The 72,089-nt window shown below is 40.3% G+C and overlaps 1 protein-coding gene across 1 annotated transcript; it reads left to right on the top strand.

Moving 5' to 3' along the window:
- Positions 1–10,368: 10,368 nt before the first annotated feature.
- On the top strand, positions 10,369–52,975 carry E2F7 (E2F transcription factor 7). The gene is made up of 13 exons (XM_003259578.4): positions 10,369–10,591; positions 11,298–11,390; positions 20,342–20,617; positions 25,723–25,891; positions 30,143–30,433; positions 31,677–31,835; positions 33,267–33,401; positions 42,695–42,880; positions 43,621–43,693; positions 46,412–46,913; positions 48,644–48,899; positions 50,792–51,213; positions 52,589–52,975. The coding sequence occupies exons 2-13, from the start codon at positions 11,298–11,300 to the stop codon at positions 52,757–52,759; spliced, it is 2,733 nt and encodes a 910-aa protein (XP_003259626.2). The 5' UTR covers positions 10,369–10,591; the 3' UTR covers positions 52,760–52,975.
- The last annotated feature ends 19,114 nt before the right edge of the window (positions 52,976–72,089 follow it).

The raw sequence follows: 72,089 nt of genomic DNA on the forward strand, positions 1-72,089 counted from the left end.
TTCAAACAGCCAACTGTGATTGTTTCAAAACAAACAAACAAACAAAAATATTAGGCTACCTGTATTAGCCAGGGTTTTCCAGAGAAACAGACCCAATAGGGTGTATATATGGAAAGACATTTATTCTGAGGAATTGGCTCATGTGATCTATGGCACTCTGGCAAGTCCAAAATCTGGTGAAGGAGGCTGGCAGACTGAAAATTTAGGGAAGAGTTACACTTTGAGTCCAAAGGCAGTCTATTGTATGAACCAAGAAGAGCAGAGGTTGCAGATGATGTCAGAAGGTAGAATTGACTCTTGCTCCAGGAAGGTCATCATTTTGTTCTTGTTCGGCCTTCAGTGATGGGATGAGGTCCACTCAGATTATGAAGGGCAATCAGCTTTACTCAAAGTCCACCAATTTAAATGTAAATCTCAACCAAAGCTCCCATCTTTGTCCATTTTCTGCTGCTATAACAGAATACCTAAGAGGGAATAACTTATAAAGACAATTTTTTTCTCTTTTTTTGGCTCCGTTTTAGAGGATGGGAAGTAGAGGATCAAGGGACTACATCTGGTGAGGGCCTTATTGCTGCATCATAATGGGCAGAAGTCATCACACAGAGAGGGAGTAAGGGAGAGAGAGAAAATTGAGCTGAACCTTTCTATCAGGAACACACTCCAGAGATAACTGACCCACTCCCAAGATAATGGCATTAATCCAGTCCTCATGGCCATTAATCTTCGTGGCCTAATCGCTTCATCTTAAAGCCCCATCTTTTAGCACTCTTAAAATGGTGATTAAATTTTTTTGAAAAATTTTTGTATGAACACTCCTATTGTTCTAAGGCAATTAAATTTCAATGTGAGTTTGGGAGGAGACATCCAAACCATAGCAGTATCTTTATAGAAACTTCTAGAACCATGTTTGGCCAAATATCTGGACACCATGGCCCAGACAAGTTGACATATAAAATTAACTATCAGACTACCACTTTAATTAGAAAACTTCAAGATGTCCTTTTAACAGCCCTTAAATTCAGTGAATCTTGCCTCTTATCAGCCTCACAGACTCTATGGTGGTTTCCTTTCTTCACTGTGTAATTGCATATTTAATGAAAAAATCATTAGATAACGGTGAAAGCCCAATTATTTTCTTACTATTGTAAAAACGTTAATTCATCTCTTGCTTTTTAAAAAAATTTAGCCATATAGTTATAATATGTGGTATCTCATATTGGCAAAATTGTCTGCTTTCCTCTCGTTAAAATATGTTGTCAAATGCTTCATATGAGCTTACAATTTTTTACTGCTTTAAAAGAGTCAATGGAGAAGAAAAGAAAATTGTCTACATAACTGTATTATTTTTCAACTAACTATTTTGCTTGGTTTATGTTGACACAGACTAAGGTAGAATCTTCTTGAGATTTTTAAATATTAAAAAAAAAAATAGGCCAGGCAATGTACCTCATGCCTATAATCCCAGCACTTTGGGAGGTAGGATGATTGCTTGACACCAGAAGTTTAAGACCAGTCTGGGCAACATAGTGAGACTTCATCTCTACAAAAAATTAAAAAATTAGCTGGGCATAGTGGCATGTACCTGTAGTCTCAGCTACATGGGACACTAAGGTGGTAGGATTGCTTGAGCACAGGAGTTAAAGATTATAGTGAGCTATGATATGGCCACTGCCACCATCATATAGGGTGGGCAACAGAGTGAGAACTTGTATTAATCTGTTTTCATGCTGCTGATAAAGACGTACCCGAGACTATGCAATTTACAAAAGAAGGAGGTTTAATGGACTTACAATTCCATGTGTCTGGGGAGGCATCACAATCATGGTGGAAGGCAAAGGGAGCAAGTCACGTCTTACATGGATGGCAGCAGGCTAAAAGAGAGCGTGTGCAGGGAAACTCCCATTTTTAAAACCATCAGATCTCTTGAGACTCATTCACTATCACGAGAACAATGCAGGAAAGACCCGCTCCCATAATTCAATCACTTCCCAACAGGTTCCTCCCATGACACATGGGAATTGTGAGAGTTACAATTCAAACTAAGATTTGGGTGGGGACACAGCCAAACCACATCAGACTCTATCTCTAAAAAAAATAATAATAATATGGCCAGGTGCGGTGGTTCATGCCTATAATCCCAGCACTTTGGGAGGTGGAGGTGGGTGGATCACGAGGTCAAGAGATGGAGACCATCCTGGCCAACATGGTGAAACCCTCTCTCTACTAAAAACACAAAAATTAGTTGGGCATGGTGGCACGCACCTGTATTCCCAACTACTCAGGAGGCTGAGGCAGGAGAATCGCTTGAACCCAGGAGGCAGAGGTTGCAGTAAGCCGAGATCATGCCACTGCATTCCAGCCTGGTGACAGAGTGAGACTCTGTCTCAAATAATAATAATAATAATAAAATAAAAAATTAAAAATTAAAATAAAAAATAAATAAATAAAACCACAAGATTACAAAAAAAATTAGAGAAAAGAACAAAAACAAACTACCCTAAAAGGATACTCTAGCATTATGTCATTATAATTGCAAACATCAATAAAATATTTAATAATCATCAGAAAAGTAAAGAAATCAGTAAAATGGAAAAAGAAATTCCTAGTGCAAATTTCAGCAAGCTTAAGAAAATAGCAGAAGTGGCCACATGGGAACATTATTAAACAATAAGATATCCAGTAAAACTGAATGTGATAACAGGAAGAGAGATCCTCCTTGAGTCAAAACAATAGGAAGAATTTAACTTCATCAGCTAAATAAATAGAAATTAGACATACAGAAAAAAAGAATATTAGACCAGCTTAATAAACAGATGTAGGCCTAAAAGGGAAGAAATAAATACAACAAAATATTAGATATTAGAGATGTGCTGGCCTGATATGACTTTGCAGAGAGTGTGAGGGTTTGAGAGGGCGGTCAGTGCCATCTTCCACACTCTGCAGAACCAGTGGCAGCAGGAGCCCCAGTCTTAGACACAGCAAAGAACCAGACTGATGGGAGTAGCAGCAACTGGCTCCCTTAATGGAGGATACAGAGCTTCCCACCCTTCTGAGTGATGACAGCTTAGTTAGCAGGAAGGAGTTGTGCTACCTGGAGATGCCTGATGTCATGCATCAGCAGTGGGGCAGAAAGAAGCCAACACATGCCAGTGGAGTCCTGGGATGTCACAGAGGCTGAAAGAACTTCTATAAGAGTATGGATGATTGAGGACTCCCAAAATTTACTGGGAAGGCAGGGTGAGTCTTTGAACAAGATTAGAGATTCCAGTATTATATATAAGATGTTACAGAGAAAACATTGTTTCCTACTTTAAGGTTAACCCCCAGGTATGGTTTGAGTAAAGATGTCTTATGTGCTACATAGATGATGTTGGTTAAATGGTTACTCTTTCCAGGAAGTTTGCATTTCAACATTGATTTTGTGTAGACAATACTTTAACATTTGTCCATTAATATTTCCCTCTGATTGTTTAGTGAAGAGATGGTGGGTTCAATATCCCACATCTCTAGTTTTTTCAAGGTAGAAAGCTCTACATCTGATGATGTGGCTCTAGGTTAGAAAAATGCATTCATTGTATTTGAACTTAAGTTTTCAGTCCCTGAACTGCTAACCCCAAACTCCTGTCTCCATTACCCCTTACTCCAAACTCCTCTTTCCACTACAAACTGAAAAAATTCTCATTAACTACAATGTATTATAATAAACAAATGCTAGCGGTGGCTCACGCCTGTAATACCAGCACTTTGGGAGGCCAAGGTGGGCGGATCACAAGGTCAGGAGTTCAAGGCCAGCCTGGCCAAGATGGTGAAACCCCGTCTCTACTAAAAATACAAAAAAAAAAAAAAAAAAGAGTAGCCAAGTGTGGTGGTGGGCACCTGTAATACCAGCTACTCAGGAGGCTGAGGCAGAGAATTGCTTGAACCCGGCAGGCAGAGGTCGCAGCGAGCCGAGATCGCACCACTGCACTCCAACCTGGGCGACAGAGCAAGACTCCATCTCAAAAAAAAAAAAAAAAATGCTATTAAAATAATGCTATTTGGTAGGTATTAAAAGTTACATTCAGCCATTTAATTCTAAGCTTTAAAAAATGAAGGCCACAAAGGTCACTTTGGCCCAATATTTAACATTCTCATTATTAATGTATAAAGGTACACAATGTAATTTAGTGAGAATGTGTTCAGTTTCACCAAACATGAAAATAAGAAAGTGGTTTTAGCAATATTCTTACATTTCCACACTGAATGATTAGGAGTCAATAGCAAATCATTTTAAGGGATATACTAAGTATCCAATTAAGTATTATAATAAATCTTAATATTTAAATATTAAGAATAAGTATTAAGCATTAAATATTAAGAATTCACAAGTTCTACAGAGGTCTTCCAAGTCAGCCCATCACTTCACAGAGAAAACTAAGGCCTATGTAGGGAACACATTTTGTTCTAGGTACCCAGGAAGTTCATTCCAAAGGTTGACCTGGAATCTATGTCTCTCTACTCCTCAAAGTGAATTTCTTCCCTTCTGGATAAGACTTTGGTGATTAGAGGGAAGCTTTTGTCCCCATTTTCTCCAGAATCTCATGTCCAGGGCAGCAGTCCATCCCATTTTTATTGCACCAATGGGTGCACTGTGTTGCCTCCAAATAACCTTGCCCAAACCTGCAGCATAAATGCAGCATTATGTAAAGGAGTGGTCCATTATACACTCACCATTCTCATACTTTTCCCAGAAACGCCCAACTTAAAATTCACCCAGTCCTCTGTGATCTGGAATGTTTGCTTTAACACAACTTCCTCCCCGGCCCCTGCCTTCAGCGTGGACACACAAATACACACATACGCACATATGCATACCAAATACACTATATTCATTCAGCGAGGATGCAAATCACGTGACTATTTTAAGAACACCGACCTTGCTCCATAGTGCTAACAATTACAAGGAGTCTAAAACTTAAAGAATGAATTCCCTCCATTCCCTATGGGACATTTGATCACAACTGAGGCACCTCCCTTTAAACAGCTGGACATTTGCATGTCATTTGAGATGGGAGCCATAAATGCCCTTTGGCCTTATTTTCTTTTATTGTGGCTAGGGTCATGAGCAGGAACCAATCACTTTGGTTTCTCATATTCTCCTCACATTGCTGATAGTTGCTCCAAGAATAGATTTTTTGCCTTCTCTGAAGTTGTTATCAAACATAGAAGCAAATGCATCACATTCTCAGACCCACAAATGGCTGAAGACTAAAGTGCATTTTAAATGGCAAGACTCAGTTTAAGAACTGTTGAACAGGTTCATGCAAAGAAACTTGAGAACTGCCAGGATGTGAAGCCAAGATCCCTGTTACCTTTGTGGTGAAAAATCAGTTACCAATTCCTTTCTGTGGCTGCACTTTTGAGAACAGATGTCACACCTAGATGACTGCGCTTGCAGTAGTGGGAGAACAGGAAAGTATGTGAGGAGGCTGATACTTCAACCAAACAACTCACACTATCTTGCCCTAGAGCTGACTGACATGAATTGTACTTTACTACAGTATATTCTTTCTGTAAAATGTGATAAATCTCTTTTTTTCTGTAAAGTGTGATTAATCTTGGGATTTGAAACCCCAAAAGGGTAAAAGACTATTCACAGGTTTGAGAAGTAGTGGAGATTTTTGCAGAGAGGAATGTCAGACAATCTGTGTACATCCTTCTGAGCACAGCCTTTGTTACTCACTCTTCCGTTACAGCTCCACCCTGCTCATCAGATTTCTCATTTACAGCCTTGACTCCTTCCAAAAACCAGTGACACCAGCAGCACACCTGTCCAGCTCTTCCTGTCCTCACTGATGGGACGTGAGGATCCATTTCTGAAATCACTGCGTCAGAAGCATCCCAAAGAATCAATGAAAGAAGGGTACAACTAGTAAGATGCTAAGGAACAACACACTAAGCACTTAAAAAATACTTGATACCCAAGGCCGATTCCAGATCAAGTAAATTAGAAATCTCTAGGTGTGGGGTTCAGCTGCTGGTATTTTTTTAAATCTCTCCCAGGTGACTATAAAGAATAGACAAGGTCGAGAACCACAAGATTAGCACAATACAGAAATGTAGGGAGAGCTGCCATGTAGGTAACACTATACTGTTTCAAAGTCAATGATGTCTCAGGCAGAAATTATTGAGGTAGAGTCATAAGATACTCCAATTGGCACAAAACCTGGTGCAGTAGTTGTAAAATATGTTGAAGAAAAAAACAAACAACCCCATCAAAAAGTGGGCAAAGGATATGAACAGACACTTCTCAAAAGAAGACATTTATGCAGCCAACAGACATATGAAAAAATGCTCCTTATCACTGGTCATTAGATAAATGCAAATAAAAACCATAATGAGATACCATCTCATGCCAGTTAGAATGGTGATCATTAAAAAGTCAGGAAACAACAGATGCTGGTGAGGATATGGAGAAATAGGAATGCTTTTACACTGTTAGTGGGAGTGTAAATTAGTTCAACCATTGTAGAAGACAGTGTGGCAATTCCTCAAGGATCTAGAACCAGAAATACCATTTGACCCAGCAATCCCATTACTGGGGTATATACCCAAAGGATTATAAATCATTCTACTATAAAGACACATGAACAGGTTTATTGCAGCACTGTTCACAATAGCAGAGACTTGGAACCAACCCATATGCCCATCAATGATAGACTGGATAAAGAAAATGTGGCACTCATACACTTTGGAATACTATGGAGCCATAAAAAAGGATGAGTTCATGTCCTTTGCTGGGACATAGATGAGGCTGGAAATCATCATTCTCAGCAAACTAATACAAGAACAGAAAACCAAACACCACATGTTCTCACTCATGAGTGGGAGTTGAACAATGAAAACACATGGACATAGGCAGGGGGACATCACATGCTGGGGCCTGTCATGGGGTAGGTGGCAAGGGAAGGCGTAGGGGTAGCAAGGGGAGGGGCAGCATTAGCAGAAATAGCTAATGTAGATGACCAGTTGATGGGTGCAGCAAACCACCATGGCACATGTATACCTATGTAACAAACACGCACATTCTGCACATGTATCCCAGAACTTATTATATATATACACATATATATACATATATACATATATATACGTATATACACATATATATACATATATACATATATATACGTATATACACGTATATATACATATATACATATATATACGTATATATATATGGAGAGAGAGAGAGACAGGGAGAAATATGGCCCCATTGAGAGTGAGGTATATGTCTTCTCCCCTTGAATATGGGTGGATTTTTTACTGCTTCCTCCCAAAAACTGTAGTGGAATTCATGCTATCAGATCTTAGGCTACATCACAAAAGGTGATACTATTTCCACTTTGCTACACGACACATTCATTTTGGATCCCAGGAGCCACCCTGGAAGAAGTCCAACTACCTTGAGCTACCAGGATATCTAGACCAGGCCATATGGAGAGGTCACATGTCAAGACTCTTCTTGATACTCCAGCCTAGTTCCCAGCCAACATCAGTGTCAACTGAATTACTGAGAGATGAACAGGTTATGTATGCATTCTGGGACTTAAAAACATCAATATAAATAAATGTGTTGGAATAAAGTCTCTGAATTTGTCCATCAAACATTTATTTTTCAGTTTTCCTCCAAATCTAAGATAACTCTTATAATCAATGAAATTATAAGTGCCTGAAGTGATGTATTCAACTGAGATTTTTTTGTAACTTGAATAGAAATTACATTTGTATCAAAATAGAAAAAGTAATTTTACTCTAAAAATGCTAGGAAAAGTTCTGTACCATGAAACTGTCTAACCTCAAAGAAACCATCATTAGTATTTTGAAATATCAGAGAAATGAATGGACTTTAATAATTCGAATGTTGGTCTAGAAGGCTGAATGGTGGGCCCCAAAAAGGTGTATCCATGTCCTAATCCCCAGAACCCATGAAGGAACGTTACTCTGGAAAGAGGATCTTCCCAGATGCAACTAAATTGAAGATCTCAAGATGAGATCATCCTGGACTATCCAGGTGAGACCTAAATTCATTGACAGGTGTCCTCATAGTAGACACACAGGAGAGACTTAACAGACAAAAGAGAAAGCAACGTAACCATGGAGGTAGAAATTGGAGTGAGGCTGCCACATGTCAAGGATTGTTAACAGCCACCAGAAACTGGAAGAGGAAAAGGACAAGAGCCCCAGAGGGAGTGTGGCGCTGGGAACACCTTAACTTTCCAGAACTGTGAGAGACTAAATCTCTGTCCTTATAAGCCAGTTGTGGTAATTTGTTACAACAGCCATAGAAAATGAATACCACTGGGAAAAGTATTTCCTTATCTAAACTTCTGCTTCCACCTATGTGCAAAATTTAATAAGTTGCAATTTTTTATTGTTTAAACTTCTCATTAGGTTTCTACCTACAAAAGAGATTTCAGTTCAAAATGTTATTCCTATACAAAATGTCAGATTTTTATTAATATTGTTTCCTTTGTTTAATGTTTTGCACAATTTTCTCTTTTCAATGTATGACCTAGAAGTGATTTTTTTTTTTAGGCTGTCTTTACCAGCAATCTAGAGTACAAAGTGAAGGACTTGATTGAGCATTCTGAATTCTGCTGAGAATTCATTTGAAATATATGTATTTGAGGCCGGGCACGGTGTCTCACACCTGTAATCCCAGCACTTTGGGAGGCCAAGGCAGGCAGGCAGATCACCTGAGGTCAGGAGTTCGAGACCAGCCTGGCCAACACAACGAAACCCCATCTCTACTAAAAATACAAAAATTAGCTGGGCGTGGTGGCGCACCGCTGTAGTCCCAGCTACTCAGGAGGCTGGGGCAGAGAATCGCCTGAACCCAGGAGGTGGAGGTTTCAGTGAGCCGAGATTGTGCCACTACACTCCAGCCTGGGTGACAGTGCAAGACTTGTCTCCAAAAATAAAATAAAATAAAATAAATAAAAATATTTGGAGGGTAAGTGGTGAAGAATGGAGCCTTGGTATAGAAAGGAAAATGATACCTTTGCTATAAAGTATATGGGGGGTAGGGAAATGTCTGTACATTTAAGAATGTCTGATGCTTTAAGAAGGCTGTCTCACATTTCAGTTGAGGGATATCCTACAAAATACTTGACTAATACTATTCAAAAATGTCCAGGTATCAAAAATGAGGAAAGTATGAGAAACTGTCATAGCCAAGAGGAGCCTACAGAGACATGGGAACTAAAGGTAATGTGGTATCCTGAACAGAAAGAAGGGACATTAGGAAAAAATTAAGTAAATCTGAATAAAGTAATGACTTGAGCTCAGAAGAATGTACCAATATTTGTTCATTAATTTCAAAAAATATTCTATACTAACACAAAATGTTAATAGTGAATGAAATTGGGTGCTGAATATATGGGAATTCTTGGTACTATCTCAATTTTTCTGTAAATTGAAAACTTCTAAACAATAAAGTCTATTTTGTAAAAAGTCTATCTCTACCAACATTCATATTTTAAACGAGAAACTGTAGGATGAAAGAAGTGAAACATTTAATACAGATCAGTGGTGTTGACGAAATTTTCTAGACTGTCTCCCAGAATGCTAGTCCCTATTGCAAAGAACTACGTTTTTATATAAAGCTTTTTCCCTCCTAATTATTTGCAATGTGCCGAAAAGCAAACACCAAAAAATATTTCCGGATTTGCCATACATACACACACACAAACACAAAGTTAGCAAAACTTCTGGTTTGGCTTCCAGTCTCGTCTCCAGGGCTAACTGGCGTGCCATCTGCTCGCGGCAGAGCGGTAACCATGGTTCATGTGTCACACCAGCGTGCGGTGTTAAGAAGTTTGCCCCGGCAAGTCTGGACAACTCCGCTTCCGCACAGGTTGCTGAGGGCGGGCGGGGATGGCGGCAGCAGCATCCAGAGGGTGTAGATCGTTCTTCCAAACCCCATCTGCTTTCCTCTCCTCTGGCTGTGCCCGGGGTCCCCGGGCGCGGCAAGGACGTGCGCGGGTCTTCTATGCATAACAAAAGAGCCCTCCTCCTCCTCCTCCTTCTCCCGCCGCCCCGCGCCGCCCCCACCTTGGCTTCCCGCGGCCGCCCGGGCCCGCGTCCCCAGCAGGAATTGGCTCCCGGGCCCGAGGTTTCCAGGTACCCGGAAGGGGGAGGGGGCCGAGGCGGCAACAATTGGGCGGGTGAGGGCAAAACGCGCGGCTCGGAGCGCCAAGACTCCGAGGGGCGGTGAGCCCGGGCCGTGCCGCCGCACGATTGGCCGGGGCCGCCCCGCCGGCCGCCGCTGATTGGTGGATTCTCAAATTCGGTCTCAAGGCGCCAGAGGAGGTGTTTTAGCGGGGACTACGATCCAGGCTGGAGTCGCGCTCGGCCGGTCTGAGCGCTGGCGCTACACGGACGCCACGGGGTCCCCGCCAGCCCAGGGCACTCGGCGCGGGGATCTGCGCGCCTCGCTCTCCCTTCCCGATGCCGCCGACCGGCTGCTGATCGCCGCACCACCTTCCCTCATCCGCTTGGGTCCGTGGAGGTCCCTGCAGAGGCAGGAAGCCTCCTTCGGAAAGCAGGGGTAAGCGTGCGGCCCCAGCGCCGGTGGGGAGGCGGGAATTGGGATACGGGCACCCTCCCGCCCCGGCTGCCAGCCTGCCACTCCTCACGTCCCCCGGCTGGCGAGGGCTCGAGGTGTTTCTGCCGGGAAACCCGCTGCGCAGAGGGTGTGCCGGGTGCAGCTCTCCCTCCGGCCCGGCAGTAGAGGGAATTTGCCCTTCCCCACAACTTGGGGCTTTCATTGGAGGAGTTTATTTGGGGGATCTGCTTGGAGGCCTGGGAAGGGGCTGCTCAGCGCTGAGTGGGTTTGGTCTAGCGATCGGGTTTCCTTCCCCCGATTCAAAACCCCTCAAAGCCGAATTCCTCTCAGTTCTTTGCGCCAAAATTAACTGACCTGGAAGACCCTGTACTTTCTGACAGATTTGCCCAACACCCTTCCGACTTGGTAACTTTATTTTGCCATCTAGCTTTTCATAAGGAGTTACTATTTTTGTAGATTTTTTTTCTTCCCAGATTTTCAGTATTACTAAGCACACTTTAGGTGTTTGAGTTTGTTCGTGTGAGTTTTAGAAAGCTGAGGGTGGCTACAACTCCTGGAAATGCCCAGGGTGTGCTTAGGGAAGGGGGAATTTCGTATTGACAAACAAGTAACACATATGTAGATATTTTTGTTTGAGGAAAAAATACCTAATTGCAAAATCATTTTCTAGTGTAATTGTGCATTACAGATGGAGGTAAATTGTTTAACACTAAAAGACCTGATCAGCCCCAGGCAGCCCAGACTAGATTTTGCAGTTGAAGATGGGGAAAATGCACAAAAGGTAAGCAAACATAAACACCTTAGTTTCTAACATATTAAGGATGGTGATGATGAATTCAATTAAGTGTTCCAACATGCCATTTGTATTTGTATTTAAGCGTAGTAATTAATATTGATAACCATTATAGAAACATTCTTTTTTAAAAATAGAGCCATCCAAACCATTATTGTTGCAATTCTACTCCCAGATATAGTGGGAAAAATAGGCAAGGTTACATGTAATGTTGTAACCAATTTATATAAGTCAAAAATATGCTGGCTACAGCAATCAAAGTTTATAATACAGTTGTCAAGGGTGGTGTAGCTAATGCTCTGTAGGAATGCTAAGCCTCAGTTCCCAGGAAAAGACCTTTGCAGGCATAAATGCTGGATTATTAAAGTGCTGTGAAATGTCTTCATACCAATGAACTAGCTCCCAGAGACTGTTCCATTCACCCAAGAGTAGACCTGTGCCTACTATATAGGGAGATAAAGTGGCTGAACTCATCAGTATATTCTGAATATTTTACCGTACTGTTGCTAGTTTTGCACTGAGCCATTACCTTATATTTTGCACCCCTGGTGATTTGTAAGACCAAGGTGTTGTTTTCAAGAAACATTACAAAGTAAACTGGCCATAACAATGTCTAAACTATCTGAGCATTTTTAGGCAGAGGCAAATAGAAATAACAAACCAAGTTTTAGAAACTTTGAATATAAATCTGTGAGTAGCAACTTGGGCATTGAACTTCTCTGAGCTCCTGGTCTTATTTTTAGGCTTAGCATCAACAGTGAAAATCCTAGGTTGCAAAGCAACCCAGGCTCGTATGAGCCTTTGAAGAATACTTGAAAATTGCTAATTTAGGATAGATGCGAAATTGTATGCTCCCCCATCTAGGGATTTTTTTTTTTTTGTCCAGCATTTTTATTTATTTTTATTAGGTAAAGAAATACTGTAGTCCCCTTTATCCACAGGGAATGTGTTCCAAGACCTGCAGTGAGTACCTGAAACTGTGGATAATAGTGAACCGGATTGCCATTAGTTGGAACACATTTCTGTTTATTCTGTTTATGTTTTCCACCCCCAAATTTAGTGCCTTTTCCATCTTAGCTAAGCACTTATGTACCATGGCTATAACTTTTGCAGTTCGGGGTATGACAGCAAAACTAGCATAAATTTCTCATTCATTCTTTATAATTTCACAAATAGGAGACTAATTCTTACAGTAGATCTTAGCAACCTCAACGTACGATTTTTTTCTTTCCTTAAGTCAAGAACGTTCACCTTTTCACTTAAAAGAAGCACTTTATGGCTTCCCTTTGGCATATCCAAATTGCCAGCATCACTACTGTTGTGCTTTGGAGCCATTATAAAGTCAAATAAGAGTTACTCAAACATGAGCACTGCAATACCGTGACAGCCAGCCTGATAACACAGTGGCTGCTCGAGCAGGTAGTATCTACAGTGCAAATACGCTGGACAAAGGGGTGAGTCACATCCGAAGCAGGACGGAGCAGGATGACGTGAGATTTCATTACACAGAACTGCACACAATCTAAAACTCATGAATTGTTTATTTCTGGAATTTTCCATGTGATATTTTTGGACTGCATTTGACCACTGGAAGTGAAACCACAGATAAAGCGAAGATTACTTAAAGTGGCCTTTTTTTTTTTTAATTATCTAAGTCATGAGGGTGGAAATGCCCAGACTTAAAGTATATATTCAGAGTTTTGGTTTTGAGAGTTTTGGAGCAAAACTTTGTTTTCCTTTCCAATTTGGATGGTTCAGCCTTGAAAAAATATATATCCATACATTTATATAACGTCTAAGTCAGTGCTTTACTTCTCTTCCTCTGGGTCAATGACTTTTATCAAGTACCTTCAACAAGGACCCTTCTCTAGCATCAGCAAGTGCTACTGTGTCCAGTTGAGCTTTCACATTCTAATGTGTGTAGGGAAAAAAACTCAAGTGGCTTAAAGAGATTGGGAAAGCAGTGAAAATGTTTGAAATAGCATTTATGAGCAGGGATTATGTCAACTCAAATAGAAGGCAAGAGATGAGAACAGGGTGCTTCCATGGAGTTACTAGGAGGGGCTTCTGTCTGTCTTTTTCATGCTGCTATGAAGTAAAGGAAGGATGCTTTCTAGGGATAATGAAAACATGCGGTTTAAGAGCCAAGGGGTCCTGGGTTTGATTTCCTACTTTGCCATTTATTAGCTATGTGACCTAAAACAAATATACTTAGAAAGTCTTTCAACAAATATTTTTGTTCCAGATGCTGGGGATATGGTGATTTAATGAGTTTCCTAATCTCCCTAAATCCATTTTTTTCTTCCATAAATTGGAATCAATATATATAATACTCCCCACATTGAGTTTTTGTAAAGCACCCGTAGGCACATAGTCTTCACACTGTTTTGAATCAGACTGATAGCCTAAAGATGAGCATGATGTCCACCCTGCCCTCAGTTACCAGGGAGACTTTCAGGGGCCCAGATGTAAAACTATACTGTGATTTGGTAAGTGCTATACTAGGAGTAGGAACAAATTACCTGGGCAGAAAGAAGAGGAGGAAATAAATTCATGGGAAGTTCAGAGAGAGTTAAAAAGCTTCACAGAGGAAGGAACATTTGGGCTAACCCTTAGTGGATGAGGAAGCTCAACCTACAAGAAAGCAAGAGTGAATGAGATGGACATTTTAGGCAGAAGTAACAGCATGAGGTGTGAGCATTCAAAAAAATGTTCAAGAAATCAAGAGTGGCTCTAAGCTAGTGGTGCTGAGTTGTTCCTTCTTGGAATCTCTCTGGGGAATACCTGGAGTGGTGTCTTGCTGGATCTGCGGTCATTTAGAGGATTTCTTTCTTGGCCATTTGCCCATTGGTCAAGGTCTATATATACTGTATTATGCATGCATCTTCTTACCAGTCATGGAGAAACTTTTCTTTAAAACATGTTTCCAACTTCATTACCCAAAGTTACTATGCCTCTTACCTGTTTACAATGCACTTGAGACAACAAAAGTGGAAAATAGTCTGGGCCAAAGAGGCTAGGAGAGCTTTGTGAAGGAGCTAGCACTTGAGCTATGGCTGGAAGGAAGGAATACTGAGTCTCAGGCAAGTAGAGAGGAGGGGAGTTAGTGAAGAAGTAGAAATGAGCATGGCATATTTGGAGACAACGCCCAAACTTAATGGGCATGGGTGTTCTTTGAAGGTCATTCATCTCTCTTGGGAGTGGGTGAGAAAGGTAAGTTCAGTTTGGAATATATTTGTACCTGTGTGATTTATAGGTAAATAAATATGTGCAAAAAGCAGCAGGTGGTCTGATTTTGGAATTCATGAAAGGTCGTAATCAGGTCCGAACAGGAATTGTCAGCATACAGGTTGATTTTAAAGCTCTATACGTGAGAGTGGCAAATAATGAGAGAGCGGCAGAGGGTTGTCTGTGGACTCTTGCGGTTTGGTTTGTAAGAGTGAAAATAGAAGGAGGCTGAGAAGGCACAATCAGAAGTATGAGAAGAACCAGGAGAGAAAGAAACAGTGGTATCTCACAAGTTAAGGGCTGAGAGTTCTGTAGAACAAAGAATAGTCAACAGTCTTAACTGCTGCAGTGAGGTCAAGTAAGATATTTTGCCATTGACTTGATCTGGCAACTGAGAGGTGATCTGGCAACTGATAGGCTATCAGTCTGATTCAAAACAGTGTGAAGACTATGTGCCTATGGGTGCTTTACAAAAATTCAATGTGGGGAGTATTATATATTGATTCCAATTTATGGAAGAAAAAAATGGATTTAGGGAGATTAGGAAACTCATTAAATCACCATATCCCCAGCATCTGGAACAAAAATATTTGTTGAAAATAAAAGTGCAGTGGATCAGAACAGACTGGTAGTTTGAGGGACCCCTAGGAGGTAGGCAGAGGAAACCCTCAGTGTGGATTTCTTCTAGAAAGTGTGCTCTGGAAAGGAGAGTTGTTGGTCCATAGCTAGAAGGAGACACTTTCTAACATGTAGTCGTTGCAATGAGACTTAAATAGTAGACAGAATTTCAACAGGCAAAACCAGTGGCATTAAAGAGGAAGTGGTGGTGTGAGCACCAGCTTAGCTGTGATAAAGTGCAGGGCAGGTTTGAGTAGCAGAGGGACTGTTTGGGCAGAATGTGGGATGTGCATGAGAGGGAACTGAAAAAGAAGTTGGCTAAATATGGCCCAGAGCTAATATATACACTTGACTGTGTATATTGTTTGAGATAACATGATGAAAGCTGTATCAGATACAGAAGCAGGACTAGAACCAAGACAACGAAGACCTTTCTATGGCAGCATAAACTAGTTTACCTATAGTCAGTGTGCTGGTGTTATTAGTAATAATAATGAACATCTGTATAACACTTCACAGATGACAGAGTGCTTTTACCTTCTGAGCTCATCATCACAGCAACTCTATGGTAGGTAAGCCAAGGTATATTACCTCTATTTACATATGAGAACTAGAGGGCCATTTCACAGGACACTCTCATGGAGGGAGTGATTTCCAGGGTGTTGCAGGTTAGATTTCCTGAAGCAGATCTTACCCAGAGGTTAAGTGTGCAGGAGGTTTATTAGGAAGTACTCTTGGGATCAATGCCTAGGGAAGGGACAGGAAGGCATGGAATTGGACAGAAGGATAAGTGGAGCTGCAATACAGTCACAGTGGAAGTTACCCTCTGGGGAGTTCTAGGGCAGCCATCAGAGGAGTCCAGAGTTGGGGCAAGGAGGCCTGGCTTTTTTTTTTTTTTTTTTTTTTTTTTGGAGACAGAATCTCCCTCTGTCACCCAGGCTGGAGTGCAATGGCGTGATCTCGGCTCACTGCAAGCTCTGCCTTCTGGGTTCACGCTATTCTCCTGCCTCAGCCCCCAGAGTCGCTGGAGCTGGGACTACAGGCGCCCGCCACCACGCCCGGCTAATTTTTGTTTTTGTAATTTTAGTAGACATGGGGTTTCACCGTGTTAGCCAGGATGGTCTCGATCTCCTGACCTCGTGATCTGCCCACCTTGGCCTCTCAGAGTCCTGGCTTTTATATGTCTGTGCTACTTCTACCAGCCAGTGAGTACAGGAGAGGCTTCCCAGGAAGTGGTGTGACCTTGGACAAGTCAGCCGTCTTCAGCCAAAGCAGTCCAGTTATGGGATGACTGTTGGCATTACTTCCAGCAGCTGGGGAATGAGTCATGTCTGAAGAGATCAGGGTGCATCCCAGCATCCACTCCACAGCTAGGCAGCCTTGCTAGAAAACCTTGGAGATAGATACTTTCATCTAAATTCCTCATTTTATACATAGGGAAATCTGGGCCCAGACAGAACGAACAGTTGTCCGGGATAAAAAAGATACAAACAGCTGGGACACAAATGAGGTTTCCATTGCAGTGCCCTTTCCACAGCCGTATATGCTGTCAGCATAGCAGGACAGACAGATGGAGCAAGGTGTGACTAGATTGCAATTGACTTTCTGTCCACCTGAGACCTTAGAAAACAATTGGCTTGGCATATTTTTTCTCTTGATGTAGAGGTGTAATTCAATCATAACCTACCACATGACCTAGATCCCCTCCTACTTTGAGTATTCAGTAAACTACAGTGAAAATATATCAAAGTATATGAAGAAATAATCCATTCTCAATTGCTCCCTCGCTAGAGAAAAAGCAACTCTGTTGGAAGCAATGGAGAAGGCGTGTAAATCTCTGTCCACCCAGCATGCCTGGACCACACCCTCCACCATGAGGATACCTTTTGGAATAACTCATCAAAGCACAGTGTTCTTTGAGTACCTGCAGTGGGCAAGGCATTGTGCCAAAAATTGTGATGAACAAGATATGTGGAACTTGCTTCTTGACCTTTTCAAGGGCACAGTCTTGTTATTGAGACAAGACACACATCCTGGAAGTTCAATAGCAATATGATGTGCTGTAGTATATTTAGCTCGAAATGCCAGAGTGAATGGTAATAAAGAATAGAAAAGAGGGAAAAGATAATAGCTAAGTTTTATCGAGCGCTCACTATATGCCAGGAACTAATCTCATAACCCTTGAGATTGGTATTTTTATGAACTTCATTTTCGGTTGAGAGAAAGAAAGTATAGTGAGGTACAGGAACTTGCCACACTCACCCCTGCTGTTAAGTAGCAGGGGTAGGTTAGCTGGCCCTACATCCTGCATATATAACTATTTCCCCATGCTGCCTCTCCCTAGGTGCTAGTGGGGATCAGTGGCCTGCTGGGTACCTTTGGTTGGAGCTGTGAAAAGGATAACTTCCTCCCAGTTTGTACCCAGGACACAAGCTCATTTTTATTTTATTTTTTTTTTTGAGATGGAGTCTCGCTGTCGCCCAGGCTGGAGTGCAGTGGCACGATCTCGGCTCACTGCAAGCTCCGCCTCCCAGGTCCACGCCATTCTCCTGCCTGAGCCTCCCGAGTAGCTGGGACTACAGGCGCCCGCCACCATGCTTGGCTAATTTTTTTTTCTATTTTTAGTAGAGGCAGGGTTTCACCATGTTAGCCAGGATGGTCTCGATCTCCTGACCTCGTGATCCGCCCGCCTCGGCCTCCCAAAGTGCTGGGATTACAGGCGTGAGCCACCGCGCCCGGCCAAGCTCATTTTTAGATGCAGAATTTCAGAAAGTTCTGCCTTCAGCTATTTCTTGCATACCAATGATTTTACACTGAATGAGGTCATAGGTGACCTCAGGCAAGTTATTTGACTTCTCTGTGCCTCAGTTTCTTCATCTGTACAACGGAAAAATATTAGTGCCTATGTCACAGGATTGGATGAGGAGTCAATACGTGCAAAATGCATGAAACAGAGCCTGGCACATAGTAAACAGTAATTTCCCTTCAGAATTCACCTGTAGATGCCTTTATCAGACTAGCACGCTAACAAGGACTTGTTAAAAGAGGTGGGTAGATGCAGCATTCCGGGTCGGGTACTTACTGTAGTATGAGAAATCGCCACTTCCACTGACTCCTCTCCTTCCTCTTATACTAGGACCGAATGTTGCCATGGCTAGCATGCAGCTTCTGCTGATACAAGGAGCAAGAGTTGCCTTGCCTACACAAACTCCAGTTTCTCCCAATATTTTACCTCTTCACATGTTGCTCATTTATAGGAAAACACTTACTGTAAACCCCTGCTCAACCAAAATCGAAGCATTCAGTAGCTATATGGAGTGTACAGGGAAGAAGTGACAGAGAACTCATCTACCTTTATAATTATATGAGACACTATTGACCGGAAAGGAATACTACAGAAAGAGGAGAATCTTTCTGTTTTTGAATATTGAATTATCGAATTCTCATATTGAATTTTTGAAACTTTTTTAGGGGAAAGATATATTTTAATTACTTGTTAGTTCCAAAGGTGGATTCTATATACTTAGTCCTTTTTTACAATGCGCCCATCATTAATCTTTTCTTAGAATTAGTTAAGACAGTCTACCTCAACAGGTGGTCTGGAGGCAGATGCTATTCCACAAACTATCACCAGGGTGCAAAAAATTAAGAACGGAACTTGGGAGTCAAGCACCTAAAAACCTCAGTAGTCTAGATGTGGTGGCTCATGCCTGTAATCCTAGCACTTTGAGAGGCCAAGATGAGATGATTACTTGAAGCCAGGAGTTTGAGATGAGCCTTGGTAACATAGTGAGACCCCGATGTCTAAAAAAATTTTAAAAGGCCAGGCGTGATGTCTCATGCCTGTAATTCTAGGACTTTGGGAGGCTGAGGCAGGAGAATCACTTGAAGCCAGAAGTTCAAGACCAGCCTGGGCAACATGGCAAGACCCCATCTCCACACAAAATTTTAAAAATTAGCTGGGTGCAGGGGTGTGCACTGGAAATGGTGTGCACACCACTGTAGTATGCACACCACTGGAAATCCTAGCACTTTGGGAGGCTGAGGTGGGAAGATCACTGGAGCCCAGGAGTTTGAGGCTGCAGTTAGCTGTGATCATGCCATTGCCCTCCAGCCTGGGTGACAGAGTGAGACCCTATCTCCAAAAAATAAAATATAAGTATTTGGGTGTAGTGGTGCATGTCTGTGGTCCCAGCTACTTGGGAGGCTAAGGCGAGAGGATTGCACATGCCCAGGAGTTTGAGGCTATAGTGAATTATGATCACACCACTGTACTCAGGCTGGGCAACAGAGTGAGACCCTATCTTTAAAAAAAAAAAAAAAAGGAAGAAAAATAAACCTCAGTAGCAATTCAGTATTGCCACCATATGATTATGATTATGATTAGCTTATGATTAGTGGTCTCTTCTTGTTGAAGAGGCTGTGGGTCAGTCTGAGTGACAAACTCAAATGGCAAATCACATCTGGTGGGAGTTGTGTTGCATATTAGTCCTATGAAGTAAGGTCACATATCAGTTTGCAGTTTAGAAATCTAAAAAAACGTGTCCTTTACCGTGGGTAGTTTGAGATGCACTGCTCTAGGAGAATGACATTAGAGAGCTCTCTAGGTTGGCTTAAAATGTAGGATTTTGTTGGATGCTCTTCCATTAACTGGTCCTGCTACTAAGTGCTGTATTAGCACTGGTACACATTGAACTACAGAAGCATTGTTGCTCTTCACTAGTCGATGCAAACTTGTAAGTAGTGTTTTAAAAAACATGACACTTAGAAACAATATGGACTCAACCCACATTGGCCCTCATAGTCCTCGTCTGTTGTAAACATGCAACAGTAACAGATACGTTGTGATTTCTCTTACAGAGATACCATGAAAGATAGGTGTAAAAGGAGTAGCAGAGTATACTCTACTTCTCATTGGAGCCACTCTTCTTTTCCCATGACTACTTTTCGTTAGTCCTATCCTGATACTTTTCAGCCCTAAACATAAGGTCCTATTTGTATTTTCAAGTCTTAGTGAATATTGGGAACAAAGTGTACTCTTAGCTGTTACCTGCCCTTTCTCATTCTTGCTAAAAGTCTCTTTTTTAAAATAGGAAAATATATTTGTTGATCGATCAAGGATGGCCCCGAAGACTCCAATAAAAAATGAACCAATTGATTTATCAAAGCAAAAAAAATTTACTCCAGAAAGAAATCCCATTACTCCAGTTAAGCTTGTTGACAGACAGCAAGCGGAACCGTGGACACCCACAGCTAACCTGAAGATGCTCATTAGTGCTGCCAGCCCAGATATAAGGGACCGGGAGAAGAAAAAGGGACTATTCCGACCCATTGAAAACAAGGACGATGCATTTACAGATTCTCTACAGGTAAACAGACTGTGCTCCTCAGGGATTTTTTAGAACTTAAACAATTTTACTTGATTATTAAAAAGTCATAGAACTGTCAACTTGTCAGCTCCTATTGAGCCAAAAGCAGTGGCAAACTGAGTATCTTTTGATTTATAGTAGAATTCTCATTCTATCTTATTTTTCATAATGAATGCTTTCTTTTCTGTATGATACTCCCTGGACCAGGGCTCATTTAAAAAAGATAAATTATTTTAAAGTAATGATATTTAATCATTTTTATTTAATGAAGGAATTTGGATTTTTTAAATGCTGCTGTGAATTTTAATTTTGCCCAGATTTTAGGGATAATATTAATGTAAATATTTTTTATTTAGGAAATTCCATTATTCTTATATATGTTCAGTTTGTTAGTTTGGGGCTTTAGTGAAGTTAAGCCATCTTTAAATTACCTGTTCTGTGGGGAACCAGTGCTGTTGAATAAGCAGCTGTCTAGACTTTGTTAAAAAAAAAAAAAAAGTTAATTATTTTCACTTCCCATCAAGCTTTTTCTCAGACTTGATAAGAAAAGTTTTGCAGATTTCAGTATTCTTAGCCATTTTTCTCTTTTTGGCGGATTTTTCAAGCTATAAAAATTGCCAAAATGAAGAAATTGGGAAGAGAGAAAAAAGATGTCTCGAATTACAACTTGAAATTCATAGAACAAAATGAATTTAATCTGTTATATATCTTGCGGTGGTAGATTAGTGGTAGTAGTAAGAGATTCTTTCATGTAACTAAATACAAATCACACAGTAGTTCCTATGTGCTTGAAGCCAGAGGAATTTCACAATTCATTTTTTTAAGTCTGGCCTGTTCTTTGGCTTCCTTTCCGTTTTATATTTGATGTGGAACACACAAGGAGCTGGTCTAAGGCCTTAGGTTCAAATCACTAGCTGGTTGAGTGGGAATATCACTCAGGATCTCTGCATCTCAATTTACTCGCCTGTAAAATGAGGGTTGTGGTACCTGTCCTGGTTTTATTGGGGTTCTAAAAACTAAATAAGATTAAATGTGCCTTTTATTGTCAAAGGCATATAAGTATTAGATTTTTTCTAATTTTTTTGACAAAAATATAGCAAAGTGAAAATCAGCCAATGGGAATCGTTAGTGACCTCTTTCACAAGGTAACATTGTTGATCTCTTACTTTGGTAGAACTAGTTGTTTAACACGCCCCTAAAACAATTAAAATTTTGGTTTTCTACCCAAGCTTTATAGAGAGATTTTAGCTGATCATTCACTAGAAATGTTCACCACCTGTAGGAAGTAAATGCCTAAAATTTCGGCAGATTTAAAACAGACTTTCTTTTAAAATTTAGGGCTTTAATATCTTTCAGCAGAGTTTCGCAATTTTTGGTATACAGGTGTTATACATCTTTTGTCAGATTTATCTCTAGGTTTCCAAATTTTTTGATGCTATTGCAAATTGTATTTTTTTTTTTAGTTTCAATTTCCAGTAGTTTGTTTCTAGTATATACAAATGCAATTGATTTTTTTGTGTGTGTATTGATCTTGTATCCAGAAAACTTACTATACTGATGCTTTTAATGTCTGATTTATTAGATCAAAGTCAAGTGTTTTGTAGTTTTTTTTTTTTCTTTCTAACTTTTAAGTTCAGTGGGTACATGTGCAGGTTTGTTACATGGGTAAATTGCATTTTGCGAGTGTTTGGTGTACAGATAATTTGGTCACCCAGGTAATCAGCATAATACCCAATAGGTAGTTTTTCAATCCTCACCCTCCTGTCACCCCTCTACCCTCAAGTAGGCCCTGGTGTCTATTGTTCCCTTCTTACTGTCTTGGGGTACTCAATGTTAAAACAGACTTTTAATACCTTTTTTAAACTAGTCTTTATTACCTTTTGATAGACTATTTGATCATCTAAAATACACTTATCCTTCACAGTACCTTTAACACCATGAATCTACCTCTCAGCCCAAAAATGGGTGCAATGTAATTAATTTACATTTCTCTCGCCAACAGAATAACCACTCTTCTGAATTTGTATTTATAGTCTTAGGGGACTTGCTTTTGTCAATCAACATATATCCTTTAGGTTCATTTGTGTTTTCGCATGTAGCTGTAGTTCTTTCATCGCTGTATAACATTCCATCGCATGCTTACACCACAGTTTATTCATTCTCCTGTTTATAGCCATTTGGGTTGTTTGCAGTTTAGGGCTAATACAGACTATGCTATGATATTCATTCTTGTTTATGTCTCCTGGTGTACAAATACAAGTTTCCCTTGGGCAGTGGTTCTCAAACGGTCATCTGGGGACCTCAGTGTCCACAGACAGTCTTTCAGAGAGTCAGGAGGTCAAAACTGTTTTCATAATTATACAAAGACCTTTGCCATTTGAACTCTCATTCTCTCCCAAGTGTACACTGAAGTCTTCCAGGAAGTACACAATGTGGATATTGCAACAGACTGACTACCAAAGGCAAGCACAAGAATCAGTTCTCTTCTATTAATCCAGAAACTAAAGAGATTTGAAAAATAATGTATAAAATACCCCTTTCTCACAAAACATTTTAACTGCCTCAATTTTGATTTCTAACATGGTAACTATCAATAGATAACCCACATAAACAAAAAGCCCTGTGGAGTCCTCAGTAATTTTTAAGAACATAAAGGAGTCCTTGGAGCAAAAGGTTTGAGAACTACTGTTTTGGATACATACGTACTAGTAGAGGTGCTAGGTCATTAGATATGCAGATGTTCACAAGATAATGCCAAATTGCTTTCCAAAGCACTATTTGCCTCCCCCCAGAAATATATAAACTTGTAGTCATCCATATCCTCTCTGACACTTGAAATTGTCAAATTTAGTAATTTCTGCTAATCTCATGTCTATACAGTGTGTATCTTTTTGTGATATTCATTTGCTTTTCTTTGATCACTCATGAGATTAAGCTTCTTTCCACATGTGTACTGGCCACCATGTTTTTTGCTCCTCTGTGAAATGCCTGTTTGTGTTCTTTGCCAATTTTAATTGTTTTTTTTTTGTCATATTGATTTGTAGGAGTTGATTATATAATGATACTAAACCTTTATTATATGTGTTATGTATCTATTCTTTCAGTTCGCTAATTGTCTTTTCCCTTTATGTTATTTCTTGATGAACAAAAGTTCTTAAGTTTAATATAGTTCATTTTTTCCTTTTAAGGGTAATGTTTTTTGTGTCTGAAGAAGCTCTTCCCTATTCCAAGGTTAGAAAAATATTCTCCTTCATTTTCTATTTAAAATTTGCTTTACATGAAATCCTTGATCCATTTGGAATTGCTTTTTGTGTATGGTGTGAGTCAAGATACAACTTTGTTTTTCTATACATATCATCAGTTGGCCCTGCACCATTTTTTCAGGAGGTCTTTCTCTTCCCCCCAGCTGGCAGTGCAACTGCTTTCATATTAAAGTTCCATTTACATGTGTGTCTGTTTCTGAACTCCTCCTGTTCCATTGTCCATCCCTGCCCTAATACCCTATTGTAATAAGCACTGATATCAGGTAAAACGGGACCCTCAACTTATTTTTCTTCAGAGTGTGTGGGCTACCCTGGGCTGTTTGTTCTTCCATGTGTATTTTAGATTGGATTTTATTGAGATTGCATTTAATCTAGAGATTAAGAATTAACCTCTTTAAGATACTGAGTTTTCTTATCTATGAAGACAATATATTTCACTAAATTTTAAGTATTCTTTAAAATCTAAGTTTTAGGATTTTATGCAAATAGATTTTTGCTAGATTTATTTCTAAAATCCTTATCATTTTTGTTGCTTTCGTAAATGATGTCTTTTCAATTTATTTGCTGTTACTCTTGTATAGGAATGCAGCAGATTTTAAAAAACATATTATCTTGTATTCAACTACCTTGCCAAATTCTAAAACTATTTTTAATGATTTGTTTGAAATTCTTTTGAGTTTTTTTGTGTGAATAGTGACATCTTCTGCAGAAGGAAAGTAGCTGATTCCTTTCCAGTCCCTGTGCCTCAGTTTCTTTTTCTTGTCCTCATGCATTGACTAGGGTCTTCAATATGAGATAGAAGAGAAAGTGATAATGGGCATCCATATTGTTTCCTGACTTTAAGGGAACACGTCCAAGGTTTTACAAATAGATGTTTGCTGTTTTGTTTTCATGAATACCCTTCATTGAAGAAGTTCTCTGTTATTCCTAGTTTTTTTTAAATTTTTTTATTATACTTTAAGTTCTAGGGTACATGTGCACAACGTGCAGGTTTGTTACATATGTATACATGTGCCATGTTGGTGTGCTGCACCCATTAACTCGTCATTTACATTAGGTATATCTCCTAATGCTATCCCTCCCCCCTCCCCCCACCCCACTACAGGCCCCGATATGTTATTCCTAGTTTTTTAAAGGTGTTTTTGAAAATCATGAATGACTGTTAAATTTATCAAATGCTTTTTCTGAATCTGTAGAAATAATTATATCACTTTTCTTTTGAATCTGTTTGTCGAAAAGCCTTTTACTTTCTTGGTGCTTGAATGGAGCCCCTTTCAAATGTGGGTTGAGGAGACAGGATGCTAGTTTAATGTGTTTACAAATAAAAGGATAAGGAAGAATATGATTGGACTGCGTTCATTCACTTTCATCAACCTTTGGTCGATTGTAAAATATAAAACAGTTTGGTGACAGAATGCAGGCCAGTGCGTCTGAAACTTCCATGTCATTAGAAATCACCTAGAATCTTATGAAAAGGCAGATTCTGATACAGCTGATGCCTGAGCTTCTACATCTCACAAGCCCTTAGTGATGCTGATTCCACAGGCCTAGTGAGCGCACTAGTAGCTAGACTGTAGCAACCTGTAAATGACTCTCATTTTTCATTTGTCAAACTTTTGACTAATAGACTCAGCCTCAAATTATAAAGGAGAAAACAAATCAGTCCAGAGAAGACAATAGATAAAACATTCAGGGAATTAGATTAGGAAATGTATTTTAACTAGAATCTAGGATGGTATGGATTGAGATGTCCCCCCAGTTTGCCAACACTGGCCATTGCCATTTCTCCATTAGGATGTTAACTGTGACATCTTCCCCCTCCCTTCTATCTGCCCTCTGTAGCTTGATGTTGTTGGGGACAGTGCTGTGGACGAATTTGAAAAGCAAAGGCCAAGCAGAAAACAGAAAAGTTTAGGACTGCTGTGCCAGAAGTTTCTAGCTCGCTATCCAAGTTATCCCTTGTCAACTGAGAAAACTACCATCTCCCTAGATGAAGTTGCTGTCAGTCTTGGTATGTATCATCAGAATACCTGGAGGCCTGTCTCCAGTTACAGTGGGAAACTGGTTTCCTTGGGCAGGCCGAAGGCTTGAGGTAGAGTGGGCCCCTCAATTGGGTGAAGACAGAGGAACAGGCAGAGCTTCCTTTGTCATCGTCAAATTTGTTTTCATTATACATGGAATTTCAGGGAGCCTTTTAGACCTGAGGACCAAATGAGAATGCAGTCTTTTTTAACCTTAAAAAATAGTTTTATAATGAGTAATATTTTTATAATAGAGTTACATTACAAATTAGTATCTCATATTTTAAATTCTTCTTACTTCAGACAGATGCAAAACTATTTAGAAATAGCCTGCTTTTTATTTTTAATAATGCTTCCAGGAGTTCAGAACTGGTGTTATTTCAACTTTGTAAAGCAAGATTTGAGAGCAAGAGCATTATGTTTAAAGCCCTATACAGTGATTGGCACACCAAGTGGGTCAAATTAGAAAAAGGTCATTTGGACATAACTCAAACAACTAAACCTTATAACAAAGAAGAATCCGTGTGTTCACGTGCATGAGTGTATGATGTGAGATGGGTGGGTGTGTGTGCTGGAAGTATGTATACACCTGCTTCAGAATAGAGACCCCTAGTGGACATTGCAGTTAGTTCCAGAGTGAACATATTGTTGACACTCGTTAAATAAGCAGAAATCACAATGACATGAAGGTGTCAGGGTGTCCCCTTAAAAATAGGAAGGTGTTACATACACACAAAAAAGAAAAAGTTCTGAAGAAATCAGCTAAATAAATAAATGATAGATTATAATTTTTAGTTTGTTTCTTAGTTCTATTTCTTCCATATCCTAGAGAAATGTGCCCAAGTAGAGGAAGGTCAACTTGAATTATTCAAGCTGAAAGCTAAACAGATTTTGGTGGTTGGAAACTGAGAAGAAGAGACAGTGGGTTATGATAAGAAGACCATGGGCTGGGCTCTGGGTCACATAGGGCTGGATTTGAAGCCCAGCTCTCTAATTTACAGGCCGTAAGAGCTTTAAAAAGTGAATTAACCTTTTTTTGGTCTATTACTTAGAGACTGCAGCACCTACCTTGCAGAGACATAGCAAAGTTAGGGATAATGTCAGTAACATGCCAACGTCAATGGCTGGCATGGAGAGCTCTTATTATGTGGAACAGTTTCTAGTCAGCCCTCACTAGAATGTTGATACCCAAGCTGTCCCGTCCATCTCTATAGGAAGAGGAAGTAGAATGCTATGGTTTGGGGGCCGATTTGGAGCCCAGAAGTATAATATAGTATTCTAGGATTGGGGGCAATTAATCAAGAAAGGGAAAGTGACCCAACTGAACATCAAAAAATTGGGTCCCCTTGCTGGCCCTGGGTGTATCAGTTGCATTCACATGGCATTTCTAATGGGAGGGTGTATGGAATGTTACACTCCCTCAACAAGATGTGTTAATATATGAAAACAGACTAGAATAAAAAAGCAGGCAGTTTTAGGCAAGGGACTGCTGACTGCTCCTGCCAGCATCTTCCAGTAGGCATGGTGAAAATCCAGTTGAGGGCTTTTGGGTCCAGGGTCCTAGAAAGTAGTCTTACAGTAATGAAGGTAAAATGAAAGATCGTCTGATATCCTTTTCATTGGGGTTCATGAAGCCTACTTCTTCCATGTACCCAACTTCCATTGAGGAGTCTTGCACTGGTGTCACTGCAGAAGACAAAGGATTAGATGTTGGAGGGCTGTGCTACATCCCAGGGAGAACAGAAAAGTGGACTCCTACTTTCGTGTGGCAGCAGATCGTTGTGCACATTCCCATGTTATGGCTGCCTGGAGCAGAACTCCAGAGATTTTTCCACAGCTTCCCAATACCTCCTGATCACCCAGACCTGCCAAACAAGCATGCCGTCTTTTCATGTGACATCATAAAATGGCGTCCCTTGCTGGAAGCTATCTCACTGATGACTATCTTTTGGGTTTGAGTCTGAAGTCTGTGCTACATCCCAGGTTACAGACTGCAGGACTGTATTTAACTAAGGATGTGCAGAGCATTCAAATTGCATTGTTTTCCAGATTCCAGTGCCATGTAGATTTGACAGTGGATATCATGGGTAACAGTTTACAGAATTGGAAGTGACTTAATAGCACAGCCTAGGAAACTATTTTTCTGGGCTGAGAATTCTTAGTAAGTCCCGTCAGCAACTAAGGGAAGCATAGCAAAAATTAGTAAATCCTTGACCATATAACTAATGCCATGATTGGGATTAATAGAATGACCTCAATACAAAAGAAAAAGAAGACTGAATGCAGGGAAAACCATTCTGACAGAGCAAGCCCCCAGAGTAACCTACGGGTCTTGAGACCTGTGAAATGGGTCTTTTAGTGCACCAGCCAGTGGATGGGTAAACTCAGTTCAGATGAAAGAGGTAAGGGATTGTGCAGACAGGCAGCTGTCATGTTGGTTTTCACCAAAAGCACCTACTAAACACTCACTGTGCATCCTGAGAATCATACTGAGAATCTCCAGGTGGTCAGAAACTTATTTTGTTTTCCCTTCTTGGGATGTCTAGCCGCTAGATGGAGACTTAACAGCTTGCTGTCAGATATCAACTAACAAAACAGCCGGGCATATGGCTGGCCCTGGGGTGTCAGTTGCGGTCACATGACATTTCTAATGGGAAGGTTTATAGAATGCTATGCTCTAAACAAGATGTGTTAATACATGAAAACAGACCGGAATAAAGAAGCAGGCAGTTCTGGACAAGGGGCTGCTGCCTGCTCCTGCCAGCACCTTCCGGCAGGCATCTGGCACCAAAGCCTGAGCTTGTGAGGGTAACAATCCTTTCAGGGTCATGAGCTGAAATGTTCTGATTTACTATGAAATGCCTCTTCATGCATGTGATAGAACTTCCTCTCAGCTCTGGAGTTCTCATTGTAATTTGGTATATTTCTCATGTTAAATTTTTGAAGGGCCAACAGCTATATTCAGAGTCTGCCCTGATTATATAACAGCTCCTGGCAAGTGAAATGAAAGAAGGCATCTTTGTAGCTGGACTGGTTTTCTGCAAGATGCCTAGAGGCTTTTGCTATGTGCCCAGGGGCCTATTGGATAACAGAATGAGTCACAGACGTGAGATCTTTAAAATCTGTTTCTACTATGACCCTTACACTAGCAGGGATTTTAGGTATAACCAATGTCATGCCAAAAGGAATGACAAAAGTATGTATTTAAAATTAACACCTACTGGGGACTCTACAGTTACAGTTACATTTCATCCTCATTATTATATAAGACAAATACAAAGGCACAAAAAGGTTAAGTAACTTCCCAAGATCACTGAGCTAGTAAGGGATATATCAGGGATGCAAATGTAGGCAGTCTGACCCAAGAGCCCCCCACTCTTAACCACTATAAGTATTTTTGCTAGGTTTAATGGACAGTTTATAATCCTAGCTGCCTTGGGAGTGTTGGGAAAGTGAGTAGTGAGCTGCCGAGCTTCGTGGTCAGCTTGTACTGGAGTCTCTGTGTTTCACTTTTGGGCTGTTTGCCGGGTTATGGTGAATGAGAACACAGAGAATTGTCAATAGCCATGATGAACAAAAGGAGACTCCCATGTTGTTCCAACCCCAGCTCTGGCTTCCTTCAGCAATATGAGAAGGGTATTCAAGCCCTTGACACCTGCATTTCCAGTTCAAAATAGAAAACATAATATTTGCATCCATTTTCCTTACTGGTCCATTGAGAGCGTTATCAAGGTAATTTTTTTATATCATTGGAACTTCATGAAAGGATAGATAGTATTGTCTAATAGGGAAGTGTCAGTTATTGGACACAGTTGATTTTGTAGTCTGCATAATTAGGAACACAAGTCACAGTCAACCATCCATTCATCAAGTGTCCATTAGGCACACTGTTACATGTATTGCTCAGGCCACCAATTTCAGCGTGCTGAAATGTTTGTGTGGTTTGCCTAATGGGTCTAAAGAGCAGTTGCTATACTGTTTGTCAGACAGGTGGAAATGTCACCATCTCTAGATAGATGTTTTATCTTAGATTTTTTTAAGGGTTGGATCTCAAGAAGGAAAAAGAAAAATAATTTCTATTGCTTGCATCCTTACAGGTTGAATTTCTTGAGCATCCACGCAGTGGGCATTATATTGGGGATCAGACAAAGTAGTTCACAGACATAGTCCAGGCCCTCAAGGAACTTCTCTTCAAAAATGTTTGTCTGCATGATATCCATCGGCCTCTGTTTTTCAAACAGGTGTGGAAAGGAGACGCATCTATGACATTGTAAATGTTCTGGAGTCGCTGCATCTGGTCAGCCGGGTGGCTAAGAATCAGTATGGCTGGCATGGACGGCACAGCCTGCCAAAAACCCTGAAGAACCTCCAGAGACTAGGAGAGGAGCAGAAATATGAAGAGCAAATGGCCTGCCTCCAACAGAAAGAGCTGGACCTGATAGATTATAAATTTGGAGAACGTAAAAAAGATGGCGATCCAGATTCCCAGGAACAACAGTTATTGGATTTCCCTGAACCCGACTGTCCCTCTTGTGAGTCCATTGTAACTTCATGAGTAATGGCAGAGAAAGAGCAAGTGATGGTCTCTTCTGCAGAGATTCACTGCTCAGATGGGAAGTGCCAGGTTGACAACCCTGGAGGGAGATGTCCTCTTATTCTCTTCACTGAAGAAAGAGAAGCAGATGGCTCCCCAACTGGACTGCCCACTTGACCTCATTCAAATAAACCTGGCTCATGGCAGTTCACTCGAGTTTGGCCTGTTGGGAGAATAGATCACTAGCATTACTCCCATTTTTAGATTGGCAGCCCCATGCTGGTTCTTTTTGTGCAACTATAAGATTTACTTTGAAAAAGTTATATTTTCAAAGAATTTTATCTAATTATATACTGGAGTAGACTTAGACTACTTAGAAAAGAACTCCACTCGCAGAAAATGTTGATAAGAAAGACAACCACTGCTTTCATTTGGTGCAGAATTTTTATTTACATCGGTATCGTTCTTCCTTCCCAATTCATATTTAGCCTCTTCTTGTTTTAGCCATTGATCTTCATCCCTGTTGCTAAGATGACAAAGTACAAGTATCACATCTCACTTGCAAATATAAGAAATGGAAAGAAAGGTGGGCCTGGTTTTCATTAGAGTTACTGCCTCATGCCTTTTAGTTCCACCCCATGAGCCAGTACTTATCTTAATAACCAGAGAAGACAGCCATCTGTTGGGGATGGTTTGCCTGCCATTCACAGGAGCACATATCTAATCTGTCTCCTGTTTATATATAGTTCATTTATTCACATATTTCTGAAAAGAAGTGGAAGAGGCAGGCATCTTCTATGTTTAGAGTATAGTCTAGATATTGTGGGCACAGAGAAATAAAAATGGAGTTTTTGCCTTTGAGAGGAGAGTTGAGGTTCTGAAAACAATTCTGTATTCCCACCCTATCTTTTTATCCTTCTACATTAATCTTTCCAAGAAGTTGCTTCAGGAAAACTACCGTATGGATTCTATTATAGGAAGTATAAGTATAAAGCATTGAGTAGTTTAAAATATGCATCTCAGAGTTTATGCCTACTGTAGAGTAATTTTATGAGCCACAAGAAAATCTGCCTCATTTCTTCCTGAGCTGACTTCCGTGATGTGTATCCAGTAAGCTTCTGCCAATGACAAGGGTGATCTTTCCATCTGCTGATAGGACTAGATCATTTTGGCAAGCTGCAAGTATAGTCTTTCTTGTAGAAAATCATATGCTTTGATGCTTTTGTTTCATTCCTGTGTAGCATCTGCAAACAGTAGAAAAGACAAGTCTCTGAGAATTATGAGCCAGAAGTTTGTCATGCTGTTCCTCGTCTCCAAAACCAAGATCGTCACTCTGGATGTGGCTGCCAAAATACTGATAGAAGAAAGCCAAGATGCCCCGGACCATAGTAAATTTAAAAGTAAGAATCTTCACCTACATCAACTTACTAGCACAAAAAGGGTGGGATTTCATGTGTTGATATTTTCTGCTTCCAAGATTAAAAAAATATATATTGTTTTTGACATACATACTCCTTTCCTGCATTCATCAAGGTTTTTGGTGCTGTAAGAGGTAAGTTAGTCACCTACTAGAATTCAGCTTAGAGTCCTGTCAGTGCTTTTTCCAAGGTGGTTTCAGTAGGGTGAAAAACAGAACACTATCCTGAGAACTCCGGTCAGGGAGGGTGTGAATTATTTTGCATTTCTCTTTAGTATTGCTGCATCCAAGACAGAATGTCTGAGTTTTCTTTCCCCTTTTTTCCCCACCCCCTGCATACTCTTCTGAAGGGTGGAGATGAAAATTGTCCACAGGTAAGAACCAGAAGAATGGCCAGGGTAAGGGTGGTGGGACATGGACAAGGAGAGAGTTTCCAAGCATCACACCCAGTGCATCCTCCTTTTCTGTCCAGCTTGGATACTGAGCCAAATGCCCTGGGCTGCTGGTCGCCTGTAAGCCCCAGGAAACCATGAGCTACAACACTCTAGCTACTTTTTGTTTCCAGCTGAAATTACAGTCACCTTGTGGGTGAAATGGCTAGATAAAATCAGGATTGGGAAGAAGAAAGCTGGGTGAATGCTTCCTATTTCTGGATGAGAATTCAAACTCCTTTGCTTGATCTTAACACTGAGGTCAAGTGGGTTTCCTACCCGTAAATCAATTTCTTGAATAGAAAATACTTTGTGGTCATTATCCTGCCTGTTTTATGTGCTACCACCCCTTCTGAGTATTTCCTATACTTTGTACATATTTAAGTGTTTCTCCCAAAGCCACTTAAGATTCAGGCGAGTTCCATCCAACCCCTTCTCACTGGGTGGCTAGAATGCTACAATTTCAGGTGAGGAGCTGCCTGTCTTTAGTACAGTTGTACTGTTGACCTTGAGCATCCTGTGTGCCCAGGAGTGCAGCCTGGCAGGAAGATCTGGGGAATCTTTGTCATTTTCACAGACCAGCTGCCTGGTGGAGCTGGCGCCACAGTCTCCTGCTGGGAGAAACTCAGGGCATGCTTTTGACGTGCCATGTCAGAATTACATTTACTAAGCCTTTAATTACAGCCCGTTCCCTCCCTTGGTGTTTTTGCAATCACAGTGCTCCCTGTGTGTCGCCAGGTGCCCCTTGTAAAAGGTGTGAAGTTGTGGAAATGGAAGGACACACTGACCTTCCCTTAGCCTTCAGATACTACAGGTACATAAATCCTGGGTGATTTCATGGCAGAGCCACTGGTCTCCTCATCCCAACCTGCTGCTTTCCACCCGAGGTTTATATAGCAGTGGAGAAAAGTTACCTGTCACATAAACTAAACTGTCATGGTGTCACAGGCAGCATGATCATATTCGGGTTTTATATCTTCAAGCAAAGGTACGACGCCTCTATGACATAGCCAATGTTCTGACCAGCTTGGCTCTGATCAAGAAAGTGCATGTAACAGAAGAGCGAGGCCGTAAACCAGCCTTCAAGTGGATCGGGCCTGTGGACTTCAGCTCAAGTGGTAAGGTGGCGTGGTTTTGCTAGCAGGCAGTTTTATTTAGAATTCTCAGTTCCTTTTCCAAGTCTCACAACTACTACACAGTGAGACTGATCTTTTCCCGTGTCACATACAAAATAGACTAGTGACTCCACTCTTAGAACAGTTAACATTAGCCTACAAATTGTGCGTGCTGGTTTGCCCACACACGGTAGGAAAGGAAATACTGAGTGTTTATAATGTGCAAGTTTCTGTAACTACTAATTTGCAGCTCTTTGGCTGTTTAAATTTTGTTCTGAAGCTTTTTCCTGAAAGTTTGGGACCGAGAATTAAAAATGACACCTCTTTTGAACTCCAGTTGTTGCTACATTAGCAGAATAAAACGTGGTTTCTCTTTGAAATTCTACATAATGTAAAAATTATGAGTAAAATTATGAGTAAAAATCACATCAATTACCATCACAAAACTAATATGTGGTTAAGATTGCATCTAAATATAGTATGGATGTAATGGACTTTTTTATTTAAAAGGTTATAAATATCATAATTTTACAAAACTGGAGTCAAAGAGGATATTATCTTCTACTTATTTCATGGGTAATATATGAGCAATCAGGGACTCGATCCAACTGCACCAGCTATTTTACATACAGCTGTACTGCCTGGGAAAAAGCCATTAAAGCCATTTTTAAATTACCCTTCCAATTTTGGTGTTAGTGGTATAAATGTGAGCCACTTAACCCAGGCTTGTAAATATATAGCTCTCCACCTCACTTATAGCACATTATTCACTTAGGATCTAGATGAAACCACTTAAAATCAAGTATAACAAATTCAACCCAGTGCGTACACACTGAGTGTGGACAACCCAGTGCGTACACACTGAGTGTGGACTGTGTGCCAATGACTATATTAAGGGCCCTGAGAGATTGAAGATGTGGGTGACACAGTCCGTACCTGCATGAAGCATACAACTTTGCCATTTTCTCCTTTCTGCCTCTGGTTTCTCCCGTTCTTTTCACCTGTGAAGCCCTCTTCTTTTTAACATGAAAATATTCTCAACCTTCAAGATCTGGCTCAAATGTCAACTCCTCTATGAAGTTTTCCTGATAGCCCAGAGCAGAGTGTCTCATCTGAACAACTGCAATTGAGTATTGTGCTGTTTGTGCTGGGTGAGGTAGATAAGGTGGTGTCGTCCCTGCCCTACACATTTGAGACCAGACGTTATCTTTATTCATCCTTGATTACCCCATAGTATCCAGAACAGTGCCTTACTCACTTTAGTTGGTTAATGAGCTTCTGTAATTAGGCATATAGTTAGCATACATTTGAAAGGAGAGCAATTATGTGCTAGACGGAGTGGTACTGGCTCTGTAGGCATTCAGAGAGGATACAGATTAAGTGCTGATGGGCTGTTAGGTTTTGGAGGGATGAAGAGAACATGGGATAGAAAATAATGAGATACAATGTGATCTGTGGGGACTGCATTTTTGGAAGGCCTCAAAAATTAAGGCAAGAAATTTGGATTAGATGTGATAGACAGAATTAACCAAGAGTCTTCGGACAATGATTAAAAGAGAAAGGACTCAAAGGTGGTCGTACCATTGAAGAAAATAAGATAGCTGGGCTGGGCACAGTGGCTCACACCTGTAATCCCAGCACTTTGGGAGGCCAAGGCAGGCAGATCACCTGAGGTCAGGAGTTCGAGACCAGCCTGACCAATATGACGAAACCCCGTCTCTACTAAAAATACAAAAATTAGCCAGGCATGGTGGCAGGCACCTGTAATCCCAGCTACTCAGGAGACTGAGACAGGAGAATCGCTTGAACCCGGGAGGCGGAGGTTGCAGTGAGCCAAGATCGCGCCATTGCACTCCAGCCTGGGCAACAAGAGCGAAACTCCATCTCAGAAAAAAAGAAAGTAAGATAGCTGGAAGATGAGCGGCTGTTGGGAAGTGGAGGAGTTCACGTATTTGCACGGAGGGACAGAACTGGGAGAACTCTGATTTGACATGAGAGAAAGACTTTGGAGGCAAGTCAGGAACATTAAATTGAATGTATTTTCTCTGCCCTCCAGAAACCTGATCTTTCTGTATTCCCTAGTTTCATTACTGATAACATCAAGTTTCCTTTGATTCCTTGAGCCACTCTCCTTCACCCCTTGGCTAGCAATTTCTCACAAATTTCATAAATGTCTTTCTCCTCTTCTTTCCTACCAGCATGGTACAGTGTATTACGAATAGTGTTTTCTTTTTAACAGCTTTATCGAGGTATCATTGATGTGCAATAAATGGCAGGAAGTTAAAGTTACAATTCGATAAGTTTCTCATATGTATGTACCTGTGAAATCATCAAGATAATGAACATATCCATTACCTTCAAAAGCCTCCTCCTGCCGCCTTTGTAATTCCTCCCTCCTGGTCCCCACTCCCATCCCCAGGCAACCACTGACCTGCTTTCTGTCATTCTGAGTTTGTTTGTATTTTCTACAATTTTTTGGTAAGTGAATCATGTATGGTTGATCTTCATTATTCACGGATTTCATATTTGCAAATCTGTCTACTTACTGAAATGTACTTGTAACTCCAAAGTCGGTACTCAGGGTGTTTCCACAGTCAGTTGTGGTCATGCACAGCTTGGTGAAGAATTTGGGTCTCCCAATGCACTTGTTCCTAGATGAATCAGGCGGTACTCTGCCTTCTTGTTCCAGCTCTCATACCATAAGCCAGCATTCTGTTTGCAGTCTTTTTAGTGCCACTTTTCACATTTTTGTGCTTTTTGGCTCCCAAATATTGCTGTCTAGTGTTTCTTAGCACAAGAAAGCTGCATTGTGCCTTATGGAGAATATACATGTGTTAGATAAGCTTTGATCAGACATGAGTTATAGTACTGTTGGCCAAGTTCAATGTTAATAAATCAACAACAAATCTTAAACAAGGTTTCTTTAAAAAGAAACACACCCAGCACTTTGGGAGGCCGAGGCGGGCGGATCACGAGGTCAGGAGATCGAGACCACCGTGAAACCCCGTCTCTACTAAAAATACAAAAAATTAGCCAGGCGTGGTGGCGGGCGCCTGTAGTCCCAGCTACTCGGAGAGGCTGAGGCAGGAGAATGGCGTGAACCCGGGAGGCGGAGCTTGCAGTGAGCTGAGATTGCACCACTGCACTCCAGCCTGGGTGACAGAGTGAGACTCCGTCTCAAAACAAAAAAAGAAACACACATAAACAAGGTCATATGTTGATCAGCTTATGAAAATATTGTAACCAGAGGCTCACAGGAACCTAACCCTTTATGTCCCCTAGAAGCAATGGGTCAGTATTTGCTAATTCAGCATTCGCAGTGACTTTATAGAACATAACTACTGTGAATAATGAGAACCAACTATAACCTGTACTCTTTTGGTCAGGCTCCTTTCACTCAGCATAATTATTTTGAGATTTATACATATTATAGCTTGTTTCAGTAATTTATTTTTATTACTGAACAGGCTATTATAAATAAAGCTCCTGTGATTATTTATGTACATGTCTTTGTATGGGCATATGTTTTCATTTCTCTTGGGTAAATACCTAGGAATGGAAAGTCTGCATCGTATGGTAGGTGGATGTTTGAAATTTTTGAGAAACTTCCAAACTGTTTTCCAAAGCAGTTATAACATTTTACATTCCTACCAACAGTATATGAGAGTTCTAGTTCAACCATATCTTGCCAAAACTTGATATGGTCAGTCTTTTTAATTTTAGCCATCCTAATAGGTGTGTAGTGGTATCTCATTTTGGTTTTAATTTGCATTTCTCTAGTGATTAATGATGTTAAACATCTGTTTTGCCATCTGTTTATCTTCCTTGGTGAAGTGTGTGCTCAGTTCTTTTGCCCATTTGTTGCTATTGGGTTGTTTGCTTTCTTGTTACTGAATTGTGAGAGTTGTATATACATTCTGCATACAAGTCTTTTTATCAGATGCATAATTTCCAAATATTTCCTCTCCATCTGTGACTTTGTCTTTTCATATTCTTAACTGTGTCTTTTGAAAATCAGAAGATCTTAATCTTCAGGAAGTCCACTAATGTATTAATTTTTTCTTTGGTGGGTCATGCTTTCAGTTTTTATCTAAGAAATCTTTGTCTAGCACAAGATCACACATGTGGTGTGAGGTATGGATCAATGGGGTGCTTTTCTGAGGGGATGGGAGGTTGCATATGGATATCCAGTTGTACCAGCACCATTTGTTGAAAATATTATCTTTCTCTACTAAATTTCCTTTGTGCTTTTATTAAAAATAAATTGACCACATATATGTATGGTAATGTTTCTGGACTCTCCAAACTGCTGCATTGATCTGTTTGTCTATTTGGTGTCATGCTAATACTGGCCTCTTAAAACAAGTTGGGAAGTAGTTACTCCTCTTCAGTTTTCTGGAAGAATTTGTGTAGAATTGTTACTATTTTTTCCTTATATGTTTGGAAGAATTTATCAGTGAAGAATTGATAAAGAATTTTTCAGTGAAGCCATTTGGGTTTCGTTTTTATCTGTAGTTAAAAACCTTCTATGTGAGAAGGTTTTTAACTACAGATTACAATTTTTTAATAGCTATAGAGCTATTCAGATTATCTCTTTATAGCTCCTTTAACTTTGAGTTCAATTTGTTCTTATTCTAGTTTCTCAAGGCGGAAGCTGAAATCATTAATTTGAGACCTTTCTTCTCTTCCAATAAGCATTTAGTACTATAAATTTTCCTCTCAGTACTGCTTTAGCTGTATCTAAGAAATGTCGATATGTGTGTTTTCATTGTCTTCCAATTCAAAATACTTTCTATTCTCCCTTTTGATGTCTTCTTTGGCCCACAAATTATTTAGACATGTAACATATAGTTTCTAAATATTCTGGGATTTTCCAGATACCTTTCTCTTATGGATTTTTAATTTCATTTAATGTAACCAGAGGATATACTTTGTATAACTTGAATCTTTTAAATTTATTGAGACTTGTTTTATGGTACAGATACAGTCCCTCTTGGTAAATATACACAAATATACAGAGTATACTGTTGTTTGGTGGAATGTTCTATAAATGTCCAGTTCTTTTACATTCTTACTGATTTTATGTTTACTTGTTCTAGCAATTATTAATAGATGGATATTGAAATCTTTGATTATAGTTGCAGATTTGTCTGTTTCTTCTTGCAGTTCTTTAAAGTTTTGTGGAATGGATTTTGAAGCTCTATCATGAACTCTGTCTGCATAAATATTTAGGATCACTATCTTCTTGATGAACTGACCCTTTTATCATTATAAAATGACCCTCTTTATTCCTGGAGATAATTCTTTGCTCTGAAATCTACTTTGTCTCATAGTGATATAGTCACTTCAGCTTTCTTTTTATTAGTTAGCATAATAGATATTATTTATCGTTTTATTTAAATAATTTCTCTCTCTAATGTGAGTGTCTGGTGGGCAGTATATAGTTGAATTTTTTTAATCTAATCTGACAATTTATGCTTTTCAATTGGGTTATTTAATGACCATTTATACGTAATGTGATTCTTGATCTACTTGGATTTTAATCTGTCATCTTGCTATTTGTGTTCTGTTTGTCCCATTTACTTGTTTCTTTTTCCTCTTTTTCTTTCTTTTGGATTTATTAAGTATTTTTTATGCTTCCATTTTATCTCCTTTGTTGGTTTCTTGGCTATAATTCTTTGTTGTGTTATGTTAATGGTTCCTTTAGGGTTTATAGTATACAGTTTTAATTTGTCCCAGTCTACTTTCAAGTGATAGTATACTACATGTATTGTATAAGAATCTTAAAATAACTTGCTTTCATTTCCCCCTGCCTGGCCTTTGTGCCACTGTTGTCAAACATTTTACTGCTATATATGTTACAAACCCCATAGTGTGTTACTGGGGTGTTTTTGTTTTTTTTTTTTTGGTAGAGACAGGGTTTCACTACGTTGCCCAGGCTGGTCTCGAACTACTGAGCTCAAGTGATCCACCACCTCAGCCTCCCAAAGTGTTAGGATTACGGGTGTGAACTACTATGCCTGGCCCACAGTTAATTACCTTTTAAAGAAACTTCAATAAGAAAATTTTCTAACCCTAACCCATGTTGTTACCATTTCCGGTGCTTGTCATTTTTTTGTAAATGTAAGTTTCCATCTAATATGTTTTTTCTGCCTGATGAACTTTAACTTTTTTTTTAGTGCAAGCCTGCCAATGATGAATTCTTCTAGCTGTTGTACGTCTGAGAATGTCTTTATTGTGCCCTTGCTTTTGAAAAACGTTTTTGCTGGGCAAAGAATTCTAGGTTGGGCCGGGCGCGGTGGCTCACACCTGTAATCGCAGCACTTTGGGAGGCCAAGGCGGGTGGATCATGAGGTCAGGAGATTGAGACCATCCTGGCTAACACAGTGAAACCCCATCTCTACTAAAAATACAAAAAATTAGCCAGGCGTGGTGGCGGGTGCCTATAGTCCCAGCTACTCAGGAGGCTGAGGCAGGAGAATGGCATGAACCCGGGAGGCGCAGCTTGCAGTGAGCTGAGATTGTGCCACTGCACTCCAGCCTGGGTGACAGAGCAAGACTCTGTCTCAAAAAAAAAAGAATTCTAGGTTGATGCCAGGTGGTATCGCTCATGCCTGTAGTCCCATCTATTCAGGAGGAAGGTGGTGGGAGGATTGTTTGAGCCCAGGAGTTCGAGTCCAGCCTAGACAACACAGTAAGACCCCTGTCTCAAATAAATAAAAGAATTTTAGGTTGAAGATTTTTTTCCTTTAGTTCCTTTTTTTAAATTTATTTTATTTTTTTTAGAGACAAGGTGTTACTCTGTCACCCAAACTGGAGTGCAGTGGTGCGATGGGATGATCATGGCTCACTGCAACCTCAAACTCCTGGGCTCAGGCAATCATCCCACCTCAGCCTCCCAAAGTGCTGGGATTACATGTGTGAGCCCACATACTCAGCCCTTTAGTTCTTTAAAGAAGTTGCTCCACTGTTTTCTAGCCTGCATAGTTTCTGGCAAGGAATCAACCATCATCCTATTCTTTATATGTAACATGTCATTTTTCCCTGGTTGCTTTTAAGTTTCTCTCTCTGATTGGTTTTAAGCGATTTGATGATGTATGACTTGGTGTCCTTTTCTTCATGTTTCTTGTACTTGGGTTTGTTGCATTTCTTGGATCTTTGGATTTAAAGTTTTCATCAAATTTGGCAAATTTTCGGCCATTACTTAATCAAGTATTTTTCCTGTCCTCTCCTATTTTTACAGATGCCACTTATGCTTGCTTTTGGTTACCTAAAGTTGTCCCACAGTTTGCTTTGTTCATTTCTGTCTTTTTTCTCTTGTTTCATTTTTGTACAGTTTCTATTGCTATGTCTTTAAGTTCTCCATTCTTATTTCTACAATTTCTAGTCTGCCATTAAATGTATACACTGTATTTTTCATCCCCCCCACTGTATTTTTTTTATCTCTAGAAGTTTGACTTGAGCCTTTATATTTTTGATGTCTCTAAGACTTAATATATCCAGTCTTTCCTCTAGTGTCTTGAATTTATGGTATGCAATACTAGTATATGTTTTAGTGTGCTGGTCTACTTCTCTATCATCTGTGTCACTTCTGGGTCCATTTCAATTGATTTTTCTCCTCATTGTGGGTAATATTTTCAGTTGTATACCAGACACTGAGAATTATACATTATTAGGTGATAGACATTTCTGTATTCCTAAAAATGTTCTTGAGCTTTGTTCTGGGATGTGGTGAAGTTACATGGAAACAGTGATCCTTTTGGGTCTTGCTTTTAAGTTTGGCTCAGCAAGACTCTATCAGCTTTTAGTCTTTAGTACGTTTTCCCCATTACTGGGGCAACGCCCTTTTTAGTACTCTAACAAATGCCTCCTGAATTAGGAGGTTTTTCTACTGTAGCCATTGGCAACAGGCACTTTTCCCAGTCCTATATGAGCTGCATTGTACCCTCTAGTGCTTTTGAATGGTTCTTTCCCTGGCCTTGGGTGTCTTTCTCACATGCATCTGTACTCCACTGAAGGTTCAGTTTGGACCTTTGCAAAACCCCAGCATTCTCTTTCTGTATAGCTCCCCTCTCCAGCATTCTGCCTTGCAAACCCTAGCTGCATTGACTTTCCAGGACTCCCAGCTCTATCCTCAACTTATGGAGACCTACAGTCTCTGTCTAGGTCCCCCTCCCTACATCCCAACCTAGAAACATTCTCCAGGCAGTAAGCAAAAATCATTATAGAACTCACCCTATTTGATTCCTGTCTCACAGAGATCACTGTCCTTCATGTCCTGATGTCCAAATGTGTTGAGAGCCACAGTTTTATGCATTATGTCCAATATTTTGTTTCAAGAAGGAGGCAGATATGGCCCCTATTACTGACTTGACCTATTTTCTTTTTGATTTTGTAATTTCTGATTTTTCTAATTGGGCTTTTGTTATAAGAAAAAAACCATAAAGGTGACTTTTTGTTGTTGTTTTTCATTTTCAAGTTGCATTAATGTGAAAGCACATGTTTTAGAAAATGTAAGTCCAGCTGGGCCTTTCAGTTTATTAAATCAATCCTCTAACTAAAATGTGCACGCTTTGAGCTTAGAAAAAAATTAGCACAAATGAATAAGGTAGAGATGACCATCTGTACAACAAGGATAGCTGCCTCAGTCTATATAGAAAGTTGTGTCTTAACCCCACATACACTCCGTTAAATGCAAACTGTGTCTCCAGGGCCTAACCTTTTATTATCTCACTGTTCTGCAGCATTTCAACCATGAGGTTTCTGCTGACCTTATTCCTTTGGTCACGTAGTAACTGAGCCTCCTACTGCATAAGAAAGAAATAATAAAGCATCACAGAAAATAGAGATTCTCCTATTCATTGCTGTAGGTCTGTGGCATAGGAAGCTGATCTCAATTAATCTTGAAAGTGAATCTCAAAATATGCATGTTGGGCTGAGCATGGTTGGGCTCTCCTTTGATACTCTCTGCTCAAATAGAGCATCTAAAATGTGAGGCTCATTCTAATTCGGGTTGAAGAACATCTTGCTCTACTTTTGTTGCAACTCAGATAATTTTAGAATATATATGGATTCAATCTCATTTTATAGTCATCCACTAACTTAAAAAAAAAAGTACATTGAAAGAAAGTGGGGTTTGAGACAAGGCTCATAAAATTCCTTTGATTGTCTTGGTTTTTGATTTATAGGGTGGTAGCTCCATTACAATTATAGGTTCAAAGCCATCTCTTAAATAGACGAAAATTATCCTGAATTACAGCTGTATAACAACACTACCAATTCTCTCATTTATGTAGATGAAGAACTGGTGGATGTTTCTGCATCTGTCTTACCAGAATTGAAAAGAGAAACATATGGCCAGATTCAAGTCTGTGCAAAACAGAAGCTGGCTCGCCATGGTTCTTTTAACACAGTTCAGGCTTCTGAGAGGATCCAGAGGAAGGTGAACTCAGAACCGAGCAGCCCGTACAGAGAAGAACAAGGTATCTGCCCTTGCATAATCTATGGAGTCCATCAGTTGCCATGTAGCTGTAGCCCATGCCAGTGCAGCACCCATGTGCTGGCGTTTTAAAACAAACTGACTCTCTCAGCCCTGCCTGTTTTTTCCAGTGGTCTACTTTTTACTTAGCTGAAGTGAAACAATTATTGGAAGCAAAGGAGATGCTGGTATCACAGCCTATGAACATGACCCTTTGCCTAAAATTGATCCTAGTCACCTTGTAGACCAATTGGTTTGGCATAGTTGGCCCTATTTGAAGTATCTCAGAAATTCATTAGACTTAAAGCAATGCTTGTTTTGAATACTTCTTTTTTCTTTTTCTTTTTTCTTTTGAGAGAAAGGTCACTCTGTCACCCAGGCTGGAGTACAGTGGCATGATCACGGCTCACTGCAGCCTTGACCTCTCAGACTCAAACAGTCCTCCCACCTCAGCCTCCCAAGTAGCTGGGACCACAGGCATGTATCACCATGCCTGGCTAATTTTTCGTTTTTTGTAGAGACGGGGCCTCCCTGTGTTGCCCAGGCTTATTTTGCATTCTTAATGAGACCTGAATTCACCATGAACAGCTAGCTTCTGAAAATTTCTCTTTGAATCAAAACCATAACAGATTTGAGTAATCTTTGAGCTGAGAATAATGAATTCTCAGCTATATAATTCTCAGTATATAGTTGGTATGTATAAGTCTCTTGCTATATTTGTTAAGCCTTCATCTTCCTTTTCAGGATCAGGTGGCTACTCTTTAGAAATTGGAAGCCTGGCAGCTGTCTATAGACAGAAAATAGAAGACAATTCACAGTAAGTAGTCTATAAAAGCTCAGAGTGTATTCTTTTCTATCTCCTAGTGTTAACTTTGACTAAATTGCAGTGCCACCCATCAAAAGAAAAAATTTAGGTCAGCCGTTTATTTGTTAGGAATTGGTAAGTTTTCCCTTTGTGCCCTACACTGTGCAGGAAGTAGCATCAGGGACACAAAAGTATGAAAAATGTATCCTGTAAGCTATGATGGCTTATAGGAACAAGGTAAAGAGACCAACACGGGAAAGAGACAATTCATAATTAACGTGACCCTGAGAAATGATGCATCAGAGTTCCATGAATCACTTCATCATTATCATAGTTGGTGTTGCCACTAACTACCAGGTACCGTTCCAGGAGCCTTAGTGTATATTGACTCATCTGATCATAAGAGCAAACCTTTGAGGTTTTACAGAGAGGTATTACCCTCATTTTACAAAGAGGAAAGTGAAGTGCAAAAAGGTTATGTAACTTGCCCAAAGTCACATTGCTACTAGGTGACAAAGCTGGGATTCATACCCAGGCTGTCTGACTTAAATTTGGGGCCCAATTTTGAAAGAAATCATGTGTCACCAGAGAAAGCAGAAGAAACGCTAAACAGAGTAATTAGAAAAGTGTTTAACGACAGATATGGGAAGAAACAGATTACAAGGCAGGGCCAGGGAGTAGAAGACACCAAAGCCTGGCTGGTTTTGCTGTCATCGTTTGTCCAAACAGGACAGGAAAAGGAAAAATCATTCAGCAAAAGAGGTTAGGTGTTGGAGGCAACTAGATCAAGTTGGCAAAAAGCTGTGAGAAAGCCAGAGAAGAGTTGGATTCATCAGGGAAACCATAAAGAGCTATTGGAGGTTCACTGATGAAGATCATCCTGGCTACTTTTCGCAGGTGGGATTAGGAGTAGAGAAAGGCAGGCCACAGAACAGAGCATTTGTAGTCGTTCTGGTCTGCCCTGGGGCAGAGCTGAGCTGTGCTCACCGGAGGTGGAAAGAAAGGGAAACCAGTGTGAGACAGTGAGTTGGCAGGGCTCGCTAAAGGAGACAGGCATCAGAAAGAATGTCTGCATGTCAGGTGATGGTGATGTCGTTGGTGGAGATGAAGAAGTTGAAGGTGGATGGCTGGGTGGAGGGATGGTGGGTGATATACCCAGGGTGGGCATGTTCAGTTTCACAGAGCTGAGCAATACCCATTACTCAACCAGAGGCAGCTGATTGGAGAGATGACTCATCTCTGCGGCCCAGGGTACTCCATTGTATTCTCAGCAGCACAGTGGGCAGTGAGATGGCAGGCAAAACAGGTCTTCCATGATTCCATCAGAAAGACGGAAAGAAATCTTGGTCCTCTGTTTACTGTTTTTTTTGTTGTGTGGTTTTGTTTTGTTTTGTTTTCTGCTTTTTGCTTTTTCTTTTTGGAGACAGAGTCTCACTCTGTTTCCCAGGCTGGGGTGCAGTGGCATGATCTCAGCTCACTGCAACCTCCGCCTCCTGGGTTCAAGCGATTCTTGTGCCTCAGCCTCCAGAGTAGCTGGGATTACAGGCATGTGCCACCATGCCCAGCTAATTTTTGTATTTAGTAGAGACAGGGTTTTGCCATGTTAGCAGGCTGGTCTTGAACTCCTGACTTCAGGTTATCCACCTGCCTTAGCCTCCCAAAGTGCTGGGATTACAGGCATGAGCCACCACACCTGGCCCTCTGTTCCTACTATTTCTTAAAGGATCGTTCTTCTCTATTCCTAAAAATAGACTGAGAACTTAAACGTGGTTTTAAATATTTGGAAACTTTTCCAAATGAAAGGCCCAAACATTGTTTGTATCTTATTTATTTCATTTTCTTATTTTAAAGACAGGGTCGCCCAGGCTGGAGTGCAGTGGCGCGATCGTAGCTCACTGCAGCCTCAAACTCCTGGGCTCGAGCAATCCTCCTAGGCCCCCCACAGGAGGCATGAGCCACCCTGCTGGCCTATAAACTTGTACATTTATGGGACTTAATTTTGATTGTGTGCTGCCTAAAATTTTGTTAATAACACCGAGCAGAATGGGACAAGAATGACAGAAAATAATAATTTAGAAGATAAGTTTGTTTCCTCACTGCCCACTTCATTTCTTTCATACTGGGTTTGTGAAATGAGACAAATGAGATTAATCTTTTTTTAAATCAAAGTCCAGTCTCTGTCACTCTCCCAGCGTCTCTCACAGTCACTGAGAACATGGGTTTTGCCATCAAACAGATGTGGGCATGGGGCCCAGCTTCTCACTTCAGAGCTGGCTCACCCGAGGCAGGGTGATCAACCTCTGCGCTTCCGTCTTCCTCGCTAGTAAACTGGGGAAATGAGAGTAGCTATTATTATAATAATTGCATAAAATTGTTATACTATTAATGCTAATTATAATAGTATGTACATGACTGGCAAGGATGTAAGTGCTTGGTAATTGATAACTATCAGATGTGGAAGAGATGAAGGAGGAATGAATGTTCACTCTCACCTGAGATTCCAATGGCTCTTCCCACATCGGCTCTCCCACCCCATCCTAACCAGTTATCCAGGCCATACCTGGGTGTCTGCCTCTGGGATGAGCTAACACGTGCTCAGCGAGTGCGCTTTCATATCTGCCTGAGGAGTATTATCTCATTCCTGATTTGGCATGGCTTTCTTAGGGAAAGTAAGGGGTCAGGAGTTAGTAGAATGTGCTAATAACTTCGTTACGTTTCTTTTTATTATAGGGGAAAAGCCTTTGCCAGTAAGAGAGTGGTGCCTCCATCAAGCAGCTTGGACTCTGTTGCTCCTTTCCCTGTCCTCTCTGTTGACCCAGAATATTGTGTTAATCCTTTAGCCCACCCAGTATTTTCTGTTGCTCAGACGGACCTGCAGGCATTCTCCATGCAGAACGGTCTGAATGGACAAGTGGACGTCTCACTTGCTTCTGCAGCCTCTGCTGTGGAGAGCCTGAAGCCAGCACTCCTTGCTGGCCAGCCTCTAGTGTACGTGCCCTCTGCCTCACTGTTCATGCTGTATGGAAGTCTGCAGGAGGGACCAGCGTCAGGGTCAGGGTCAGAGAGGGATGACAGAAGCTCAGAAGCCCCAGCCACAGTAGAGCTGTCATCCGCACCGTCAGCTCAGAAGCGCCTCTGTGAGGAGAGGAAACCTCAGGAGGAGGATGAGCCAGCCACTAAAAGGCAAAGCAGGGAATATGAAGACGGCCCGCTGTCACTCGTCATGCCCAAGGTAAGGGAGTGCAGGTGGATGTGTCTGGTGACATCCTGTTAGCCCTGAGCTTCTTCCTAATGAAGATACACTGATATTAATAAGCAATGGAGTCTGGAATATGGGGCTGTTTCATGTCACTTGCATAATTAATTAAGCACTGGAGTGGCTCTGCCAAAAATCTTGCCTTAAAATAGTGCGTAAGAAAGGTGATTTTTATAAAACTCACACTTTCTGTAAAACGCTAAAAAGTATAAAGAAGTTACCCAGAATCCCACCACATAGAGGCATCACTGGTAACATGTTTATATATTTCCATCCAGTCTTTTTTACATCCTTTTTTTAAAAAAAATTAGGATCACTGAAATAAACATCTTAATCCAGGATGCAGCTGAGTTCCAGAGGGAGGAATGTGGGTGCTGTCTGGCTATCAGATCTTATGCTTGGTCACTTCTCTTCACTGTTCAGTGATCCTGTTTCCCTAGCTTCAAAATGAAAAGAACAAAAATATGAGCTGTCCACATCTCCTGCTTAGTAGCCATTCAGAGGTTAATGAGATATGACCAGTAAATCCAGAAAGCAGGAGCACTGTCATTCAGTGGTTTGCAGTGGGTAGGCTGGGCACACTTCCTGGAAATCATTACAATAATTAAGAACCTTTCTCTATTTTTTTTCTCTTGCCAGAATGAATTTTTCTCATTTTGTAGATAGCCTGGGGTTGCAGATCAGAAGTGAAAGACTGACTGGCACATGTCTTAGGTAACCAAGACATCTTGGGCCAACCCACAGTTTTTATAAGACCCCAAAAGACGAGTATCAACACCCTTTATGTGTGTTACTAGCTCAAAAATATATTTCACAGTCTAACCACCATGGCCAGTTTTCCATTGCTAAAATCTCTGTCATTTCTCTACTTCGAAATCACAATACTGTTGATGCACAGGACATGACCTTTTCAGACCATTCCTACAAATACAGTGGAAACCTCTGACATACACAAATCAGTGTGGGACGCAGCTATGTGCTACCTTTATGTGTTAGCAATATTAAGAAAGCTGTTATTAAGATTTACTAATCCCAGCCGGGCACAGTGGCTCACACCTGTAATCCCAGAACTTTGGAGGCCGAGGTGGGCAGATCACGAGGTCAGGAGATCAAGACCATCCTGGCTAAAACAGTGAAACCCCGTCTCTACTAAAAATACAAAAAAAAAAAAAAAAAAAATTAGCTGGATGTGGTGGCGGGTGCCTCTAGTCCCAGCTACTTGGGAGGCTGAGGCAGGAGAATGGTGTGAACCCGGGAGGCAGAGCTTGCAGTGAGCCGAGATCGTGCCACTGCACTCCAGCCTGGGTGACAGAGCGAGACTCCGTCTCAAACAAACAAACAAACAAACAAACAAAAAAATGTTTACTAATCCCAGTACTTTGGGAGGCTGAGGCGAGCAGATCACCTGAGGTCAGGAGTTCGAGACCAGCCTAGCCAACATGGTGAAACCCCATCTCTACTAAAAATACAAAAATTAGCCAGGCATGGGGGATGCCCCTGTAATCCCAGCTACTCGGGAGGCTGAGGCAGGAGAATCACTTGAACCTGGGAGGCAGAGGTTGCAGTGAGCTGAGATCGTGCCACTGCACTCCAGCTTGGGCAACAGAGTGAGACTCCGTCTCAAAAAAAAAAAAAAAAAAAAAAAAACGAGATTTACTACTGGAATTTTAACTTACTTTCTTGCTTCTTGGTTTGGTTGTGTTTAGAAACCCTCAGATTCCACAGACCTTGCCTCTCCCAAGACTATGGGTAACAGGGCGTCTATACCCCTCAAAGACATTCATGTGAATGGCCAACTCCCTGCTGCAGAAGAGATTTCAGGAAAGGCAACAGCAAACTGTTTTGTTTCTTCTGAGTGGGGAAATCCTTCAAGAAATACAAATGTTGAAAAGCCTTCGAAAGAAAATGAAAGCACCAAAGAGCCTTCTTTGCTACAGTATCTTTGTGTGCAGTCTCCTGCAGGTAAGGGATGTCATCATGTCTTAGAGTTCCTTGCGGCAGTCAGATCAAGAATTGGATTTTTAAATTTTTGTCTGTGTCACCTGACCAAAGTGGCTTATTGATGTGCCTGAGTCATTTTACTCTTAGCCCCTTTGTTTTCTCCATCTATAAATGAAGGGAGAAGCTGCTTCTACTTTCACCAACTTCAGGAGTAATGGGAAAATAATTGAGGCAGGTGATTTTAAAAAAAAATACATTAAACATTATTTGGTGAAAAAGCACGGTAGTTCAGCTGAATCTAGCATTGGTTTGGTATAATAGTATGAACCTGTTGGCCATTGCGTGCAGCTACTGTTTTGAGGTCTTGAACATCTGGAGGTACTGAGTATATAGCATTGTGGCCAAGTGCCAGGTCTGGAGTAAGAGGGCTTGACATTTAAAACCACTTATTATCTGCGTGAACTTAAGTATTCTTCATCCTCATTGGTTAAACAGCAGTAATAATAGCACCTGCTTCATATGGGTGCTGTGAAAATTGAATTTAATAAGATAATACATCTAAAGCACTTAGAATAATAGCACCTGGCACTTAGTAAGACTCAATAAATGCTGTTACTATTTTGCATTAAAGCCGAAATACAGATGCCAGATTTTAAAAATATGTACTTTGTACATAAACCTGCTCTTGATGCAAAGATACCTAAATTGATTTTCCTCAATTCCTTGTTGGCTTAAGCCTAACCTGCTAGAACAGGTTAGGTTAGTATTTATGATTATTCACTTATCTAGAAAAAATTCTTTATTTCTTTAGTAAGTATCTTTTAGTGCTTTCTCTAAGCACTGAGTATTGGGGATACACAAATGAACAAAAATAGATTCAGCCCCTGCTGAATGAAAATTACAGCCCGGCACAGGGGTTTTTAACTTTTTCTGTGCCATGGACCTTTTGGCAGTTTCGTGAAGGCCATGGATTCCTCCTCAGAATGTTATGGATGCATAGAATTAAATACATGGGATTACAAAGGAAGCCAATTATATTGAATGCAACTAGAAAAATCATTTTTAAAATTACTGATAGTAATAAAAAGACCTGGCAGCAAGCCTAATAGTGTCAAAATTTCCAAGTTGTGATGAGCTTAACAGTATATTAAGAAATCTGTAATAGGTTTAATGTAATATGCACACATCTGTACTATTTCCTAATGACAAAGTCAAGGTACTGTTAAAATTGTTGATTTGTTGCCTGTGATAATTAAGGGAAATAAAAATTTTCAGTTAGGAACTTATAAAGATATTTTGGCCAGGCACAGTGGCTCATGCCTGTAATCTCAGCACTTTGGGAGGCTGAGGTGGGAAGATCACTTGAGCCCAGGAGTTTGACACCAGCCGGGCAACATAGGAAGACCCTGTCTCTACAAAAAATAAAAAAGAATTAGCTGGGTGTGGTGGCATGCTTGTGGTCCCAGCTACTCTGCAGGCTGAAATGGGACGACTGCTTGAGCCCAGGAAGGTGAGACTACAGTAAGCCATGATCACACCACTGCACTCCAGCCTGGGTAACAGAGCAAGACTGGGTCTCAAAACAACAACAAAAAAAGTAAATAAATAGAAATAAAGATGTAATCTTTCCCATCCAAACTTTTTGCCTTCTCAGTTTGGGTTCAGTGGAACTCATGTTAAAAACTTCACAGGCACCAACTAAATGATCACACAGATAAATGTGGGATTACAATCTTGGCCACAGCTGTGAAGGAGCAGGGTGTGGGCTGTTTGGCCTGGTCAGCTGGGGGAAGGTCTCATCATTCATTGATTTATTGTGGACTCCCGTTTGAAAGGGCCATGACAAATGTGAGCTTGAACGATATCCTCATGATGACATATATTGATTTTCACCTGTTCTGCTTTTCTTTCAGGATTAAATGGTTTCAATGTACTTTTATCTGGCAGTCAAACCCCCCCTACTGTGGGCCCATCCTCAGGTCAGCTGCCGTCTTTCAGTGTCCCTTGCATGGTCTTACCGTCTCCATCTCTGGGCCCTTTTCCTGTTCTCTATTCTCCTGCAATGCCGGGCCCGGTTTCTTCTACTCTTGGTGCTCTCCCAAACACAGGACCTGTGAATTTCAGCTTGCCTGGCCTTGGATCAATAGCCCAGCTTCTCGTCGGCCCCACAGCTGTGGTTAATCCAAAGTCGTCCACACTCCCTTCTGCAGACCCTCAGCTTCAGGGTCAGCCCTCACTAAACCTGAGTCCGGTGATGTCAAGGTCACACAGTGTCGTCCAACCTGAGTCCCCCGTTTACGTGGGACATCCAGTCTCAGTAGTAAAATTACATCAGGTGAGGCCTGAAGTTTCCTGAAGACACTGTCACTCTGGGAAGGGGTATGCCTGTGTTTAGCTTTCATTTTAGCCACATGACTGCCAGACAGAGGCACTAGGCCAGGCTCCACCTGGCTTCCATTGTAGACCTAGAGTTATCTGCTCCTTTTATAAAGCACTGAGACATGAGGTGAGAGATCCTGTGCTTTAAAGACAAAAATGTATGTTTTTAGTTGTCATTCTGTTTCTTATAATTACAGGGACCTGTTTTAGGCATAGTTTGGGGGGATTTTTGAGGAATGCTAAATATTTTTATTATTTTGGTGATCTTCAAGCTTTTATTTCACTAGGTCAGTAAAAGAAGCTACCCTAAATTTTAATTATACAGCTATAAAAACAATCAAAGGAAACAGAAGTCTTGATAGTAACTCAGAGATTCTTAGCCTGTCAGTCATTTCTTAAGATGTGATGTTTAGAGACCGTGTGTGTGTAAAATGTCTGTATGTATATACATCTATAATACATAGATGTATATACGTCTATACATACACAGAAAACATAAAAATATACATAAAGATATATTATCAATATAAGTTAATGAGTCTATATTTGTCCCCCAACCTCCATTTGTAGTTCAAGTATTTGTTGAATTCCTATTACACATTAGGTTGTTCACAGTGATTACTTACTCTCCCAGACAAAGAATTATGTTTAGCCAAAAATATTTTAGACAAGTTACTCAGAGGCTCAAAAGTTTGCGAGACATTGAAATGAACATGTTAGGTTTGAAACAAGATGATTATAGCATAACATAGAATTTTCTATCACCATGTGCCAGGCACCGATCTAGGCAGTGAAGATAGAGCAGTGAACCAGTGAACAGGATAACGGTCCCTGCCATTTTATGGCACATTAAGGGAATAAATATTTAACATTTAACATTAGGGGATAAATATTAGCAAGTAAAGAGAAAGAGCCAACACACAAACCATGTTGGCCTCACATGCTCTAAAGTGCTTTACAATTATCTTATTTAATTCCTACAACCTTGTGAAGTCAGTACTTTTACCATTGCCGTTGGATGGAGGAAAAAACTGAGGGACAGGTTGCTTAAGTAACTTCTCCACAGTGGCAGAGCCCAGTCCCTGGCTCCAGATGCCACACTTGTAACCTCTTTGGTAGACTGCCTTTCTGCACCCAAAACAACAAATATGAATTTAATTTTCAGTTGTGGTAAGCAGGGGAGACAAACGGGGTAAGTGTGATAGGAAAGCAAAGAAGAAGGAACACCTGCCTTGGGATCCTAACACACAGGTCAAGAAAGGGCTGCCTTTCTACTCAGAGATCGGAAACAATATGACTTCACTTCTGTTTTTACTTTTTTCTTTTTTCAGTCACCAGTTCCAGTGACCCCCAAGAGCATCCAACGCACACATCGTGAGACATTTTTCAAGACACCCGGCAGCCTTGGAGACCCTGTCCTAAAGAGAAGAGAAAGGAACCAGTCACGAAACACCAGCTCGGCCCAGAGGAGACTAGAAATCCCCAGCGGCGGGGCTGACTAACCTGCCGCTTTGCCAGGTGGGGGTGGGATCAAACGCCCTGAGAGTCCCGGATGTCCGAGGCGGGATGCAAACCATCCCGTCCTGAGCACGGGTCCTTCCTCTCTCTTTCATCCACACTTCTGTTAACTTCCCACCATCAATCATCTGATTTCCTGAAAGTAATTAATTGTGCATTTAATACCAGTTAGAGTTCCGACTCTGCATGGTGTCACAGTGAAAGCGCCGACTGAATTATAGTTTTGATTCAAGAATCATCTTATTGCTGGAAGTAGATCTGAATAGGCTACCGGAGCCTTGTGGTTTTTCTAAAGGGGGGCGCTGTCTAGCACTTAACTAGGGTAAGCATTCTTAACATGTATTTCCACTTGCCCTGAGTAAATCTGTGGTGAGAGAAGCTTCCTTTCTGCAGTTTAAAAAAGCTACTGCTTCCTTAGGCTTCATCAGGAAGCCACCTTCAGTTGTGAATCCTATGGTATTATTTATTTTGTTCCTGAAATGGGATTTAGTGCAAAAAGTTTACAACTACAGTCTTTAACACATTTTTTTCAGGGTATGACGACTTGAATGTTTATACTTTTATTCTATAATTTGCCCTGCACTTATTTTACAACCTAGTAATAATGTGGATAAATGTATCTACATGACACATGTCAAGACCAAAATAACTGTGAATGATACACCTTGCTGTAAATGAACTGTGCTAACCCTGACTGTGGGCATGAGAACAAAGATGAACTCTAGAACTCTAGCAGCCTAACTGCTGCTTCTCAAATAACTGTGTGAACAGTGAGATATTACTGTTTGTTTCTAAAAATCCTACTGTGCCCAGTTTCCTTCACTACACGCCCTGCGTTTTTTATTTAAATGTTTAGCTGTAGCGCCATCAGATATGGATGCCTTCTAACAATTGCTGTTTGTAAAATAAATCAGGATGGTAGAAAGTGAGTATATGGAAAATTGGAACCTGGATGAGACCTTTTCGTTGAATTCTGAAGAGTAATGATGTGAAAATTGATACAGGGCAAGAGATGATTCTTTTGTTTTTCTTCTACTTCACGTCTGGAAGAGTAAGAGGGAAAATGGACATATGTTTCATATCCAGCGGTATTCAAACTGCAGTTAGATGGTACCTCTGAAAAATAAGAATGGTGAGCGCACGGGTTGGTTGTTCTAGCATGAATACAATTCTGGAAACTGTTATGCAATTTCCCTTTTTTTACCCACATTACTTTAGGGGTGCATTAAGTCACCAAACTATACTAGTTCTTTGTATTCCTAGACTTGCTGATATTTACCTGTCTCTTGTCTCTTCAGAGTAAATGGTTCTCTTCTTTCCTTCCTACTTTCCTTCATTCTCTCTTCCTTCCCTCCTTCCTACTTCTTCCTTTTTCTTCTTCCTTCTTACTTCTTCCTTCTTACTTCTTCCTTCTTCCTCTCTTAAAACTTCCTACTTCTTCCTTCCTACTTACTTCCTACTTCTTCCTTCCTACTTCTTCCTTCCTCTTCCTCTCTTAAAACTTCTATCTTAGATGTAGAATCCTGGTGTAGGGTTTTATTTTATTTTTATTTTTTGACCCAATAAAATGTTATATGAAAGAATAAAAATATTAATTTAAGAGACTCTGGGAGTCTGAATAAAGTAGCTTTATATTAACTACAGGATAATATTAGCCTTATTACCCCCACAAGATTTTTTAAAACTTGAGGTAGGTAGCTACATTAAATAAATTTGCTACTTATATAAAAATTTTTATCAACACTAAACTTTTAAAGTTTACAAGATTTTTTTTTTCCTTTTTTACAGTGTTCTATGGAGTTAGGTTAAAAATGTGGTTTTAACCATCAACAATTGCATGGTAATAATGACCCTGAACTAAAACTGATGGGTTCCCTATCAAAACAAATAAAAATATACCTTTTTCAGGTTTCAATCTGTGCAGGGTGTATGCATTTTAATTCTACCATGCTTAAGAACTTCCACAAAATATTTCACGGAGAGGTCTGCATTTAGACGGAAACAGAAATTGCTTTTCCCCTCAATGTTCCTGAATGCTCTATACTTGTTTTAACATTTTTGCTATCTTTATTATTCTGATCATGATATGACCATCTTAACCTCAGAATTCATAATTCCTGAGGGGTGTTAAGAAGCAGTCCCACTGGTGAGGATATTATGACTTGGTGACCATACTTAGGAGTAGAAAACCAAGAACAATTGCTTCTGTATTCAGTATCCACTTCTTAATGTGGCTTTATATGTAAAAATAATAATGCAGTTGTTGTTTCTGTCAGGAAAATGAATCTTACAGAACAACTGGTGGAATTGAAGCTGGTGCGTGAGACTTGGATATTTTGGGTAGTGAAGAAGCAATGGCAATCTTGAGTCTACTATTGTATAATTTAGTAAAAGAAAAAAATAATCGTTGGTGGTCCTACTAAGAGAATGCAGCTTTTTTGAGTTGTCACAGAGGCTGTGTGTGCCCTACACTGACCAGGGTTTGTAAAACCCTTTCATTCTGGTACAAGAGTCGGGGGTGTAACTTTTATACTTGAATCTACCTACCAAGTTTACATTTCTCAATTCCTTCTTGTAAGGTGCTATTTCTGTATTTAAATAACTTTCTTTTAACGTAAAGCTGCTTTCTGCTTATCTTATTGCACTGCTAGTTGTATGTAGGTATTAATTTTATTGCTGCTTACTGCTTTTGTTTTCTTATTATTTAGCTCTGCTCTTTTTCCTAATGGCTATATTATCTATAGCTATTTACTTGTAACTGTACTACATGTAAACTGATTTTTTGTTCTGATTTTTTTCTAATATTTTTAGGAAAATATTAAGCTTTATAAAATAGCAATAAAAAATAATTCATTTAAGAAGAGATGGTGGTTGTATTTTTTGGTAGGCTTTTTTTGCATACTGTTTTGAGTAAAACCATTAACAGCTACAACATAGCCAACCAAGCCCTCATAAACACAAGTCAGATCTTTTTGCTGAGACCACCCCGTGGTTGCTAAATGCTGAAACTTAGTGCATCAGAATTACATGGGAGCTTGCGGGGGTTGAGGTACTGTGTAACTGAGCTTCTGATTTCTACTAAGTCCCAATCTCTGTAGGTTTGGAGCTTCCAGATGATTCTGATGTTTATACAATCTAGGAATCACAGGTAAATGCAGACCACCCCTCAACTTCTTGTAGCATCCATTAAGTCAAATGCTTCTCATTGTAGCTAATGCCCGCCTTTCATTGAAAGCCAATTTCTATTGTTAACCCTCACTTTTAAATTGACCTGCAAGAAGACTTAATCTGATGTCCCCCTAGCTCATTATATCTCCAGAGTGATCTATGTTGCACTGCTGTGGGACTCCCCTGCTAAATTCTGAGGTGACACTTGGAGATGTTTGAGCTGATTCACATGGAGAATTCTTCGAAGGCCTCATCTTGGGAGCATTTGCCTGAACTGTGATATAAGCAATACATATTCTTCCAGCTGCAGCTCTCTCTCTGCTGCTGGTTCTCCTGCCATCCATTCCACACAGATCCTTGGGCAGGATTTTGAATGGTCCTAGTCTGGCCCTGATGTGGTTAACTGAATCATGGGGGTGGTTTCCCCCATACTGTACTCATGGTAGAGAATACGTTTCATAAAATCTTATGGTTTTATAAGAGGAAACCCCTTTCACTTGGCTCTCGTTCCCTTTCTGGCTGCTGCCATGTAAGATATGCCTTTTGCCTTCTGCCATGATTGTGAGGCCTCCCCAGCCATGTGGAACTGTGAGTCCATTAAACCTCTTTTTTCTTTGTAAATTACCCATTCTCAGGTTCATCTCTGTCAGCAGCATGAGAATGGACTAATACAGGCCCTATCTCCCATCAGCCACATCCAGTGCTCTTTGCCTTTATTCTAGGGGAGAAAACCCAGCCAAACACACAGGCTTCTCCCTCCCTCCACTGCCAAAGCTGCTGGCCCACTCATCTCCCTTAGGTCCCCCAGGTGAGTCAGACACCAGAGCATACCTCTCACTGCAGGAAAGAGGTGAGAGAAGCATCACCCTGAACACCTCCCCTTATTGGTTCATAAGTGACAGAAGTGAAGAATTACAGCATAACTTCAAAGAGATTCTCACTAAATCCATTTCTTTTACCATCCCTTCAACCCTTTCACAGACTTGTAGGTGAACGCACTCAATACCTGGTTCACTAGTTTTTTAAAACTTCCTCCATCAATTCTGCAGAGTCCAACACCTTTGGAATGCAGCATTTCCTGTGACTAGGTGCTGTAGCCAAGCTTGCCATTCAATCTCCTGTTACAATAGTTACAAGCTGCCATTGTCCAGGATTTGCAGTTACGGCACTCCATATTTCACATTTATCAGAGTAACTTTTGATAGCTATCAATTTGTTTTTAGTGTGAAAATCAGTTTAATTCGATGTCCTTTTCTACTCGAAAATGCTTCTGAAATTAATAAATCATACCCAAAGCTAAAATTATTTTCTTATTTTCATACTCTTACATCAAAATCCTTTTTTTGTAACTAACCCACTGGTAGTCTTCAATTTGACTGTCTTTTCTATTAATATAGAAACATCCAGTCTTGCCCCAACTGTGCTCTGAAGAACTCAGTATTCTTAATATTAAGATATTAACTCAATATTCTTAATAGTAAGAATCAAATAAAAGTGGTTAATACAGGTAAAACAGTTATTTTTTTTCACTGTAAGATTAGAGACATAAGCTTATAAGAGGAAATATACATACAATGTGTTTTTTTAAACTGGTTTGATTACGAGACCATTTTTTCTTAGACTGTCTTACAAGCAGCAGAAGATACTCCAAGAAGCAAAGAATCCCATTAAAAAACCCTAAAATTTACTTACTCTTCACTGAAAAGAAAAACAGTATTAGCTTCTTAAAGGCAGAGTCCCTAGGTGATTTATATCTGTATTCACCATACCCACCACAAAATGTGTACCCAATAAAAAACGGGGGAAGAATATGGGATGGATTAGTTAGCACAAACATTATTTTTAAAAAACCTTAGAGGGCTCTTTCATTGCACGGTTCCATGTACATAGCTTGTTTGTTTTGCTTATTTTTGTTGGTTTGTTTTACTTTAGAATGGCCTCCACAGCATCACCAATGTTTTGTAAAACAAAATTAATCATGATAATTCTGCATTTAAACTTTCTTTTTTTTTTTTTTTTTTTGAGCTGGAGTCTCACTCTGTCGCCCAGGTGGGAGCGCAGTGGCATGATTTCAGCTCACTGTAACCGCCGCCTCCTGGGTTCAAGCAATTCTCCTGCCTCAGCCTCCTGAGTAGCTGGGACTACAGGTGCATGCCACCACGTCAGGCTAATTTTTGTATTTTTAGTAGAGACGGGGTTTCACATGTTGGTCAGGCTGGTCTCAAACTCCTGACCTCATGATCTGCCTGCCTCGGCCTCCTAAAGTGCTGGGATTACAGGCATGAGCCACTGTGCCTGGCCTCTGCATTTAAACTTCAGTGGCATGCCATGCAGCGTTTTCCTCTTAGGCATGCCTTTCCAGTTCCTACAGAGTCTACCCTGGCTCTCAACTTGCCTGCCAGCTATGCAAGGTATTGCCTATTGACCCTCAGCATTGATTTTCACTCCTTTTCTAAGTTTTTTTAATCACAGGGGCAACAAGGCAGGCAACTACATTTCCCACATTCCCTTGCTACAGATGATTTTGTCAGTAAAATAGACTCATGCAAGATTTGGTAGATAGAAAGGAAACTGAGGCTGTTCTCCCTCTTACAGTAGAAGCAATTCATGCACAAATTGCAGCAGGCTCAGTTTTTGCAGCAGCCATACTTTATTCTACTGTCTAGTCCAGGACTGTGTATCAGGTGTGATGCTGGCAGTGGTTTTACACTGTTCCCAGCCATCGTGCAGCAGCAGCATTCCCCCCATCCTCTGAGTAGCAGCCATGGTGGCATGATCCAAAAACACTTCACAGCAGACCCTTAATTTCCATTTTCCCTCCCTTCCTACAGTTGTGTAAGCACCTAATTCCCTGTATTAAAACCTTCCTGTTAGAAATACCTAGAGTGTTTTCTAATTTCTACATAGAACCCTGCAGTGCTATCTCCCACCTCTACTCCCTTCTCCCCACTCCTCTGCCCATCCTGTCACTTTACTCTTGGTGGTCACATTCTTCATGTTATTTTATTCATCCATGCCTTAGTGCCAGCCATTCCCTTTTTCTAACATGCCCTGCCACCCCCACTTCTCCTCCTCTGTTAGGCTACCTCATATGCATCTTCCCAAACCCATTTCAAATGCCCATCCCTCAGGAAGAAGTTGTTTTCCTCACTCCATTGTGACATCCTTCAAGGCAGGAATTAAGTTTTTCTCATCTATGGCCCAGCATTGGGCTTAGTATATGAACAAATAGTCTACCATGCTGAAAAGGATACATAATAGTGCACCTGGACTTTAATTAGAGTAGCTGTAGTTTAATATGCAATGGCAACATGAAAATAGTGAGTACAATAAACAGAAGCTTCTCACCAAAATCAAACATTTTATGCATAGCTCTATTGTACCATAGTCATGCTAATTATTTGTTTACTCAATAAACATTCATGGTTCCTATGCAAACAGAAGTAGCCTTGGTGGGAGGGCATTCTACCCTCTTTTTTTCTCTTTAATAATGGTAGAGAACTCTAGAAACTTAATGCCCAATGGAACTTTAAAAATTGTCTTATTTGTGCACCTATATTACAAGGAGGAAATCGAAGCAAGGAAATTAAGTAACTTGCCCTGTATTAAACAGTAATTTAACCACAAAGCTGAGACTAGAGCACAAAACTCCAAATATCCCAGTCCTGCACCCTCACCCCTATGCTACGCCACTTACCAAGCTAAGACAAATTGTTTTAACAAAATGATAGGTGTAATCCATACAAACCCATCAAATAGGTGATCCATACAATTCTCAGATTGTATGAATTTTATAGACCACACATTTGTATGTGCAGGAAGTTGTAATTTTATTATGCAGACAGTCCTCTCTTTACATAGTAATGCAAGACCATAAAAACAGTCATGCAAACTGAAAGTGTGCAAAGCAATCTTCACATTTGAACTGGTCTTGAAAGATGCCTATTAGATTGCTGGGTGGGAGGCATTTTAAGCCAAGTGATTGCTGCAAAAGCATGCATGCATAATTGCAATTGTTCTGTGACCTCTTAAATTTTTATCAAGATATTAAAAATTCTCTTACTGTTGGCTATAAATAGAGAAATGAAAAGATATTAAAACTAATATTTATTTCGTATATAATTTATAGTATTAGAGAGATTGAGAATTAAAGTGTTTTGTTTCTTTGTAAAAACTTATCAAGAGCAGCTTGAAGAACACTTACCTTCTCATCAACATATAACTTATGATAAGTACTGAACATCTTTTTATGCCTTGGTGAATTGTCATGTTCCTTTCTAAGTTTGGATCAGCTTCCAACATTTTATCTTTTACACTTTTGATCGCAGAAAATATCTCCAAGAGTTCATTTAATGGATAGTTTTTACAGACATCTCTTCCTCTGGGGCACCTTCATCGTTTTCATCACAGCCACATTCCTCACAGGGTGATACATTCACCCTAAGTTTCCGTAACTGCATATCTACAGTTTCTCATATGGTACTTCACTTTCATCTTTACTGGCCAATTCTCTCTTCTGATTATTCATTTTATTAAATGTCATGTGTCTATCGCCAGGAAACAAACAGGCAACATTACTCCATGCTTTGCTGTCTACATGAAGAGAGACGTTGTGCATCAACAACAGACTTTGAAATAAATGACGGCCGGCACAGTGGCTCACGGCTGTAATCCCAGCACTTTGGGAGGCCAAGGCTGGTGGATCACGAGGTCAGGAGATCGAGACCATCCTGGCTAACACGGTGAAACCCCATCTCTACTAAAAATACAAAAAATTAGCCGGGCGTGGTGGCGGGCGCCTGTAGTCCCAGCTACTCGGGAGACTGAGGCAGGAGAATGGCGTGAACCCAGGAGGCGGAGCTTGCAGTGAGCCAAGATCGCGCCACTGCACTCCAGCCTGGGCGGCAGAGCGAGACTCCGTCTCAAAAAAAAAAAAAAAAAAAAGAAAGAAATGACATGATTCCTTGTTGGTCATGATGGGCATCTGTTATTTATGTAGAGAGTGTATCATAGTAACTAAAATCTGAACCATATTATTAGAAGATTGATATTATTTAACCCGTGACAACTGGCATACACGCATATTAGAACCAGGCAAAGCAAGGGCTGCCTATATATATATATACACATATATATATATATACACACACGTATATATATATATATATACACACATATATATATATATATACACACACACGTATATATATATATATACACATATATACACATATATATACACGTATATATATAATATTTCTGGGATTGAAATTAATTTCTATTTTAAGCCCTCATTCTACCTTCTGGCAGAAATCAGTCTCATTCAATTCAGCCTCCACTCTACACATAACTCCCTGAAAGTCTCTAGAGGCAGTTGAAGTACTTTTAGTGGCAAGTATTTGAAAACATAATTCAAACAGGCTTAAACAAGAAGGGGCCTTGTTGGCTTACATCACTAAAAGCAGAGGTAGGACAAGCACTCCAGCTCGTTTTCGCTCCAGTTCATTTGGTTCTGCTTTGCTCCATGTCAGTTTAATCCACAGGCTGCAGCCTTCTCTTCAAAGGCAGAGAAGAAAGCAACTTATCAAAGTTCTTCCAGAGTGGTAAGAACTTTCTCAGAGTTCCCCAGTAAGTCTCTCCTCAATTCTTATTGGTCCAAACTGGGTTCCATACCCGTTTCTACACCAGTTAGGTCCAGATAGGATTATCTTTACCCCATGTAGACTGACCCTGGAACTGAAGCACATGGGCTCCTGGAAGCCAGGGGAGGAGGGGGTAACACCTGACCAAAAATCAGGTTCTGTTAGAATGGAAAAGGCATAAAACAGATGCTAGCTAGCAACAGCAATTTCACTACAGCCCTGAACCCTACAGTCACACATCAGCTTCCTACAGTCACACATCAAGCCATGAGCAAGGGCAGACTGGTTCTCAGTCCTTACCTGTTCAAAATGTCATCAGCTGAGATGTACATTTTCCCCTCTGCTCTTTGGCCCCAGTTGTCCCTTTTGATGTCACGGCAACTTCCTTGGGCGCCATATCCACTCCCTGGAATACCTGGCTGGGCCTTGCTCAGCCCCCTTCATTGGAAGGCAAGGCCACTCTAGGTCAGCTGGCTCTCAGTTCAATGTCACCACAGCACTCACAGCCCCTACGAAAGCTTTCTACTGCCTTACTCACCGCCCAGGGGCCTGGGAGAGGCTCATGAGGCTGTCTTGGCTTCTTTCTGCCAAGAAAATCGTCTAGGGTGAGACTAAGCCACAGTTTCATTTCCTGTGAAGTCTGCCCCCTTGGAGCCACCATTTCTAAAGCTGCAACTTGAAAAGCAATTAGCTTTTTAAACCCTACAAGGCCACTCTGTGAAGCCTTTCAATTATGTTGTGGGCATAAATCTTAGAGAAACTCTTGTACACAGAGAGACAGGTATAACAGTGTTTATTGTGCCATTGTTTGTAACAATCAAAAGATATAAACAAACTGAAGTTCCAACAACAGGGATAAATAAACTGTGATTTCTTTCCATAATGTACTACTACTAAATACTTTAACTGAAATAGCTAGATTTATATGTAACAACATGGGTATGTCTAAAATATATACTGCTGAGTGGAAAAAGCTGTAAATATAGCAAATGTTAACAGTTGGTAATTTTGGGCTATAAATTCTCATGTCTTTTTTGTATTGATCTCTGTAGTTTTCTGTATGATGGAATAAGTTGTAAAATTAAAATGAATACAGTTGACCCTTAAACAATGAAGGGGTTGAGGCTGTGACCTGCATGTAGTCAAAAATCTAAATATAACTTTTGACTTCCCCAAAACTTAACTACTAATAGTCTACTGTTGACCAGAGGCCTTACCAATAACATAAACAGTTGATTAACACATATTCTGCATGTTGTATGCATTATATACTGTATTCCTATAACAAAGTAAGCTAGAGAAAAGAAAATGTCATTAAGAAAACTATAAGGAAGAAAAAATGTATTTACTATTCATTAAGTGAAACTGGATCATCATAAAGATCTTCATCCTCATCATGTTCACATTGAGTAGGCTGAGGAAGAGGAAGGAGAGGGGTTGGTCTTGCTGTCTCAGGGGTGGCAAAGGCAGAAGAAGTGGAGAAGGTGGAAGGGGAGGCAGGAGAAGCAGGCTTGCTGGGTGTAACTGTTTTGAAAAAAAAGTCCCGTATAAGTGGACCCACACAGTTCAAACCCATGTTGTTCGAGGGTCAACTGTATTTTTAACAATTTTAGAAAATGATAACCATCTGTTTACTATGGTTACCAACAGTTCCTAGATTTTGGATTTTTGTGATAAGTTATTACATTGGCTTGAAGACCTGTGATCTCTTCCTGGAGGAAGTGTGCACATCCTTACCATGTTGAACTCAACAGAGTCCATGAACTTACTTTTTCTAAAGAAACTAGATGGAAATGATGTATGTTCCCCTGGAACAGAAGTTTGGAAAGACTGCTCATGGTTTACAAGATCTTGTTTCTCTCTCTGCCAAAAAACCAGATGCTCCAAATGGGCTGCTCTGTTACTGTCTTGGGCAAGAAGCAGAGCTGTAGCCAATCTGCAATGAACAAGGACTTGTCTTCAGGTTGTTGAGTTTTGGGGTTGTTTGCTACCTCGACCTAATTTAGGCTATCCTGACTGGCACAATTTAATAATAATAGTAAGTGAGGGGACCAACACAGCATGGCCAACATGGGATTTTAGAAAGTCAGAGCTTTCAAAATCATTGCTAACATTCTCCAACACCATCTTCTGTTGTTGGTTTGGTTTTTTGGGGGTTTTTTTTAGTGCAGAAGTTATTCTAGCAAAATAATATTTACTTAAATTAAGTGAATCCAACACTGAAACCTTAACTATGCCCCCTCGACTCCTACCATGGCAGCTCATTTTCGCATCAGCCTTATGAAAAGCTTCCTTATAGAGAAGCTTTTGGGATAAACCAGTGATTTCAGCATCAGTATGGAAAGACTTTTCAAAGGATAGATCTATACAGATAATTTTAAGGGGATTAATTTATTAATATCTTCAAATTCCATCTGTGTGCATCTCTAAAATGTATTTGCCTAGGTAATCTCTGTTTAACTGTTAAGCTAGTTCTCTGTTCCCATTGCCCCTTTCTCTAAATTTTCCCTCTCATTGCAAAAGAAGAGCTTACCTCCCATGAAATTGAAGGTTACAAACGTTCCCTGTCTGGGGTATAGAAACCTCTAGAACATCCATCACAGGGATGATTTGAAATATTATTGTCTGTGCTGAAAGAGTAAATGATTCTGATGACTGGGCACCAAATCCTGCCACAGGTCCTGTAGTTTCCGATTCCTTGGCTGTCAACAACTTTGAAGCAAAACCTAATCAAGGTGTCCACTGATCATTAAAAAAAGAAAACTATTTAAAGTATAAGTTGGCTGGGCACAGTGGCTCACGCTTACAATCCCAGCACTTTGGGAGGCAGATCACCTGAGGTCAGGGGTTCGAGACCAGCCTGGCCAAAATGGTGAAATCTCATCCCTACTAAAAAAGATCACCTGAGGTCAAGAGTTCGAGACCAGCCTGGCCAAAATGACGAAATCTCATCTCTACTAAAAATACAAAAATTAGCCGGACTTGGTGGTGGGCACTTGTAATCCCAGATATTCAGGAAGCTGAGGCGCCCAGCAGGTGGAGGTTGCAGTGAGCTGAGATCATGCCACTGCACTCTAGCCTGGGCGACAGAGCAAGACTCTGTCTCAAAAATAAAATAAATTTTTTTAAAAAGTATACCTCATTTAGAGCAAATAACTTGGAAATTGTTCTAAAAATTCAGTTAATGCTGCCTAATAAAATTTCTTCCATACTTATTTCTGTGACTGAAGTTTCTTGAGGCTTACAACTAGAGAAAAATGATAAATATGAATATTATTGATGCTGACCCTTGTCTCTTTCTAGCAATAATGAATATTCATCATGGATATGTAAACTAATTTTTTAAAGCCTCATATATCTCAAGTATTACTTTTTAATGTTTAATAATTATTGATAAATATTTTAACATTTATGTTTCAATCAGTTGTATACTTAAAAATGTAAATAACTAAAGCCTTGGTGGTCAACAGAAAAAATTATAACTTAAATTTTAATTTATATTTATTTTTGTTACAGAGAAATATATATAGTGCTTTATATATACATAATATTAAATATAGCATTATATATTAAAACATAAATGTGTGTAAAACAGAATTTAAATCTGTTGGGGAAATGGAATTCAAATATAAGTCCAAGGAGGAAAAGGAATTATGTGAAAATTACTCATTTAAAAAAGCTTTTTTGTGTAATTTAGAAATAGCTGATGGCGAATGTCAAATCCCTCTGGTATTTAAATTCCCTTCTATACATTTAAAGGAGAAATATAGCAATTTTATTTTGAAATGCCAATATTCATGAACCATAAGAGATTATATTATTTACAACCATTTCAACTTATAATTAAAATGTTTACATATCAACTTAAAAACGTGCCATAAGTTTTCAAAATTATTTTCAGGGGCACGTGAGCAAAACCATCGGAAGGTCTCAGAGATGGAGCTTCTTATACCCATCCCTCAGCTCCCGCTAGGCTCCCCGCATTGTCCACACGGTGGCAGTAGTGTCTGCGCAGCCTGACGGATTTCCAAAGCTAGAAGACTTCTAAACCATTTCTATATTTCATTTGCAATCAACGTGTTAAATAAACAGTTTACATTTCCCTTGCATTAGAGCAATAACTGTCCACTGTGACTTATCACTGCTGAATTTCAAAATATTTCATTAAAATTTCCAGTCATGTAACAAATAAATAGCTATAAATACCAGGGCTATATAAATCACTTTTCACCCACCTGGGAATGAGCTGGACATTAAATTCATTTTTACACTCCTCCCTGCTTCTCTCTTCCCCACTGTTCACACAGTGTCTGCCCACCCCTTAGCTTCAGTTGCTAAGCAACTGAAAGAGCTTTGTTGTTCTTGAACACTAACCATTAACTGCCATCATTTTCTCTAATGAGAACATGCCTGCAGCCCAAATTACCTCCTTTTCCTGAAGAACAGACCAAGATGCTTGTAACTTATGCTAATCATAAGGCAAATCCCATCCCAATAGAGAAATGCAAGAAAAGGAAATCCAGAACGTTTGAGCAACTCTGAACATAGTACACAAACACTGTACTCATAAGGGCCAATTTTGCCTTATTTAAAAGATTATGATTTTATTGAGCACCTATTATATGCTAGGCACTATGTGAGTGCTTAACATGCATTATTTATTTTAATACTCAACCCCACTTTTTGAAGGTTTTTATGCCTCAGAATGGGACAACTTTTTAAGATTGAGTTGGACAAAAGGTAAATTGTTGTTTTAAGCAAGGGGAAATGGGAATGGAAACTGGCTTACCAGTTAGTCTTAGGAAAATCCGGTTTTCTATCTTTTCTGTTTTGTTTTGTTTTGTTTGAGACGGAGTCTACCTCTGTGGCCCAGGCTGGAGTGCAGTGGCGCGATCTCGGCTCACTGCAAGCTCCGCCTCCCGGGTTCACGCCATTCTCCTGCCTCAGACTCCAGAGTAGCTGGGACTACAGGCGCCCGCCACCACACCTGGCTAATTTTTTGTATTTTTTAGTAGAGACGGGGTTTCGCCGTGTTAGCCAGGATGGTCTCGATCTCCTGACCTCGCAATACGCCTGCCTCAGCCTCCCAAAGTGCTGGGATTACAAGCGTGAGCCACCGCGCCCAGCCAGTTTTCTATCTTAATTTTTACTTTAATTATCTGGATTGGAAAGCTCAGGCCCTTAGAAGTTAAATGACTTGCCTAGATTCTGTCAGAACCTAACGCCATTGTGGCACATTGCCTCTTGCTCATATTGGACACAGAATGATGTGGGAATTACCATCTTTCAACATCTTTGCCCAACATGTAGAAATATGATGAAAATTTCTACATTAAAATTCTGGTAGTCTCCTGATGCATGAAAGAAATGTTTGTGGTATGAGGGGAGTTGTGACCCCAGTTTGAATCTTGCTTTGCCACTTGTATAACCTGAGAAAGTCCCCATCTCATTTGGGGCCTCAGTTTTTCCTCTGTAAAAATAAAGGCAAGTACTATCTACCTCATAGGAATGATTTGAAGATTAATGTTGTATATTAATTGGAGTATGTTAAACTCCTGTAACAAATGGACTGCAAAGTGCATAATGGTTCAAACACTATGCAGGTTTTCTTCTCGCTCACCTTGCAGGGCAAGGCAGGCATGCCTCAGCAGCAGCATGCCTCTGCTTCAGGGGAACAGGTTGATGGCAGTTCTGCAGTCATCAACACAGGACTTTCAAGATCACCTAGGCATCATTTTCACCCAGGGAAGCTGGAAGCAGGGAAAAGGGGAAGGAGCATATTTGAGAGCCTTCTGGAAGTCAGACCAGGAGATGGGACACCACTTCCACTCACATTCCATCAGCTAGTACTCAGGCACAGAGACACAGCCATCTGCAAGAAGCTGAGAGATATAACCTGCCCGAGTGCCCAGAAGAAAGGAACCCAGAATTTGGAGAATACCTGGCGATCTCTGCCAAGGGTCATGTTTCTGTAATCATTTCTTACTATGCACACAGTAAGAGTTGAGTTAGTGTTAGCTTCTTCCCGTCTCTCATTCCTTTCTCACTTTTTCTCTTGCTATCATCCATTCTACTATATAAATAATATTTCTCATATCAGATACTACCATTGATCACAGAATAAAAACTCTTCAAACGATATCAGAACAGCAAAATGGAGATGAGATGATTTTTATAAAAAACAACCTCTTGCCAAGAAGAGATTTAGGCTTACTTATATTTGTTATTTTAATTATGATTATAATTACCTCTTTTCTAAGACATCATTGGCTACAAAATACTTGACTTGCTAAACTACAAAATAAAGAAACATTCAAAACAATACTGGATTCTCCATGTTTCATTTTGTAAATATTCTAGAAAGTCATAAGTTCAAGTGTTTGAGGGGCCTCTCAAGATCAGTTTATCAAATTTCCCCTGTTTACAGGTAAGAAAAAAATAAGTGTAAAGGGAGGTGACACCCCTAAAATCACAATGCTAGTCAGTGGCAGGGCTGAGGCTCTTAACTTTTGGTCAAGATTATGAGGAAAATGTATCTAAAGCCCTTCTCAGGGCTCCAGAGATGGTGATAACTATTGAAGAGGCACATGTAAAGTGCTCTGCAAATCTAGGGCAGCTTAACAGAAGCATGGACATAGCTGATTTCCTCAGTAGGCTGATGCAAACAGTTTTATCTAGAAACAATATCATTTTTGGTTGAAGTCATTTATCAAATTAGCTACACAATTTTAAAGCAAGAAAAACAAGAAAGTTCACATTTGACAGGGAAATAAAGTGAGAATTGAGGAAAGTCCAGATCAGGGTGGGAGAAGAGACTGGGGAAGCAAACCTAAGGGAAACAGGAGATATTTGCATGGGATGAGACAAGATGGTGGCAGTGGTGGTAGATGGAGCTTCAGCAAGCAAGAGCCAGCATAAAGTCTCTGAATAGCTAAGAAGGAGAGTCTTTTTCGCCTTACTTATTAAACACGAGAGTTTATATGGCAAAAAAAAAAAATTAGAAGACAGGTAGATAAATATCATCATGCCATTTTAAAGACAAACAAATTCATGCTTAGAGAGCAAAATGATTTGCCAAATAAGAAAGCAGAGCTGAGACTTGACCCTGGGTCCTTGACCCCAAATCCACCAATCTTTCCACTAACATATACTATTTAAAAACTGAAAAGTGACTTACCAAAGACAAACTCTATTCACTTCAGGATTTCACAGTTACAGACCATGATAGATTGATCATAAATATGGCTCCTATTCTCTACCCACCCCGTTTATCCATGCTCATTGCAATGTGACTTGTAGTTCTTCCTATCAGCTGGTAGAGTCTATTTCCTCACCTCTTAAACCTGGCTGGCTTTGTGACTTGCTCTGGCTAACAGAATATAGCAGAAATGATGACATCGGTTTGAAGCCAGACCACAAGAGAACTCATGTGCTTCAGTTTTCTCATCTTTAGATTTCTGCCTCAACCCTGAGAAACTGTCTGGGCTAAGCCAACTGGAAGATGAGAGACAGACTACTTAGAGTGGAGTAAATTCATGCCAGGAGCAACCTTCCTCAACCAGATAACAGAAAACACATGAATAAGCCCAGCTAAATTAGTAAAGCACAGCCCTTAAAACAACAACTGTTGGCCGGGCGCAGTGGCTCACGCCTGTAATCCCAGCACTTTGAGAGGCCGAGGCGGGTGGATCATGAGGTCAGGAGTTCCAGAGCAGCCTGGCCAATAAGACAAAACCCCATCTTTACTAAAAATACAAAAATTAGCCGGGCATGGTGGCAGGCGCCTGTAATCCCAACCCTGGGCGACAAGAGAGAAACTCCGTCTCAAAGAACAAACAAAAACTCTTTATTATTATTCCCTAGTCTACTGGGCGGGTCTGTTTATCTTAGAGTTCTACCAACTGTCTATTCCCAATAGACTAGTGAATAATAATAAAGAGTTGTTGTTTTAAGCCACTACATTTTGGGGTAGTTTGTTATTCAGCAATTGCTAACTGATACAAGGGAAACCTGGCATTCAGAGCCAGATTGAGGATCAGCCTAGCCCAACAAAGCCACAAAGATTCACCCAAGTATCGCAGGAACATATATGTGTGCGAGAGAGAAAGAAAGACGAAATATACGCCAACTACCGCTACTTTCCACAGCTATCTTTTGTAACTGGCAAAATGTACATTGCTCCTGCTTCTGGGAAAGTAGAAATTATTACTACATAAAAAGCAAAAATTACTTTTAGTCACAACCACACCACCATTAAATAAACATTTAATAAATACCTAAAAACGTTGTTGTTATTGTTGTTTGAGACAGAGTCTCGCTCTGTCACCGAGGCTGGAGTACAGTGGTGTGATCTTGGCTTACTAAAACTCTGTCCCCTGCCCCCTTCCAGCTCAAGTGATCCTCCTGTCTCAGCCTCTCAAGTAGCTGGGACCACAGGCGCTGCCACCACACCTGGCTAATTTTTTGTATTTTTTTGTAGAGACAGGGTTTCACCATGTTGCCTAGGCTGGTCTCGAACTCCTGAGCTCAAGTGACCCACCTGCCTTGGCCTCCCAAAATGCTGGGATTATAGGTGTGAGCCACCGCACCCTGCCAAATATCTAAAAATATTAAACCAAAGGGCACCAAGTAATCAGATGCCCAAGGTGCCCCTATGTTTCTGTTCAATCGCCTGCTTTGTATATACAGATCATCGCATAAAAATGCTCCTAGAAGAGTATACTAATTGTCCTCATTTCCTCGAAAAATATCAAAAGCAAATGACAAGAGAAGTACTTTTCTAGTCAGAAATAGAAACATTAGGGCTTTGAGAGGTAAGATCGGGTCAAAATGCGATGGCTGAAAAGGATGTCTCATTCTTTCCAATCTTTAAGTCTCCCTTCCTTCCTGAACACCTTGCCCTGTGTAAGAGACTGGCCTGTAGAATATCAATTCCAGATACCAACTCATCTTTAGACTTTGCTGAGTTTGGAGTTTGGAGGGTCAAGTTTCAAGAAAACCAGGCGAAGTCATTTACGAGCTATGCAAGAGTAGAAATTCCATATGGTTTCTGACTTATAAAAAGTAAAATAATATTTTTAAAAAACTATCTTCTCTACTTCAACTTGTTTTCTTAAAGTATAACCTTGTCTTGTGGTTACTCTCTAAACGGAAGTATTTTTAAAAGTCTTCTCTGGAAATAAAGTTATTCAAGTTCAAACTTTTGGTCTGTGTCAACAAGTATTTGCACATACTGTTTGCCAGCAGGCTGTTGGTGCCATAAAACTAACTGAAGGCAGACTGCCTTTCTTCAGACCCAGGTTGGATGGAAAACGGAGAATAATACTGACAGTTACATTTTAGATCTAATTAACATGGAAAACATTTAAATAGAGTGTAAAGAGCTCAGTTCTCTCATGCCAGAGGCCAATTATTTCCCCCACTTAACATAAGAAGGGATTGTTCAGTGGTTAGGAGCATGGGTTTGGGATTCCAGGGCTCAGCCATTTACTTGCTGTGGGACCTCAGTTTTCTCCTCTGTACAATGAGGATAATGTTTATGTCACAGAGATATCTTTAGGAAAGTGTGCCAGGTATGTAATAATAAACAGCTAATATTTATTGGGGTGGGCACTGTACTAAACGTGTGACATCTTCTGTTGTGTTTGAGGCATTAAGCTTTTGGGTTTATTTGGTACAGCAGTTTGATCTGCCCCAACAAATACAGCTGACAAGTACAGAGTAAAAAGCCAAATATGTGAGTTGAATGGTGTGAAAGGCTAGTGGGATCAATCAGTGATGGCCCAATATCCCACCTCCAGGAGGGAAACGTATGTAAGAGGCAATAGAACAAGGAGCCAAGGGCATGCTCCTTCATTTCAGAGAAACTTGGCTGAAGCCCCGGCTGTGCCACTAACTAGCTGTAAGGTAGCAGTTAAATCATTTAACCTTGCTGAGGCATGGCCAACCCAAGTGTAATGTGGGGATGATAATAATCACCTGAGGTTTTGCCAGGATTGAATGATGTTATGACATAAAGTACTTAGCACAATTAATAGATTTCATAACAGTAATGCTATGTCAGTATGCCAGCCTATGGGTGGGAATGCTCCTACCAGCTGCTCAGAGCACCCTTGCTAATGGGCTGAGCTGGTGACACCCACACAGTTCCTTATTCTTCAGTCTTCCTTCTTGTCTCTGACTTACTTCTCCTATCCTTCTTGTTCCAAGAGTAGTCCTCCAAACGTAACAGTAACAATAATTAGGGAACCACTTTTTATCACATTCCACCTGGATTTGATTAGATTTCCAGTCCTTGCCATTCTTCCTATGATACTTTCGCACTTCTCTTTAACATATTCATTCATCATGAGTTATCTGTGTCATTTTACTAATCAAACACTAAGAGCAAGATTATTTGCCTTTTTCCATGTTCTGATGCATACTTCCAGTTCTAATACACAAATAATGACTTCATTCTCAGTCCCAAGCACTAATCACATATATTCAGTTCAAGGCTCACATT

Source organism: Nomascus leucogenys, chromosome 10 (genome assembly GCF_006542625.1).
Source record: "Nomascus leucogenys isolate Asia chromosome 10, Asia_NLE_v1, whole genome shotgun sequence".
Taxonomy (NCBI): domain Eukaryota; kingdom Metazoa; phylum Chordata; class Mammalia; order Primates; family Hylobatidae; genus Nomascus; species Nomascus leucogenys.

Bases quoted from the DNA above. Each gene is read 5' to 3' on its own strand.
- E2F7 (XM_003259578.4), top strand. From the start codon at position 11,298: ATGGAGGTAAATTGTTTAACACTAAAAGACCTGATCAGCCCCAGGCAG. The intron at 25,892-30,142 runs GTATGTATCATC...TTTTTCAAACAG, and splicing joins TGAAGTTGCTGTCAGTCTTG to GTGTGGAAAGGAGACGCATC. The intron at 31,836-33,266 runs GTAAGAATCTTC...TATATCTTCAAG, and splicing joins GGACCATAGTAAATTTAAAA to CAAAGGTACGACGCCTCTAT.